This window comes from Macrosteles quadrilineatus, unplaced genomic scaffold, assembly GCF_028750875.1.
Source record: "Macrosteles quadrilineatus isolate MER2022 unplaced genomic scaffold, UCM_ALF_1.0 Scaffold_3__2_contigs__length_128488019, whole genome shotgun sequence".
Classification (NCBI taxonomy): Eukaryota; Metazoa; Arthropoda; class Insecta; order Hemiptera; family Cicadellidae; genus Macrosteles; species Macrosteles quadrilineatus.
This window is the reverse complement of record NW_026542596.1, coordinates 98,519,274-98,591,362: the sequence shown is the minus strand read 5'-3', so window position 1 is coordinate 98,591,362 and position 72,089 is coordinate 98,519,274. Positions and strand designations below refer to the sequence as shown.

The window sequence follows — 72,089 nt, the reverse complement described above, 5'->3', positions numbered from 1 at the left end:
CTTCAAGGGGGATGTACAAGGGAGGCTACAGCTTGGTCAATCTGATCATTATGCTACTGCGTGTTAAAGGTAGGCAAGTGTGTAATGTTTTGTTTGGTGGATGGTGTGGTGGTTGGGGGGGGGGGGGGGGGGTGAGGTGGAGAACATACAAACATCCCTTCTTGTGAAGCCACGACCCTGAGTAAGAGCTCTTACCTCAAATACGTGTGTATGATATGCTTCTCTAAGTAATATTAATAACGTTTAGTAATTAATGTTCTTGGTTTTGGGCTTTTGAACATTTAACATATATATTAATTTGTTACCTCTCGAAATTCATAACTGGAACAGTTTTAGAACTCAAGTATCATCAATTATTTTGCAATTTCACCTAATTAACAAGAGCTTATGTCTGGATTGTAATCCTAGCAAGAGGTTTTCATTAGACGTAAATTTTCTTGGAATTTGGGTTTAAACTTAATTGTGTAACATGTGTCAAGTACTGCTGGGATAATTGGATAGATTTTGGTTAGAAAATATTACTGAAAAATGACAGTAGCTTTGTAGTGGTTTGAAACTTGACCCAGCTGTCTAGGATTCGGTTTGATAACTGGTTCTGGTAAAAATAAATTACACAACAAATCACTCCATCACATTCGGTTTAAAATACCCAACACTATGTCCCAATGTAATGGTAATGATTTGTAATGTGGAGCTGAGTGTAAAGCAAATCATTGATAATTGTTCGTAAACATTTGTGTGGAAAAATAGGTGGGTGACCAAATACAAAATTTTAAAATTATCAAACTACTGTAAGCATTTGACTGAAACCTTGGATAAGATTTCCATCATTGCAATACATGAGCATTGAAGTGGCCTACTGAAATTCCTACACATTATACAAAATTGGCACATAAAAAAGAAAACATGAGAAATGGTGATGCAATAATTTACAGACTCAAATGTAAAAATATATTCAAAATTAATAACAATTATTCACCTGTCTAGATTGCATTTTAGTGTGGACAGGCGAGTCATAACCTCAATACATTGTTGGAAATGTCGCAGCGAACGTATAACAGCATGATGAACAAACATCAGTTAAACTGTCGATATGACAAACCGATCATCCATGATAGCGGTCAATTATTTGAACTGTTCTACATGCCTCTGTTAGCATCCGATAAATACAAACAACCCCTTCATGGAATTCGGTCAACCATAAAATATAGCCAAAGAGAAATAACGTTATTCTTCTCTTTCACGTGTACGGACAAAATTTATTAAAATTAATTAGTATAATAAATACGTTTAAGTTTTTTTTCAGGTTAAAGTTTCTTGTATAGTAGGGCTTGTGTCCCATTACTTTGGTTATAAATTACTGCAAATCTTATCTACTGACTCGAAAAGTCTAGATAAAAACATAATAACCAGTTTGATGGGATTCAATTTCGTAAGTTTTTCTACATTGGTATTATTAGAAAATCTAATTACAAATTAAATGAAGGTATAAACTACTTGACTCCTTACAAACAATCTGCTGTAGTGGAAATCAAAAATCGCTGTTTCGTACTGGGGGAAATGAAGCACATAAAAATTAGTAGAGTTCGTAGGAAGTTTTCTATAATATCTAATTAAGTAATACACCTGTGTGTCTAGTAACACACGACACGACGAGACACTCGACGTAGACACCCTATACAAGAAACCTTTACAAAAAATGACATGCTCAGCCATTCAGTTATTTAACAACCAATTTACTAAAATGGCGTAAATATTTTTATCGAACGGAAATTGTATACAGTTGGTTACTGTACTTGTGCAAAGCCTCTTTTAGACTAAACTATTCACAATTATACCAATCAACTAATTATCGCACTTATGAGTAATTTCACTACGTTGCGTTCACCTTGGTTTGACATTTACTCTTACAATTAATTACGTTTCGTATACAGCCATAATAATTGTAGTGTTTTTATACTCCAAGGGCGTATTTGAGCTTTTTTAAGGAACGGTTTAAACTCTGGTCTTGTTGCAATGTAACGCTGACTTATAACACCAATTAAAATAATTCAATGGAATTACTCATATGTCCCACTTGGGAACGAACCTGTAGTAATCATTGGAGATCTATAACTACTTGGATAGAAAGACAATTAAATTATACTTCAAGAGGTTTTCCTATGTGTTCTTTGACACTTATGTAAAATTGAATACAATCTTGCATGTTACTCAAGTTATAACAATCTTCACAATTTCGTGGCCTGAATAGAAACTTTACTATTTATACATGTCCTCAACCTGAGTAAAATACTTAGAAATCTTGGCGAAGCAGAGGCGCGTAAGAAGGCGTTAATTAGACTGTTTGTGGTGTGGCTTCCTGAAACCCTAGAGACTAATTACTTGCTTTGTTTTTTAATTGAAAGTTTAGATCTTGGCTTCCAGTGAACACAAGTGCAAAACAATCTGACAAACACAGTGTTGCTTTGTTGATAACCTTAAGTCAAGTATGCGATATTCATTGATAAAATACAGTTGACTCAATGATTCGCACTTCTATGGAATCTTGGTGACTAATTACTGTAAATTTTATTGAATATATATATATATATATATATATATATATTATTTAAAGAGGTTGGTGGCCTCTTTTAACCTTGCATTTGTCCGTCCACATAGACTACAGATCTGTGCGTGGAACGTATCCAGCAAAGCAAGGGGTGAGCCGGTACAGTACAAAGGTGAACTGTACTGATAAAATTTTGTGGCAGTGACCAGGATCCGAACCCACGACACTACTGCCTTTGGCCCAAAGTCCGCGACGCTACCAATTGAGCCACCGACTCACCAAATATTTTCTGATATATTGAATACAATATACCTATTAAAATACTAACACATCATAGTTATGTTTGAAAATATAACTCCATTTTTTGTCTACATAATCTTCTCTACAATAAAACAAAAATCGGTGGTGTAGAAGATATAAAGTAAACATCCTCTCTAGATCGGTGACGCTCTCCACGTCAGAGGACTTAATCAAAACATACTTCAGTTTGGAAATGATGGAAAGTCCGTCGAAAGCATGTAATTACCTGTTAATCTCTGAATGCAAATTAAATTGGTTTTCTGCGTGCTTCAAAACAACCTCACAGCAAACATTAAACACATTCCCTTGTTAAAGTGTGGATTAGCCAGGACTAAGAGGTTTGAGGTTTTTTCCGGGGTAAAGTAAATTTTGACGTTTGTTTATTATTAATTGTTGTTTCAATAGGACTTTAAATATTTTAACCAAATCAAAAGATCTATTTGTTAAGTATAGTTTCAAGGGTCAAGAAAACTAGGAGTCTGCTATGTTATTGTTGCAAATGAATGAAGAAATATTTTGAAACTATCAACGTTCTAAACGCTTATTTACAGACTCGTAACTAAAATTTTGCTTCAGATTTTAGAATCGGAAGAGTTAATCACATTCATATAGTAAGCAAGAGATTAAACGGTTCATGAAAATGTCTTTAAACTGACTATCCTTTTAGTGATATTTAATTGGGTATATCACTCTATGATACAGATTTACAGATAACAAATTTAATGTAATTTAAAGGAACGTAATCTTTGAAAAGAATAAGGTTAAATTAATAATGTGTTTTGCCTCTAAACAAGTTTTGAACTCTACTAAAATGCACAAACTGTGAAGGGGTCCCCTCGTAATATTTATTTTCCAACTATATTCTTTAGAATTAAATTAACTGATATAAAATAATCAAAAAGATTAAATAAATAACTTGAAGTCCAATACGATTACTCAGTTTCTGATAATTTAAAACAGTAGGCCTACGTACCTTAAAGTTTGTAATACATATCCTTTACTTTGAATTAAAAATTAGTTGTGCAATGGTTAACATAAATGGCTAAAAGTTATAACATTTGGTTCCTTAAAAAATCCCAAGTTAATATTATGAAGTTTTTAATTATAAAATTTTTATGTTTATCACGTTGTTCATTTAGTTTGTTCTTTATAGTTTTTAACTTTGATATTTACATCTATTTACCTAATTAAGTCCACACTTAACATTTTTTTGTTTACGTATTTAATAATTGAAATTTCTAAATAAATAATATTTAAATCCTTTAAAGTTTATTTCAGTAACACTTTGTTCAATACATCAAATACAAATTCCTTTGGCATTATATTAAATTATTTTTAGACGTTATTAAAATAAAATGTAATCAATAACGTTATCTTTATTCTACAGTATATACAGCAATCATACTTTTTAACACAATTACATTTGTTTAAACACAGAAACGAGGAGGCCAGTGAAATGGAAATGTTAAATTAATGTCAAGTTAAAAATGCAAAATGTAATCTGCAACAAATTAAGTTGTTTGAATAAAACAAAAGTAGTAACTCTGGTCCGAGCGCTTTGGCCCGGGCCCAGCCGGGGAGCCACATTTCAGATAATTACTCGGTATTTTCTCATTTAGAATGCACTCATATGAATAAAGCAGTCCTAATTATCATAAAAGCATATGAAAGCTGGACATCTGATCTGGTTAAATACGTTAGTATAATAGTTTGATGTTTATTGTTAGTAGCTACTTGGCAACCCGTGCTTCGAAAATGTAAACATTGTAGTGTTTGTTTTAAGATTATCAGAAGGCTTACCTTATTTATAAATCGGCAAATTTAAACATAATGTATACGTTTATTATTACGTTATAGTTTAGTTTGTAAAATTTAATAGAAACATTTATCGAAACTATTAAATTTAAGTCATACTTTCGTTCTACTTCCAGATAAGACATACAAAAGGTTTAGTTGAAGCACAATACATCATTTGCGCTTTCTTAGGATCATGAGGACAAATGAAAGTAACCAATTCACCAAAAGATGACAGTTTACATTCATGGGATGTTTTAATAAGTTCAAGGGAAAAATAATGATTCAAGTCAATATTAAGCTATTTAGTAAGAAACAAATTACCTTTAGTCATTTTTGATTTAGTTTAGCTTTAGTTGCATATTTGATTTTATTTCCATTATTGTCTCATTAAAGTAGTAGCATGTTAACTTGTTGATTGGAACTCATTATTGTTTCATGAATTTGTTGTGTCTGTATTACTGATTATCAAGAGCATTCCATTATCTTTCGGCATTATTGCACTTGCATGTAACCTATAATATTATTATTAAACTGCAAAGTCTTGTTTGTAAATAGATTGTAGTTGTAATTTTGTTATTAATCGATTGTATATATTGTTCATTATTTAAGTCATTTGAAATCTAGCTGTCTTGACTGTTATTATTAACTAACATTGTAAAAATGGTGGAACCGTAGATAATAAATAAATTAATAAGTTTTGCAGCGACATTAAACTGGGTGATTTGCAACATCATACAGGGTGTTTCCAAATTTGGCTGGACATATTTTCTGGACTTGTTCCTTGGGCTAAGACAAACATAAAATGCCATAAAAGTATGGGTCTAAAATGCTAGATTTATGTTTGTCGGTATGTTAGTGATTATTTTATATCTTGGGCATTTTTCGAGATAGAAATTCAATAAACGGTATCAGCATTCTGACACATACTTTCTCCCATAGGGAGCTGAAATTTTCCCAGAATATTTTCAGAATATAGTTCATAAATTGTGTAAAGTTTTAAAATGTTCAGTGCATAAATTGGCAAGTAATACGAAATCAAACATTTAAACCTCTTCGTGGGACACCCTATATTTTAAATTAAATATATATATTTTTTAAACATTAAAAATAACACTATAACATGGAAACCACAAGTATACCTTAAAAGTATAAAAGTGAATATGTCCATTCAAGATTGGTATTGATATATAAATTGAAAAAATTCCAAAAATTTAGAGCTTGGATAGATTAATGTTGTCATAGGCATTATTATCTGAGGTTATGTTGCAGAAATATTGGACTTGTTTCAGAAATTATTTAAGAAAGAGAGCTTATAGAGAGGTGTACCCTACTAATTAATACAAATAATGATTATTTTAGGTATGCATAAAACATAAAAAAACCTAAACTTCATAACAAAAGTACTTAGTTTCATTGGTAGGAAATTTTAAATACGATAGGATTAACTGGCAGAACTTAAATGTGTGAAGTGAAAAACCTAAATAATTTAACGTTACTCAACAACAAATTAAACCAAAACAACCCAAACACTGTTATTATAGGACAAAATGTCAAAAATAGAGATATAGTGAATCATTATTGTTAAAGTTATTTTTTTTAAATCCTACTACATGTTTACGATCCAAAACTTTTCCCGCCTGGGATTTCCGCAAGTTATTCGATTTGAGGTTTCCTGGTAACATATGGTCCACAGCACATGTACGTCCAAGTTATAAATATTAATGGTTGATTCTGTAAAAACTCATACACATTCTATCAAGCCAACCGTTCAAAAAACCTGGTAACCTAGCAGTTTTAAAATGGGGTGTCAGTAATTAAAAAAACACTGACCTTTAATATTAAAAAGTAAAATGAGGTCAAATAAAAAAATAATATTAAAAAAATTAATGAAATGCTATGAATTTCCTCAAGATTCTCATGTCATCCATAAAGATTATACTGCGTTCCCAAGTTATCTGTTAAAACTATAATTTTTTTTGCAAAGTTAGGGTTTGTTTTTTACCCGTGAACATGAAAATTTATTATTTAAATAAAGCTATCATTTATTGTTTTTAAAACGAATATTTTTGTGTTTTTGTAAGACTAAACAGAGAAAGTTTAAATAACTTTACACCTAAAATATACTGTTGTTTGGTATATTTATTAATTCCATACTATCCTATTAACATTTAGCCGAACAAATAGTATTCATTGTAGTAGCAAACCTAAGTTGTAATTAAACCTAATGTTGTAAAAAATATGATCACATTTTACATGAGCAAATATTTTAAGAAAGTATTTTAGTAAAAATACTAGGAAAATAGAAATTGGCAAGGATCTGTGGCGGAGGTATTTATTTAGTTTTTTTTGCCTTGAAGACCAATCAAAATTTACTTATATAAGTTCAAACCCGTAACATTGGACATTCTCAAGACATAGACCGAGAATATTAAGAAAATAAATAATCTCACATTGATGATTTGGCATGTTAACATTTTTGGAAAGTTTCACCCCTGTTAGTAGTTTCAATATTTTTCCGGAAAAACACTCACAAACTACGCTTTTAAATGTACTGGATGTTTAAAAGTATTATGAGTGTGTAATCGACAGTTTTGTTTACTGAAAGTTAAGGAGGTGAACTCTATTTGATATCTACCTAAGCTAACCTTCAAGGGGGATGTACAAGGGAGGCTACAGCTTGGTCAATCTGATCACTATGCTGTTGCGTGTTAAAGGTAGGCAAGTGTGTAATGTTTTGTTTGGGGATGGTGTGGTGGTTGGGGGGGGGGGGTGAGGTGGAGAACATACAAACATCCCTTCTTGTGAAGCCACGACCCTAGTCAGAGTAAGAGCTCTTACCTCTAGTACGTGTGTATGATACGTTGCTTCTCTACGTAATATTAATAACGTTTAGTAATTAATTTTCTCGGTTTTGGGCTTTTGAACATTTAACATATAATTTTGTTACCTCTCAACATTCATAACTGGAACAGTTTTAGAACTCAAGTATCATCAATTATTTTGCAATTTCACCTAATTAACAAGAGCTTATGTCTGGATTGTAATCCTAGCAAGAGGTTTTCATTAGACGTAAATTTTCTTGGAATTTGGGTTTAAACTTAATTGTGTAACATGTGTCAAGTACTGCTGGGATAATTGGATAGATTGTGGATAAAAAATATTACTGAAAAATGACAGTAGCTTTGTAGTGGTTCGAAACTTGACCCAGCTGTCTAGGATTCGTTTTAATAACTGGTCCTGGTAAAAATAAATTACAAAACAAATCACTACTTCACCACATTCGGTTTAAAATACCCAACACTATGTCCCAATGTAATGATTTGTAATGTGGAGCTGAGTGTAAAGCAAATCATTGATGATTGTTCGTAAACATTTGTGTGGAAAATAGGTGGGTAATCAAAGACGTAATTTTTAAATTATCAAAACTACTGTAAGCAGTTGACTGAAACCTTGGATAAGTTTTCCATCATTGCAATACATGAGCATTGAAGTAGCCTACTGAAATTCCTACACTTTATACAAAATTGGCACATAAAAAAGTAGGAGAAAGGATGATGCAATAAATTACAGACTCAAATGTAAAAAATATACAAGTTAATAACAATTATTCACCTGTCTAGATTGCATATTAGTGTGGACAGGCGAGTCATAACTTCAATACATTGTTGGAAATGTCGCAGCGAACATATAACAGCATGATGAACAAACATCAGTTAAACTGTCGATGTGACAAACTGTCCGATCATCCGTGATAGCGGTCAATTATTTGAACTGTTCTACATGCCTCCGTTAGCATCCGATAAATACAAACAAACCCTTCATGGAATTCGGTCAAACATAAAATATAGCCAACAGAAATAACGTCATTCTTCTCTTTCACGTGTACAGACAAAATTTATGAAAATTAATTAGTATAATAAATGCGTTGACGTTTTTTTAGGTAAAAGTTTCTTGTATCATATAAAGTAGGGCTTGTATCATATTACTTTGACTATAAATTACTGTACATTTGATGTATTGAATCGAAAAGGGATCTAATGATTTAGATAAAAAGATATATTTTGATGGGATTCCATTTCGCAAGTTTTTCTACGTTTTTTGACCTAGGACGCTAGGCACAAGCCTGGGATTGTTTTTCACATTACTTCAGGCTAGACCTAGGGGTTGCAGCATTATCACTTGGTGATTTAAATAAATCATTGGTGATTTGGAGGATTTGAACCCCGGACCTCTTGGACCGAAGCTCCGCGCTCTGACCACTAGACCAGCTCGCTCCCCCATTCTATTTCGTTATTCTATTTCGGGATTCTATTTTGCAAGTTTTTCTACATTGGTATTATTAGAAAATAATTTTCTTTAAAATCTAATTACAAATTAAATGAAGGTATGAACTACTTGACTCCTTACAAACAATCTGCTGTAGTTGAAATGAACAAAAGTTGTTCGTACTGGGGGAAATGAAGCACATAAAAATTAGTGGAGGTCGTCACAAGTTTTCAGTAATATCTAATAAAGTAATACACCTGTGTGTCTAGTAACACACGACACGACACGAGACAGTCGAAGTAGACACCCTGTACAAGAAACCTTTCTCAAAAAATGACATGCTCAGCCATTCAGGTATTTAACAACTCATTTACTGAAATTGCGTAAATATTTTTATCGAAAATTGTATACAGTTGGTACTGTATTTGTGCAAAGCCTCTTTTAGACTAATCTATTCACAATTATAACAATCAACTAATTATATCACTTATGAGTAATTTCACTACTTTTTGTTCACCTTGGTTTGACATTTACTCTTACAATTAATTAAGTTTCGTATATAACCATAATAACTGTAGTGTTTTTATACTCCAAGTTCGTATTTGAGATTTTTTCAAGGAACGGTTAAAACTCTGGTCTTGTTGCATTGTAACGCTGACTTGTAACACCAATTAAAATAATTCAATGAAATTACTCATGTGTCCCGCTTGGGAACGAACCAGTAGTAATCATCGGAGATCCATAACTACTTGGATAGAAAGACGATTAAATTATACTAGCCAAAGAAGAAGTTTTCCTATGTGTTCTTTGAAACTTATGTAAAATTGAATACAACCTTGCATGTTACTCAAGTTATTACAATCTTCACAATTTCGTGGCCTGAATAGAAATTTCACTATTTATACATGTCCTCAACCTGAGTATAATACTTAGAAATCTTGGCGAAACAGAGGCGTATAAGAAGGCGTTAATTAGACTGTTTGTGGTGTGGCTTCCTGAAACCTTAGAGACTAATTACTTGCTTTGTTTTTTAATTGAAAGTTTAGATCGTGGCTTCCAGTGAACACAAGTGCAAAACAATCTGACAAACACAGTGTTGCTTTGTTGATAACCTTAAGTCAAGTGCGATATTAATTGATAAAATACAGTTGATTCAATAATTCGCACTTCTTATGGCACCTTGGTGACTAATTACTGTAAATTTTATTGAATATATACATATATATATATATATATATACATATATATATATATATATATATTATTTAAAGAGGTTGGCTGCCTCTTTTAACCTTGCATTTGTCCGTCCACATAGACTACAGGGGTGAGCCGGTACAGTACAAAGGTGAACTGTACTGATACAAGTTTGTGGCAGTGACCAGGATCCGAACCCACGACACTACTGCCTTGGGCCACAGAAAACGTACTCTTGGGCCCAAACGCGACGCTACCAACTGAGCCACCGACTCACCGAATATTCACTGATATATTGAATACAATATACCTATTACAATACCTACCAACACATCCTAGTTATGTTTGAAAATATTACTCCATTTTTTGTCTACATAATCTCCTCTACAATAAAACAAAAATCGGTGGTGTAGAAGATATAGTAAAACATCCTCTCTATGATCGGTGACGCTCTCCACGTCAGAGGACTTAATCAAAACCTACTTCAGTTTGGAAATGACGGAAAGTCGAAAGCATGTAATTACCTGTTAATCTCTGAATGCAAATTAAATTGGTTTTCTGCGTGCTTCAAAACAACCTCATAGCAAACATTTAACACATTCCCTAGTTAAAGTGTGGATTAGCTAAGAATAGAGGTTCAAGTTTTGTCGGGGGGTATGAAAAGTGAATTGTGATGTTTATTTATTATTAATTGTTGTTTTAAAAGGACTCCTAAATATTTTAACCAAATTAAAAGATCTATTTATTAAATATAGTTTCAAGAGTCAAGAAAAGTTTGTAATACACACTCTATACTTTGAATTAATGAATTAGCTGTGCAATGGTTAACATAAATGGCTGAAAGTTATAACATTTGATTCCTTAAAAAATCCCAAGTTAATTTTATGAAGTTTTTAATGTTTTAATTTTTAAATGTTGATCATTTAGTTTGTTCTTTATAGTTTTAGCGAATTTCCCTATAGGGAAGTAGCTATTACCGTAGGTGGCACGGTAAGACCTAGACCCGGGACAGATTTACTTTTTCATTTTGATGTCCCCAGAGGCCAAAAACACCATTCGTTCAAATTTTTATATATGTATATATATATAGACTTATATATATATATATATATATATATATATATATATATATATACACGTCCGTGAACGCGATAACTTGAGTAATTTTTGTCCAATTTTGATGAAATTTGGTTTAAAAGTGTAAAGCGGGATAAACTTGAATGAGTTCGCGAACCAGCATGATCGGACCATGGGAACGGGGCTTTACGGGGGGTTTTATGGGGTAAAAATTGGTTTTTCTCACTTTTGACCCTCAAAACACAAAATTTCCCAATTTCTCTTTAGACCTTTTTAAAGAGCTTAAAAAAACAATTAATTTAGTATATAAAAGTATTTTTGTTCGGTTAATAGTGACGGAGAAAATTAAAAAAATTGTAAATTTAAAATTCCCATGTTATTCTTATGGAGAATATTGTAAAATATTGTAGTTTGCTTTTTTATTTTGTATTTTGATCAAATTTATTTATTTTGTACTAAGCTATCAATATTTTACAAAAAAACACACTTTATTAGTTTCCTTGTAGCAGCAAACCTAGGTACTCGTTAAACTTAATGTTATTAAAATATATTTAATTGAAAATCAATTAAGACAAATGGAAATTCGCTTAGTCGGCAGGTTTGCTGCGGCGGGGGTATTTAACTTTGATATTTACATCTATTTACCTAATTAAGTCCACACTTAAAACTTTTCGTTTACGTACTAAACAATTACAATTTATAAAAAAATTATATTTAAATTCTTTAAAGTTTATTTCAGTAACACTTTGTTCAATACATCAATAATTCCTTTTGCATTATATTGCATTATTTTTAGACGTTATTAAAATAAACTGTAATCTTTATCTAAACGTCTTTATCTAATCTTTATGTAAACGTTATCTTTATTCTACAGTATATACAGTAATCATACTTTTTAACACAATTACATTTATTTAAACACAGAAACGAGAAGGCCAGTGAAATGGAAAAGCTAAATTAATGTCAAGTTAAAAATGCAAAATGTAATCTGCAACAAATTTTGAATAAAACAAAAGTAGCAACTCTGGTCCGAGCTCTTTGGCCCGGGCCCAACCAGGGAGCCACATTTCAGATAATTACTCGGTATTTTCTCATTTAGAATGCACTCATATGAATAAAGCAGTCCTAATTATCATAAAAGCATATGAAAGCTGGACATTGATCTGGTTAAATACGTTAGTATAATAGTTTGCTGTTTATTGTTAGTAGCTACTTGCCAACCCGTGCTTCGAAAATGTAAACATTGCAGTTTTTGTTGACTATCAGAAGGCTTACCTTATTTATAAATCGGCAAATTGAAACATAATGTATACGTTTATTATTACGTTATAGTTTAGTTTGTAAGATTGAATAGAAACATTTATCGAAACTATTAAATTTAAGTCACAGTTCCGTTCTACTTCCAGATAAGACATACAAAAGGTTTAGTTGAAGCACAATACATCATTTGCGCTTTCTTAGGATCATGAGGACAAATAAAAGTAACCAATTCATCAAAAGATGTCAGTTTAATTCATGGGATATTTTAGTAAATTCAAGGAAAAACATGATGATTAAGCTATTTAGTAAGATACAAATTACCTTTAGTCTTTTTGCAGCAATATTAAATTGGGTGATTTGCAACATCATACAGGGTGTTTCCAAATTGTCTGGACATATTTTCTGGACTTGTTCCTTGGGCTAAGAGAAACATAAAATGCCATATAAGTATGGGTTTAAAATGCTAGACTTATGTCTGTCGGTATGTTAGTGATTATTTTATATCTTGGGCATTTTTCGAGGTATAAATTCCAAAAATAGTATAAATGTGTATTTTAGTAGGTAAAAAGAGATTACAAAGTTTCGGTACAATATCTCAAGCCATTTTAATATGGCGGCCGTTTAACATGTTATTGCCATATTTCATGTAAACCATAAATTTTAAGAAAATATTTTTCAGGGTAAAAAGATATAATTCCAAATATAATGGGACTGTGTTTCTTAAAATCGAATGACAAACAACCGAGTTATCATTTTTTTCTATATTTGGATACGCAATTTAATAGGGCTTTCATATTGTTTATTATTTGTTATTTTTACAGAACAGTAATGGCAATCCTATTAAATTGCGTAACTGAATTTAGAAAAAAACTGATAACTTGGTTGTTTGTCATCCGATTTTTACAAACAAGGACTTATTTGATTTAGATTTAAATTATCAATATTTTGAATTGGAAGAAAAATTGTCTTAATATTTACGGGTTTCAAGAAATTTGGCACTAAATATTTTAAATGACCGCCATATTGAAACGTCTTGAGATATTTGAACGAAACTTTGTAAGCTTGAAACCAAGTTTTTAACATTCTATTTTGAAAAATGCCCAAGATATAAATAAAATAATTGTTGAAAATCACAAACAGACCATGAGAAATCTAGGCTGTTTAGACCCATACTACTTATAAGGCATTTTATCTTTGTCTTAGCCCAAGGAGCAAGTCCACAAAATATGTCCAGACAATTTGTATATTATCTGGCAAATATGGAAGTTTGAACACATTTTGAAATTATTATACATAATTCGAAAACATATTTAGCCCTTAAAAACATTAAGATGATGTGTTTATGGGGGTTGAAGTTATATGTGTGTTTTGGTTGCATGTATTTTATTAAGAGTATTTTAGGAAGATACATAAATAAGGGAAGTTAATTGACGGTTATCGCGGACGGGTGGGAGACCCGATGACATAATTATTGACTGCCTCTCGCAAATAACGTGTCAGAATGATAAAAGGGGCTTCTTTATATATGGCTAATTATAGAATGCGTCCACCACAAAAATAAACATGATAATTTCTGACAAATCCTTGGAATACTGATGAAATAAGAACTGTTTGACCTTCGTATAGACTAATTTTTGTTGATGTTGTATACAAATGATACAGGATTTTTCATTGTCTTATTGATTTTTTAATTAACGATTGTACTTGCATTGTCGTAACATAATAAATTGTGTCCCCATGTTAAAATCTGTTGAAAAGATTTTCCCATGCATTTGTTGCGTTTTTGTACATAATAAAGGATCTAATAATTGTACGAATGGAATGCTAACTGTCCTATTATGTTCCATTTTATATTTTTACATATATTTGGGGTCTTACAAGATGTTTAAAAGCATTTTTAACCTTGCTTGTAATTGAAGAAGTCTTTTATTATAACTAAGTACAAAACTACAACAGTTATAATTATTGAGATTACATATCAGTATTATAACAAATTGCAGCTTTATTAGTTCATTCAGAAGAGGCAAGGACAATTTCAAATTGTGCGATATAGATGTAATGAAGCAAGCATCCCACAATCAAGCTTTGGAATTGGAACAGATTAATGGTTATGATGTTGAACAATAGCTTCGCGGCGTGCGAGAATCCTACCAACAAGATGTAGATAATGTTAATCAATCTTTGTTGTACAACATCATGTAAAAGTCGGATCTTACAAATCATTCCTTAGCTTTGTTGGGTTACAATCTAATAAGTTGTAACGCATATTTCCGACAAATTGAACAATTCAGAATTTTTCTAATGCAGGGTTGAATAGTTGTGACCAATGATACAAGTAAACTAGATTTAGATTGAAATTGTAATATTCAAACTGAGTTCACTAATACATTGTTTGACTGTTTCGGTGATAGCTACATGGCAGTAAACTAAGCTATCGGGGAACTTAATTAATTCGCAAAGCGTTGTTAATACTGAATATCACACGGACTGGATTTTGCGTTACCGAAACCAATATAAAATTGCACGGTACTGAATCGACAGAATTTACTACATAGACCGTTAGGTAGCAAGCCGTACGCATAATTTATGTTCGTGTTTTGTATCATTATGTTCAGTTTTATATTTAATATATTCATTCATTAAATATATTCATTCAACGGGTAACTTCGTTTTCAATCAGATGTGTAGTAGTTCAAATCAATTAGCATGCTAATATAGTAAATGCAACTGAGATTAAGCAACATCAATGACAAATAAATAACCACATCGATAATGAATCAAAATGGAATAAAGATAATAAGTTGGCAATTAACAAGGATTTCAAAGGAGGTAAATAACTTAATTTATAGTACTAAAAAAAATGCAACCTTTGACATACAAGAAAAGTAATTTAATTAAAAATAAAAATTTTCCCAACGGTATGAAAATAATAAGTTTAGTCCAATGTATCATAACAATATCAAGAATAGAAAAACAAGAGGTGATTGGTTTGTGATACAATTAATAACATGCATGGAAATGTAGAAATACAATTAAAGCGAAAAATTCATAATAAACTAATAAATAAGGTAAAATATTAGTTGGCAGAAAATATATCGAACCGCCAATAAAATAATGCCTTGTAGCCCCGATGAGCCTGGTATAAATGCATTAAAGAGCTATCACCAGGACCACTGTAATTCGAAAAGACTTAGCAGAAACAACGGAATGTTGTTTTGCTCTGAAACCTCACATCCATATCTGAGGGGTCTTAAAGACCACTGTTGTAGGCATGCAAAGTAGGAAGATGACACTTCTTATAGGAAGATCACATAGGGAGTTCCTAGGGATGACATCCGCTAAACTAGGAGAGCAGGACTGTCCAGATAAAAAACTTGTAGAGCGCAATAAGATAAGCATTTCTGCGTATATGCAGTGGAAGAATGTCAAACTGCTCCTCAATATAAGTGACAATAGGAATTTAATAAGAAACCCAAGTCCCAACTTTCTCTCAATGTGCTTTTGGATATCCTCAAGTGCAGTAATGTATTTTTGTTGATGTGGCTACAACAATGACAGGCCTGTATTCATGAGCTGGACGAACCAAAGACTTGAATACGTGTGATCGGTAATGAATTCTATTGAAGTGTAATGGTCTGGCAATTAGATACTGTTTCATTTTTGAAGTAATGTATTCAGTCTTGGACGAGCTGTCGAATTCAGTCTTGGTGTGTATAATGTTGTCGGTGCAGTGCAACATGAAGTCATACACTGATAGTACACAAACACGAAGATGTAGCCAACTTAAAACGTCATCATTAGTTTTAGCCATCTTGAATCGTTCAAAAAGACTCTAATGTTAAATTTGTGACAGTTTTACATCTCTTTCAATTGTCGTAAAAATATAATTTATATGTTTATGTCAAATAGAATCTACGGAAGTCAATATTGGATTGTCAATATTGTTCATTGTCAGGCCAAGTTTTGAAGTAAACAAAATAGTATATATATATATGTATTTTTAACATTTTACGTCGGCATGCTAATGCATTTTATGTGCCTGCAATCATTCCCAAGACTATACCTTCTATTTAGCAACTTTTTATAGGTTTTTGCAAAGATAGTCACGATAATCTTGAGGTGTATTAATATACAGTATATTCCCATTAAGTTGAGTTAATTATCATAGCACAATTAAATCATAGATTTTCCGGCAAAATATGCCTATACGACCGCCACATTTGCTTAAAAGAACAGTTCATTAAGAATTTTACTCTAGATGTAATAAAAAGGGCTAACGATGGCGATGGTACAACAAAAACTGAAAACCATCAAAGAGTGGCTATGCAGCAAATCATAGTTAGACTATTCTGTTATCACAAACTACTAGATTATAGACCGCTAGTTTTATTTTTATCAAGGGCACTGATAACAACTAAAGGCGACAATGTCAGAAGTCACTCTCAGTTCGGCGACTGACTTGACAGTGTTAACTGCTGACGCAGGTAACTATTTGTGAACAATAGTTTTAATAACTCGATTTAAAAAAATCCCATGGATTTTACTACTCTCTTTTTTGTATCCAAAAGTTCATGTTCTGAATTTTACACCATAGAGTTTTTCTTAGATAGCCTTAAGATAGATTTGTCCAGGTTAACGTGAATACTTTTAAATCAAGCCGAGGTTTTATAAAAAAATTTTATTAATATCTTTGTTTTTAATTTGACTAACAATATTTCAAATTAGAATAAAAGTTTTATGGTTTTTATTTTTAAATGATGTTGAATAACGTTTTTGGTTGTGAACTCTATAGAAATATTGTTTTATCTTGTAATTTTCTCGATTAAAACTAGTTAGTTTACCCAAACTCCTTAAGATTATTTTAGCCTGACATAATCTAGACATTTAAATAATTTGGAGGGAGCTACCGAAATTGGAACATTTTTAATGAAGGCCTGCAAGCCCTTTTAAGATTAAATAGATACAACCTTACTTATTTATAGACAATAGTTTGTTGTATATTTTGAGGCAGTAAACAAAGTTAATTTGTCATAGCAGGTGTAGGTTTAGTACTTATTATGGCGTGTACAGATTGATTTCCCAATATGGTCTGTTAAAAACTTGAGACGGAGTCTGTTTTTTAAATTAACTCAGTATTAATTTTATTGGATACAGAGGAGTGTGTCAGATGGTAGTGAACGTGTTAAAACTGTTCAAGTAATGAACTAAAATGAGCCGATGATAAGAGATAAAATAATAATAATTATTTGAAATACAAGTTTCACGAACTTTAATATGAAAGTTATTGTTTAAACAACATAACATCTGTAAATTCCACTTTGAATTTCACACAAAGCTTTGAACAAGTAATAAACAATTTTGCCTTAGGATGCTTACTTTACTTTTTAAAGAAAGAATCAAAGAAAAGATTCATCAAATGGAAGTTTAAATTATTCTTCATGTATAAATAAACCAAGACAGTGAGTGCAATATCAAATGATATCTCTTTGTATTTCCGGTTGATTAGATTTGTTTGAAAAACTTACTGAAATTTCCTTTGAGGCAAGTTCTCTGGGTTTATAAAACAAAATATAACTATCAATTACCCATCTCTGTAGACCAAATATTAAAAAAATCACTTTGAAATAAAATCCCCAAACATTCTGTGACAGGAGTTCTATTAATGCTTTGCATTTATTTGAAGTAGATGAATAGTTTAAAATAATTTTTTTTTAAACAACTTCAATAGAAGGAGTTGTTTGCTATTGATTACCGGTGCTGATTTACTATAATCAATCTTTGGGATAGGTGGAACCTAACACAATCGAATGGAAGTATTTTTGTTGTTATTTAATCAATATTTGTGAAGATTCAATGGAGGTGTTACATTTGTTTGCAGACAAGCCCAAAATTTCCTGAACATCTTTTATTAGCCCTGTGAATAGTGTAAACGAAGTTAATGTAATTTTCACTTATAAATTTATTACGATTTTACTTATCCAAGAAATTAAATAAATTAAACCTTAGATATTGAAAACGAATTAACCAAATAAACGTAGGGTTAGGTCAATTTACAACCAAACTACAAAGGTTTTATTACCTGAAAATTAAAGCTTCAGATACCAAGAATGAGTAAATGTAGCTTAAAATAACATAACGCAACCCCTCAGTTTAGTATGTTACCCAAGAACTGTGTTATCTTTCGTCCAGAACCTTTATCGCGATTGCAATTACGCAAATTTTTAAACAAACAAACAAACTTTCACATTTATAAAATAGTAAGATAAATAGTATTAGAAAAAAATATTGTTTCACCACACTATGATGTTTTTGGCTGTATTACATACGTTAATTGGTGAAAATTACGTTTTGCTGGCCATGCCAGCTGTCATCGTCATTTGGGGACCGAGCAGGTTTTTACAGGCCGGGGCCGCAAAATCAGCTGTCCGCTTACTTTCTTAAAACATGAATGCATCTTAAATACACAAACAAAATCCAGCATTGCAATAGAATTGTGTTATTGTCACCGTTGCCTAGCAACTATTTATTTTTATTTTTGCTGATTCCTCAAATTATTTCTTCACATAACCTTAAATTTGTAGTTGTGTTGACTATCAGTGTGCATTATTATAGTGGTGAATAGTGGTAATAGGGTAGGCTATAGTGTGGTGAAAAATAGCGTTCGTACCACGGACCGAAATGGTTTTGCAGCTCTCAATCGATTTAAGTTATCGACTTCGTCTCGAACTTAAAAACTATCTCGAGACCTCATTTTAAAAAAACCTCATTTTCGGCCCTAGGTACGAAATATACTATAATACTATTTTAAAATCAGGATCTAAATACCTAGTTTTTTGACTATCTGTATGTGATTTTTAAAACGAACGATTCTACTAAAAACCATTAAAGGATTCGGATTGGGAGAATGTTTGACTAATCCAACCATACATTTATTGTAAAAATCTGTTAATACACAACTAGGATATTAAATATTTTGTGAGACCGTGCGTGACCCAGACCACCTTACGGATGTGACGTGGCACGGTGGAACAACGAAAAAATTAAAATCATTATAAAATTCTCATAATTTAATCCATCGTTGATTTATAAAAAGTTTCAAAAGGGTATTATGACCTGTTAAATATTATTTTGATTATCAAATGTATATTATTAGCTATTTTTAACATGTTTGGACAAGAATCAGAAGCGTTGCTCACACAAACAAAGTCAACAACATTACTATTTTAACAGAACACGGATAAAACACAATAGATAATTTACACTGACCAAAGACTGCTCTCAGATTATCCTAATGAATTTCCCTCGTCAAAGCTTGGTCCCCATAAGTTCGGTACTGTCATAAGCTGAGCATTTAATAAGTTAAACGTGTAGCCTACATGCATATGTTTGAAATATGTTTGTTAAGGAGTTAAATGTAATGACTAGGTCATGTATATTTTTTAAGTTTTCATATAAAGTAACTATCAAAACGCCACACACATTATTTTCAGATATATTTACTATGAACAAAATATTAAAATCACGCAACGTATTGTTCAGAAACATTTGGTTTGTAAACAGAAAAAACTATAAAAATTAAAATACCCCCGCCGCAGCAAACCTGCAGACTAAGCGAATTTCCATTTGACTGATTGGATTTACACTGGTATGTCTACTTAAAAATATAACATTTATTCCCGATTTATATAGAATTAGTTTAACAAGTACTTAGGTTTGCTGCATCAGGGAGGGTAAAACTGTTTTTTTTTTAAAATGATAATAGTTAGTAAGAAATAAAAACATTTTCCAAATTTGATCAAAATATGTTTATAAACAAGCAAACTACAACAGTTTACTTATTGTCCATAAGAATAACATGGAAATTTTAAATTTACAATTTTTTGGAATTTTCTCCGTAACCATTAGGCGCATAATAACGCTTCAGTGTACTAAATTATTTGTTTTTTTAAGCTCTACAAAATGGTTTGGAAAGAAATTGCTAAATATTATGTTTTTTGGGTCAAAAATGGGAAAAACCTATTTTTACCCCATAAAACCCCCCGTAAACCCCTGTTCCCATGGTCCGATCATGCTGGATCGCGAACTCGTTCGAATAAACGTAGGTTTACACGTTTGTACCAAATTTCATCAAAATCGGATCATTTTTGCTCGAGTTATTGTGCTAACGGACACACACACACACATATATAAAAATATATAAATATATATATATATATATGAATTTGAACGGATGGTGTTTTTGGCCTCTAGGGATCTCAAAACGAAAAAAAAATCGGTCCCGCGTCCAGGTCTTACCATGAGTACTACGGTAATAGCTTATTCCCTATATGGGAAATTCGCTAAAAATTACATAATTTATTAAAATAGATTTGAATGTAATTTCAATGTTAATAACCATTCAATAATTAAGATTTTTCTGTGAATTTTATCGTTTCTAAAGTATAATGATGGAATGTTTGAGTTTTCACCCTGGACTTACAACCAATAATTTTAATAGATAAACCGACAGTTACTAGTGCTAAAGGCATTTAAGATCTAATCCAGGGTTAGTATTGGTCATTATGACTCTTGTGCAGTGTACAGCAATTGACCATCCATTTCCGTGCTTGGATCACACGATGAAGGTCATTTCATTCATCAGCCAACTATAATTACTGCAACACTTGTTCACATGTAGTTATGCACAAGCAACATCGATGATATCAGCGTGAAACTATAATGTGAACAATCATTGCAACAATTCTGAAACTTTAAGTGACACAAATTACTTTGAATATGGTGATGAAATTGTTTACATTTTGAGCTTAATAAGTTGTTCGGGTTTGTCATGTTTGTAAGCTGTGCTTTCGGCTAAGTTTTATTCTTGAATAGAAAAAGATTCGGATTAATTTTTAAACTTACATTTAGTAGTTTTTTTGTCGTTCCATTTTGTTTAATTTAAATTTAATAAGAGGGGTACCGGTAGTACTCAAATAATTACAACATATTTTTTTTAGTAGGAGAAAAAATGGAAATATCTATAACATTTTAGAAATTTAAGGCTAATGAATGGGTGCTACTATATTTATTCAAGATTCATATAACTAGGAGTTGTAATGGTAGGCCTACTGAAGGTTAACTTAGAAATATCCGGCAAAAAGGCATCATTATTGAAGTATTTTCTCATAGATGAACTCAAATTTCCATCAAAGACTAAATCAATTAATTTTGTCTGATTTCTAAACATGTAAAAAATAATGCTAGTAGACTTCTCATTATGTTTTTTAAAATGTTTTGACGTGTGTTTCATACTGGTTGAATATACGTGAATGTTTTGGTGTGCACTCATAGTGATTAATGTTTTATCTTACTTGAGTGTAGATTTACAATATTTGCAACAGATTTCACAGTATCTTTGGTTTTGATACCAAAGAACAAGTAGTAGTTAACAATTAAGTTATATCGATGACATAGTTTTAACAATGATTAAATAATGTATCAAGTAGTGAACAATAAAACGCAAAACAAACAAAAATCATTAAAGAAATTCTGTCCAGCTGATAATAAATCTATGGGGAAGTATGTTTAACATGCTAGTACATTGTCAAGCAAGACTAATAACCGTATTGTTGTTACGGCCTGCGATATTCGGCAGACCCATTTGTTGATCAAACAACATAAATTTCACGTTCGCTATTTTTAAATCAAAACTGGAACAGTTAAACCGCAAGTAAATAAACAGTCAATAGAGAGAAGAACCATTCGCGCGTTGCTAACAAATTAATTGTTTGCGCGTTCGTGAAATACTGCGTGTGCTCGGGAGGGTTCGTGCGCGCTCGGACAGGTTCGTGTGCGTTCGGACAAACTCGCAAGTGTTCGTAAACGCTCGGCCATATTGTTGGTGCCTTCAGTGATCAGTCGCGTCGGATTCGGTCCGAGTGATTGTGGCCGAGACAGGTTGTATTTCAGCTCGCAAAATGTCGCAATTTATATAAACTGTCAGGTTCAAACGTGACAATAGTGTTGAGAATACTTCCAGTTGCAGTATTTACTAGTGAGGGAAATTCTCTGCTTCGATTTTATGAGAAAATAAAAGTAAGACAAGTTTATTATTGAATGTTTGGGTTAATTTAATTTCAATGTACAGTACTAACAAAGAATTAAATAACACTTAGAACAGCTGTTTGTGCGGGGATTATAGGGAAACAATTCGTAAGAAAACTGTTTTAAAATTTACTGAGTAGTGAGTAGTTTATGTTGTACAAATACTAATTTATTCTGTTAACTATCAAGTTTTAATGCTACTGAAATCTATTAAAATTTAACTATTTATTAAATAACCAATACACCCAGTAATCTTTTTATGTATTTATGAAACACCGAAAATGCTACCATACAAAATTTATGGACAATGGTTAATAATCTATAACAGTAGCGAATAGACTATAAAAACAAAGAAAAAAATATAGATTAAACTGCACTAGAATGTAATGTGGTTTTCCTTTAAAAAATCTGATTTGAATTAAAGTAATATTTCAGTAGTTAATTGTAGATGTTTGACAACTAACCGAAAACAGTGGTTTTGATTTGGCTTTCGATTTTGGTTTTTGATTCGCATATATATGATACAACATTTCAAAGTTTTTTCATACATATACATAACATACTTGAGTGCATACATTTTGCATTACGTAATTTTGGGCGTATAAACAACGATTGTAATACGAAATATTTTTATAATTAATCTTCATACAAATTACGAGAGAGTGTATAATGATGGTAATAAGTTAAACATGGAAGCTAAAGTTTTATAATAATATCTACTTTAAAATACTTTCAGTTTAAAGGATTTTTAAGAAGAGTATTTTGGTTTACTTAAGCTGCTTAACAATTATAGAATTAAACTCGAGTTTCAGCTGTTAATAAATACGCACAAATATTAAAATAAGCAAACAAATAAAAAAATACAAATTTACATTATGAAAATACTATGGAAGGATTAATTTTGATCTGGATTATCAACTTATTATTTTAAATGAGTAAAAAAGTCTTTTAGAAGGCATGAGTAATCATAATGTTTTATGGAATAGTTTTTAAGTTTTAATATTTTTAACAGCGAAATAGAACATCAGAGATTTTTCATTAATTATTCAGCACTATTCAATGCATCTAAAATTATGTCATTTGAACATCACTAAGAGTGATATATTAAGTTTTAACAATCATATTGGCCATCATCTTAATAGCTTATTTATCCTGAATATCAATCCTGTTACTGATTGATATCGGTTGCCAATGCACTGATAATATGCATATATCTATTTACAGTTTTCAGTAAAAATGAGAATAGTGTTGGAAGTAGGAAGACATATTTTACTATATCTATATAGTAGCTTGAAAACGTTCAAGAAGTTATTTCTATTGTTTGAACGTCAATTTTTTTTAAGTAAAAATATTTCTTATCATCAGATAATAAGAATTGTATAGTTTTTTACCGATGTTTTTATGTGATACCATTGACTATTCAGACTGAGGTCAAAGATACCATATGGGTTATGAAACTGCACAAGCGAAGAATCCCGATTTCGTTATAGTGATGTGGCAAAAGTTGTCAATCTTGTATTCAAGTAAAGTTTTCTTTTACAGTGAATATGAAATTATATTAAGCTAATTAGAATGTAAACATAATAGATTTTATGACAATAAGCACTTATGTATGGACTTATTTTCAACAATCTACTTATTTTGAACCTTAACGTATTTAGATAATAGTTGTATGGAAATAGGTGCAAACTTAAGTATACGCAAACTTTATTTTGCTAATATGTTACGTACGTAGACCAAGTACTGTATATTTTTTTATTAACATGTGGGGGACTGAACTGGTCTATGTGTTAGAGCGCGGGACTTCGGTCCCTGAGATCCCGGGTTCAAACCCCACCAATGGATTTTATCTAAGTGATTTTGCCGCAACCCCTAGGCCTACCATGAAGTTATGCGAAAAACAATCCCGGGATAGAAGGCTACCTAGCCTCCTAGGACAAACAATATTAACATGTAGTGACATTAATTATATACTAAATTTTTTCTTTTGCTCATAAAAACCACTGAACAAAATTTACCATCGAGGTTTCAAGTATCTAACGGTGTTGATAATATAGGATAATGAATATTTCATTATAATCTTGAACATTTGTTTTAAGACCAACTTGAAATTTAAGTGTTGATAAAAAGTACTAATGATAGAAATTAATAATTTTAAAACAAAAACTATGGTATTTATTTTTTTACACATTTGCATAATTAATCAGCCATGTTATACACACTTAAAAACTTCTGTTAAAACTTAAACAATATTTACTTAAAAATTTTAAATTGCTCTCTATTTTTTGTACCAAACGAGATCAAAATCTCTCTTTACAGCTACATAGCTGGTTAAATGAAACCAAAAGTAAGGGCCAAATAAGCCTAAAGCTCTTTGTTTTAAAGTGCGCCGAGATAAACTTCAAAATTGGATCTGTTCGGAGATTGGCAAAGCGCCTTTGTTTGCGCCGTTTATTTTGGGCAAAATGAGCTCCAGCCTGAACCACTGCAATTTTATGATTTTATGAAAACAACATAAAACTGAAGGCCAAGTTTATGCGCAAGTTATCTAAGAGTTGCATAAACATTTGAGTTTACCGTTCAATGGAAATATCTTGCACTCAAACTCCTCTAGTAAAAATAACCTTCATAAGTAATGAGTTGTGTAATGTACATTCAGGGTGAGTGTTGGCCAATTTAAAACCTCTTTTTGAAAAACCATAAACTTGTTTATACCGGGTTTGTCTTTTTTATGAAAAATGACAATATGTGTTTTTTCAAATAAATATACAAATTGCCAATGTACCTTTATAGGGTTTCCTATTTGATATTCAAATTCCAAATTTAATGATTTATGTGGAAAGAAACTTGCCCAAGAAAACAAAATTGTTTAGCTACATTTTACAATTTTATCGAAATTACTATGAATATGATAACTATTTAGGTCAGATATTATTCAAACTAATTGAAAAGGGCGTTTGAGCTTAACTGTATAGTTAAAGGCGATTTCTAGTTCTTTTCTTATTCTTCAAAACATTACTTTGATTGCAGCATACTCTAGACGTCAAATGAACTAATTTGTGCTTTCCTTAACGTAATATTTAGCGTGCAAAAAGCTGCTGTTATAGTTGCATGGTTTTTTTAGTCGCTGGATGTGGGAAGGGTTAGTTAGTTTTTATCACACACATAATTATAACCACGAGTAGGATTAGTTAAAGTTTGAAGAAATCGTATAAATATTAAGTTTTATTCCCCTAGCAGTAAAAAAAAAAAAAAACAAAAAAAACACACTTATATTAAACTAGATAGATGAAACATATTTTTATTACCACCGATTGAATTAAAACCGATTTCATTTAAAAGATAAAATATTTATAAGCACAATTTTTTATATGTATAGGAATTTCTAATAAAATTATCCTAAGTTTACTTGCATTGATTTTTCTGTAATAATTGCCAACAAATAAGGTAAAGGACAAACTATATATAGGTAATGTGGTAACCTTTTAGCTTATAAGTTATTTTTCAAAATAAATTATATAAAAACATTATCTAGAGTAAAAGTTGTCAACCCTAGATAAAACTATTTCGGACGACTCTAGTCGTTGGCTAGGTAATTGCATTGAATTCAATTTGCTCAGAATCTGTTCGAATGCTACTGCTGAAAATCTGGTTTAATTACACTTCACACTTATTCAATCTGCCTCATATTCCATATTATAACAAATAGAATTGTTGCAATCTAAATATGTAAATGGTCCATTTCGATTTTGATTACTGCCTTTTGATTAGTTAGGCCATTATCATAAAGTGGAAACAGTTACTACGTAACATAACGATGTTATATTGGCAACATTTTGAATCACTTATTCTAGAAAATTCATATTGAAATTTTAATGTACAACAGTTCTGTAATATATTTTATAATAGAGTCTCTAAAACGTAGGCAAGTGCTGAACGTAATGTTAGCCAAACAAAAAAAAATCGTATTATTATATACCCCTTGAACTACCAATAAGCTTTGAAAATTATAAAAATACCTGTATACGGTATTCCTTCAAATCCATTTATCAAAGATTTGACACCAAATCGGTGCAATTTTAAAAATACACTTGGCAATTCATTTTCTATTAAGGACCGACACTTACGAAAAAGGACATTAATGTAAATACAATACACTCCAGGTACACACATACACACATCAGACGCTGGGTACAAATAACAATTCTATAACAAAATCACTGGCCTGAAGATGACACCAATTAGGACCCGAAACTAGTTTCTAAGTGTAATTTTAGTGATTACCTTAAACAGATATTAAACCTTAAAAAAACTAAAAGGTAAATCTATTACATCAAAGTAGTTTAGTAACTTGATACTACGTCAACGAATTGTTTGTGTAATTGTCCTCTACTGCATACACTCATTACGTTGAGGTTAATGCTTATTTGATTACAAGTAGAGCCCTGTAATCAACGCCTTAACCATCTCCATTCAGACAAAGCTTGGTTGAGCTCAGGTGATTGGTGAAAACCTAATTACACCTGTACTTACCTGCTTTGTCCCCGTAAGCTCTTGTTTTACAAGTATTTGCATTTTCACACGTAGCATTCATGTTAGAAACTATTTCTAAAAAGTAAAAGACAGTTTTTATGTCATCTATGTATTTAGCAAAGTGTTGTATTGATAACGTATGATATGGTTTAAGTTTAAAACTTTTAGTTAGCTACAATATCATGATGGATCAGGCTTTGAGTTTCTGGATTAACAGAATATTGTTTCTACGAAATTATTTGTCCAATTATTTGTGTTTATTTACGTCATTATCTACAAACCTTGAGCTTGTAAAGCAAACCTTTTGTTTGATATCATAATTAACAGTCCAATGACATATATGATCAAACCAGCAACTTTTGATTCAAAGGAAAATCCACTTGACTACCCCAAAAACTCAGCTTGTTGGTCTTTGACAATTTAAATTTCATTGCGAAAGGCAACTAAATAGGAGTATCTGGCACACGGAAAAAAATATATCTAAAACTTTTCCCGGTGTGCAAACCATTTTTCTTAAACCATTTTGATTTTGACGAGGTGAAACTTTGGCGTATTGTATTTTTGATAGCATTCATTATTTTCTGTAAAAAAACTAGATTTTAGCCTAATTTAACAGGGAAAAAAATATTATAATGTTAACTGGGGTTAAATTTCCTTCTCTAGATGGTTGGTTCCGGTCGAATCAATATCCGGTGTAGTCTCAGCCCGAGGTGGTCGGGAAGAATATTTCTAAAATCTATATAAATAAAATTAGAGTTTTGTCTGTACATTGCTTAGAATAATGAACTTTTTGGTTATTTTTACATTTCATAGGTCAGAGAAACCGAATCAAACCTTATCTCAATTTCTGTCTGTCTGTCTGTCTGTCTGTCTGTCTGTCTATCTGTCATTCTCTTGGTAACGCTAAAATACGCACTTTATTACAACTACTCCTCAATAACTATAGCACTGTCCCGCCTGAAACTTATTTTCCAAATACTATACATATATGAGATGGTTTTAGACGTATTTCATCGAATATGAGACAGTTAGATATTTAACAGTAAACCCTTGAAAATCAGGTTTTTGTCGATTTTTGACGTGGAATTTCTGGAAGCCCATGTTAACCTTATGAGAAATGAAATTATTGAATCTTAACAGCTGTTTCAATTAAACAAGTTGGTTCTGTTCTGTGATGTTCAATAGCATTAAAGTTACAAGGATTACCAACAGGGTGCAGCACTAGCACTATTATTTCTTTTACATTTATGACAACAGCTAATTTGCAACCTGGAGGCGAGTGAGCGTAGCGAACGAGCTAACCTGAAGGCAAGTGAGCGTAGCGAACGAGCTAACCTGAAGGAAAGTGAGCGCAGCGAACGAGCTCCAACATACAGGTGAGTGAGCGTAGCGAACGAACTTCAACCAGGACGTGATTGAGCCATGCAAACGAGATCAGATAGTAAAAATAAAAGTAAGCCTACCGTTATAGGATCGACCGGCAGACACAGAGGTAATTTAACCTTTTATTGATTGTCATACCGATCCGGAACAACAAAAAACAACATAAAATGAAGCTATGTATAATAGTTTGGCCAGCATATCTTAAAATATGCAAACCAACTGCTGTTCTTTATATAAGAAGGTTTCAACTGAATATTATAAGATCCCCGTGCGTAGAACGGGTACACAGCTAGTAAAGAATAAAAGAAGAATTTACAAAACTAAATTTATAGTTTAACTAGCTGGCCCGACAGACTTCGTCCTTTTCTAATGTGGTTTTATGTCAATGCTCGTTCGCATGGCTCAATCACGTCCTGGTTGGAGTTCGTTTGCTACGCTTACTCACCTTTAGGTTGGAGCTCGTTCGCTGCGCTCACTTGCCTTCAGGTTAGCTCGTTCGCTTCGCTAACTCGCCTCCAGGTTCAAGTTAATTCGCTACGCTCACTCACCTTTTGGTTGCAAATTAGCTTTTGTTATAAATTTACTAGCTGTAACCCGCGGGCTTTGCCCCGTTTAACTTCTTAATTTTCAAGATTATCTCGTTCGCATGGCTCAATCACGTCCTGGTTGAAGTTTGTTCGCTACGCTCACTCACCTTTAGGTTGGAGCTCGTTCGCTACGCTCACTCACCTTTAGGTTGGAGCTCGTTCGCTGCGCTCACTTGCCTTCAGGTTAGCTCGTTCGCTACGCTAACTCGCCTCCAGGTTAAAGTTCGTTCGCTACGCTCACTCACCTTTTGGTTGCAAATTAGCTGTTGTCATAAATGTAAAAGAAATAATAGTGCTGCACCCTGTTGGTAATCCTTGTAACTTTAATGCTATTGAACATCATAGAACAGAACCAACTTGTTTAATTGAAACAGCTGTTAACATTCAATAATTCCATTTCTCATAAGGTTAACATGGGAAACTCCAGAGCCACTGGGGCGGAGCCCGAAAGGATTTTTGAAATAAGAATATGCCTATATGTTAATCGGGAATGTGAGCTATCATCATGCCAAATTTCAGCCCAATCCGACCAGTATTTTTCGAGTTTACTTTTCCCATACACACATACACACATACAGCAACCACCTCTTTTTTATAATAGTATAGATAAAAAATACCCCCGCCGCAGCAAACCTGCCGACTAAGCGAATTTCCATTTGTCTGAATTGATTTTCAGTTAAATATATTTTAACTAGCAGAGTACCCGTCCTTCGTACGGGGTTGGAATATAAGTATAAAATGCTTATTGCAGTTATACTCAAGCTTTGCGTTTGCAATAAGGGAGGACACAGTTTGATAAAATTTGCTTTTTTAAATTTACAGTATTCTATAGTATTACACATCTACCATAGCCATAATGTTCTACCACTTCACCTAAACAATAGAGAAAAATAAATTATCAACAATTCGCAAAATATCACAAATTATTCATGAAATGAAAAACATAAACATAACTGTAAACAATCCTTCTTTGACAGTTCTCATTGCGAATCACAGTTTTTTGTTGCTACTTAGTTCAAATTAGCTGTTTTCATAAATGCAAAAAAATATAGTGCTGCACCCTGTTGGTAAATCTTATAACTTTTTAATGCTTTTCCATATCATAGAACCAAATTTTTTTAGTTGAAACAGCTGACTAAATTCTTTAATTCCCTTTAAATATGAATACTCATAAGGTTAACATGGGGAATTACAGATCCACTGGGGCGGAGCCCGAAAGGATTTTTGAGATAAGAATATGCCTATATGTTAATCGGGAATGTAAGCTATCATCATGCCAATTTTCAGCCCAATCCGTCCAGTGGTTTATGCGTGATTGAACTTCAAACAAACAAACAAACAAACAAACACACAAACTTTCACATTTATAATATTAGTAAGATAACATTAGGTTTAACGAGTACCTAGGTTTGCTGCTACAAGGAAACTAATAAAGTGTGTTTTGGAGTAAAATATTGATAGCTTAGTACAAACTAAATACATTTGCCAAGTGTGATCAAAATATATTCATAAACAAGCAAACTACAACATTTGACAATATTCTCCATAAGAATAACATGGGAATTTTAAATTTACAATTTTTTTAATTTTCTCCGTTACTAATAATCAAACAAAAATACTTTTATATACTAAATTATTTGTTTTTTTAAGCTCTTTAAAAAGGTTTAAAGAGAAATTGGGAAATTTTGTGTTTTGAGGGTCAAAAGTGAGAAAAACCAATTTTTACCCCATAAAACCCCCGGTAAAGCCCCGTTCCCATGGTCCGATCGTGCTGGTTCGCGAACTCATTCAAGTTTATCCCGCTTTACACCTTTAAACCAAATTTCATCAAAATCGGACAAAAATTACTCAAGTTATCGCGTTCACGGACGTATATATATATAAGTCTATATATATATATATATATATATATACTAGCTGACCCGGCGAACTTCGTATCGCCTAAGTTATAGGTTTCCCCTAAGACAGACCGATGGAAAGAAAGTACCGTTACGTTTAATTTTCAAGATGATCTCGTTCGCATCGCTCAATCACGTCCTGGTTGAAGTTCGTTCGCTACGCTCACTCACCTTTGGGTTGGAGCTCGTTCGCTACGCTCACTCACCTTTAGGTTGGAGCTCGTTCGCTGCGCTCACTTGCCTTCAGGTTAGCTCGTTCGCTACGCTAACTCGCCTCCAGGTTGAAGTTCGTTCGCTACGCTCACTCACCTTTTGGTTGCAAATTAGCTGTTGTCATAAATGTAAAAGAAATAATAGTGCTGCACCCTGTTGGTAATCCTTGTAACTTTAATGCTATTGAACATCATAGAACAGAACCAACTTGTTTAATTGAAACAGCTGTTAAGGTTCATTAATTCCATTTCTCATAAGGTTAACATGGGAAACTCCAGAGCCACTGGGGCGGAGCCCTTTTAAGAATTTCGAAACGGGAAATAGTTTACGTCCGATTCGCATACCTACAGAATTTACACACCAAATTTCATAACGATCGGTGAAGTCGTTCCGGAGGAGTTTGCAGACAAACACTGTGACACGAGAATTTTATATATTAGATATATATATATATATATATATACATATATAAAAAATTTGAACGAATAGTGTTTTTGGCCTCTGGGGACATCAAAATGAAAAAGTAAATCGGTCCCGGGTCTAGGTCTTACCGTGCCACCTACGGTAATAGCTACTTCCCTATTATAGGGAAATTCGCTAATAACAGTGCTGCACCCTGTTGGTACACCTATTAACTTTTTAATGCCATTGAACATCACAGAATCAAATTGTTTAGTTGAACCAGCTGTTAAGATTCTTTAAGTCCATTTAAATATGAGTACTCATAAGGTTAACATGGGAAACTCCAGAGCCACTGGGGCGGAGCCCTTTTGACGGATCTGCCCCAAACTTCACCCAAACCATCCTTGAATGATGCTTAATAAGGCCTGAAAGTTTCATTACAATCTGTCGAGCGGTTTCGGAATCCATAAAGGACAAACAAACAAACAAACATACGTACATACAGTGGATTTTATATATATAGATTCAGCTTTGACAAACTTCCTATGATAATACTAGTTATCAGACCCCTTTCCGCTAACTTGTAATGACGTAAGCGATATAGTGGTTTCCTCTAGATACGCCTAGAAGATACTGGAGTAAAGATACTATAAAAAAGTAACATTTACATGTATTTATGTAATTTTAACTTTATTACACTTTACGAAATTTAAAACTAATTAAAAAAGTTGTACAGTTTACAATTATTCAGTTTTGTTTCAATATTGTAACTGTGCCTGAAGCGAGAGCGACTAATCACTCTGAATTAATGCAATATGGAACATGTAAAGTGGCACTTAGAGCTGTTACCAGTGAAAACCATATGTATTTGTTAACATTCTGTTCATATTGATGACAATTTGTGCCTTGTTAGATAGAGTTAGATTGGATTAATTTTAGGCAGGGGTTTGTTAATAGTTGTTTTTTATCTACAGTAAATGTATAAGAGCTACAGGTAAAGGAAACTGACTACAACGAACAATTAGGGTAAAAATTTTAATTTAAATAGAAAACAACGTTATTTCATTATTTTTTTATATTGTGGCCCTTTTACATATATTTACAGTATTTCAAATGTAGGAGGATTTTTAGGTACAGTAAATGCACTTTAGTATAAACGTATATTTTCAAATTAAATCAAACATAATTTTAAACATCATCTCCGCTTATGAAACATACAAGGTAGCCTACGGATTTTTTTTATTTTTCGAAACTAAATCAAAGAGTAGTTAATACATTTAGTTTTCAACCAAATAGTGGATGTATAGGTTTTTACAATAAATGTGTGAAACAATGTAATGTAAAGGGTCACACATTTGATAGCGACTCTCCGTCAATACCGGGAATTTCTACATGTGACGCGAATGACCAGGCTGCCAATTTCGTGCTGACCGGAGCAATTTAAATAATGGAGACGACAAATGGATTAGGAACGTTGAAATAAATTTCCCAGAACTCTCGATACTTTATTACATCATGCCCATGTGCTGTAAAGCACGCACAAAGTTCGTCCACCAATGTTCTACTAAATGTATTGTTGCGGTGAGAATGTGAAATTAATGTTGTTTTGGTTATAGAGATGGTAAACAGAAAATATAGGCATTTTAATTATTTTTTAAACACTTCATTAATTTTACTACAGTTGATTGCTGTTTCATAAACGATGAATGGTGTTATTTCAATTTTTGTTAGTTAAAATTGTTATTATCCTCAGTGTCCATACTTTCATTGGATTTATTAAACCAACTTGGTGTACAGTATTAGCTAAATAATAGTCTTGCAATATTAAGTAGAGCAAGTACAATAATCCAATAAGAAACCACATTGTAAATTGGTGATATATTGCCGTTGGAATAAATTAAATAAAAATAAAATAAAATAAGAAACGTATCCACTTATTGTTTGTTCCCAATTAACTCGGGTCAAAAAAAGTCACTTTAGGTTCTAACAATCTAATGCATTATGTTAGTAAAACATAGGCCATTCAGTTTGATCCTTGTATTGCAAACTCCGATTACTCCAGTTTAAACGAATTTGAAGAGTAGATTAAAGGGCCATGGTATAATTCAGACACATAATAATCAAATAACTTCTTAATCAGCATAGTACGTGTTATTAAATTACCTTAAAGCACAAAACCCACAACAAATAACACTTGTAATAATATAATTACACCCATACTGTTTACTCACAAGACGGTTAACATATAAAAGATGGAAAGTGGTGATTGATTTCGATTGGCCTATTCATTCGCCGATTGGGGCTAATAATGATTGGAGTGTCCAATCGAAATCTATCAACGTACCAAATCCTAAACGTACCAAACTACCATTATAATGCTTATTGTTTATTGGACAGTTTAATTTATTGCTAACACGGTTGAACACGGTGAAAATTTCAAAAGAAGTAAAATGTTCAAGTAAAAGCAGTAAAGCAAACACTAGCGATTAAAGTATAAAACTGCGAACATAACCTAAACTAGGGGTAAACTTGGCACAATAAGATTAATGTAGATTGAAATCTGACATCGTATTTAATACGAAAAGTTTGCGGCTATATTCTACCCAAGCAGTAAACTATTGAACTATTGAAGCAGTATTTTATTGAAGTTTTAACGTTTCTGAGAAAATAAACATAATCGCCTCACCAAGACAACAAAACTTTATGTGTTTTAAGCTAATCCGAATACAAGGCGACTGTAAAATGGGGTGAAATATCAGTGTATATCCTTTAACGATTGCAAGAAGCGGTTCTTTAGTCAATACTATTCATTAAATACCGATGTAGGAAAGCTGGGTGCAGTCGAGCCATCAAAAGACTACTGCAATTTCTCAAGATCGGGTCTTCACCTTCTAACTACTTTATTCCAACCCAGCTACCCAGATTCTTTGTTTATTGAGCTATTATACTATCCTGCTTTGGTTTTCCAAACACTCCTCCTGAACGGCTGAAGCTTACTGGACGAAATTTAGCGCAGTCACAGTAACTAACTGGTATAAAACTAAAATGGAACAAATCGGACTACAGAGATTTTCCCTTCGTTGAGAAATTTAACATGTTAATTTTGGGTTGATTGGTCACCATGACGGTTTTTGCAAGATGACAAAAAAAAGGTTAACAAAAGAGTTATGACCATATGTTTTATTACTAGCAATTTATACAAGCACATTACAAATACAGAACAAAAAGAAAGAATAATCGGATTCATAATGCTTTCGTAGTTACATATTTCAAGATTATTTGGTTAGCATGCCTGCTGCACAATATTGCAAAAGGCAACTGCATTGTACGCCTAGTTATTCATTCCAAGCTATGAAAAAGCCAAAACTAATAACACAGGAGGGTACTCTATAGCCTAAGTATTACTCTATGCATTTCTGTATATTTAACATAACTGGAATCTTTCATAAGTTTAAACTCCTTTTCACGGTCTGAAAGGTTTCGGTCTCAATACGTTGAGAGCTTTCACCGATGAAGGATAAGCTTTTCAGGCGAATTTACAAGGAGCTTTGATAAGTTGTTATTCATTGCTTTTTACATCTTGCGCAGTTCAAAGAACGTATTTCTACGAACACCTTTTCATAATAGTATTTATGATTTGTGTGTTCCTTACAATATTCTCTGACAAATGTTAACAATACAAATAAAGGCTACAACAAGTAAATTTTCAACTTAAGAAAATATTTTTTCATTGCACTGTCTCAAAAACAAGATAGCTTGTTGCGGACTAGTCCGTAAAATATTTGACTATTAATACTTCAGTATCCAATAGTCAATGGTAACAATGGAATCGTATGATTATGTCAAAGCTTATCTAAAAAACAAATTGTTGGTACAGTAAACTTTCCTTTTTAATCAAACTGTTTTGGCTATATTTTGTATTTTCGGCTATAATATATGACAATGTAATGAAACATATTGTTCGTAACTCGTCCTAAAATGCTTTTTTGCGACTTAACCGAATTTCCGATCTCGGCAAAGCCTCGTCCGTTAAACACGATATCGTACCAAAAAAGCCTACTTTAGGGACTGGTAACGAAAACTACTATTTCATTCAAATGCATATTTTTACTGTTCTAATAAAAATTTCAAATAACAAGTGGTACTATCGGAAATGGATTAGGTTAGTCCATTTCCAAACGGGATTCAATTTATGTTTATTTGTAACAGTTTCAAGGAGATCATTGTAAAAAAAAATACAGTTTAGAGTATGCAAAATCTACAGTAATAAAATACATTTCGGTAAGCATGTGTCCTGTTATTTATATTTTGCTTTATTGCAGTACAACTGCTGGTTATTTATTCTATGATGCAACGTTGTCTCAAGTTCTCCCTAGAAAGCTTGATTACTGGTACTGGTTGTATCTAAGTGGTTGGATCAATTTCCCTGGCGACCGAATTGTTATGCATGAGTCGTATTTGTTAAAAGGCAACGCTGCTGGACTAGGGAGTTAGAAGTATTTTGTAAACGTTAGGATTAAAACTTTGTTAATAATCTATGACTTTTTACTTATGTGATAATACAACTCAGTGGCTTTGAAGCCCACAATAATCAGTGTGTCCACCTATTAGAGAATTATCTAAGTCTACTTAGTAAGTAGAATTTTCTGTGTAATAAAGATCTTCTTTAAACAAAAACAAAAATATGGTGATATTCAAATTAATAAAGTTAGGCACGATATATATCGTGTATAATACAAATTTAAAACCAACCCTTAATCCTTGAAAATAATTATGTAGGGTGAATCTCGTTAGGATGCCCACTATTGACTTTTAAACAACCCTTGGTACGACAATTATTAAATAAAACATTTTCTGACTAGACTTACCCTTAGAAATAACTTGAACACACTTTAAGGTTTTTTTGAAAACAGGATACACCAAGTCCAGAAATCCAATAGTTCAAATCAAAATTGTAAAAATAAAAATATCTCATAATTTACATAATATTAAAGCTCTTATTAAAACAAAATTATTGTGATGATTAGCATTTTACTATCTCAATCCTTTTCAAAATGGTGGCTCGTCTTGTGAAAATTGTGTACTATTTTTAATGCCCTACATTTTTATTTTAAGTACAAATATCTCCACTCTTATTATAATATTGTGATGAATGTAAAATTTTAATCAGAGTAGTGGATTCTGGTTTCGGTACATTAAGTGTTAAAAAATATTTAAAATATCTTTGGATAACTTTAAGTTAAGTTTAGTGGTAATGAATGATCTTTATTTCACCATTGAAGGACCATCAACGGCTTGTCTGAAATTTATAGTGGACACCTTTTTAGATGGGCCCTTTGGATGATTTATATATCAAACGAATACATGTGATTAATTTAAGATCGCTTTCAGTTGGTATCTTGATAATGGTTACTTTACTGTTATACCTGCTGTAAAGATAAATTATATTACACTTAGATTTTATATTTATTTTTTAAACCCTTTTAGAAAAATGTAAAGATTAAGGTTAAAAGATGTACTATTGTTGACAGAAAATGAGTCATATACAAGGGAAATTAATTTGATTAATCTAAGAATTCAATATGTTTTCTCCTCTAGAGGAGATAAAAAATGACATCTACTTTTAACCCACCAAGCAGTGAAACAAGCAGTACAGTTATGAACAACTTGTCAAGAAACATTGAGAGATTTTGAAACAGCAATAATCTACAGTTTTTAATAAAAACAGAAACAAAGTTGCAATGCCCATTGAATAGCACTCGTATTATGGCACACAGTTTAACATTTTGAATTGCCCACCTGGAATTAAACAGATTTCAGACACAGTCATTGTTGGATCTTTTTACTTTTATCATTGACTATTGGACGGAAGTCAAAACTTTTATGAATTAGGTTATTTATTACCAACTTATAATGGAGTGTGTTTTACCCATGATAAACTTTCAATACAAAGAGTATAATTACGTACAATTATTACGTATAATTACGTATAAGCGTATAATCTACAGTTTGATACGGATTAAAACTAATATATTTGTACTTTACGCATTTTTAAATACCGTTACTATCAGGAGATAACTTGATTATTTAAATTGATTGAAATCATGTTTGCCATATCTTTGTAGATATTTTTAGATGTCATGATGAGATATAATTTATCAAATTTAGTTTTATAGAGAGGATAGATTCTCATGATTAAGAATCTGTGTAGATTACGTCATGAATGTATTTTTAACATAAATAAACATATTCTCAGCTACGCCAGTCTAAAAAATATCACTAACTTACTCTTGGAGAAGGTAGAGAAAATACAATTCAAGGTGAAAACCAAGGGCGGACTGGGTACTCTATTAGGGCGTAAACCTTGACCAGCCCGAAGGCGCCAACCGGGGGGTCTGGGGGGTATGGAATACCCCCCTGTACAGAGGGGGGTCCGGGGTCCTCCCCCGGGGCATTTTTTAGAAATTATACCTGTAAACTCGCATTTTTAGGCAATCTAGAGGCATTAACAGTGGAAAATCTGATAACTGACACTATTGATCAATGTTTGGTTTACAAAATTTAGACTATTTACCCACACGACTTGGTGCTATTCTGACAGTATATAACTTATCCTAACAAAAATATAAATACAAATGATTTTCTTAGGTTCTTTCGTATTATATTTGTGTATTTTCTTTGTTTTCCCTTGCATGGCTTGGCTGCATGCATACAATATAAATCATTTGCTTCCTGTTTACAGCCTGAACTTGCAACTGTTGTATTTTTTGGCACTGTAAATAACAGAAGTTATATATTTTAGATTTCTATGAAATTATTTTAACACAAACAATATGCTTTCACTGTGAACAAAACCAATTTATTGACTTAAACTTTTTAGCATTACATTAAGTCAAAACTGTAACCCTAAAGTAGGCCTACCTAACCTATTTCTACAAATGAAATAGCCTAGAGAGAACTACGAAGGTATTTTAGACTGGCTATCTGTAAGTAAAATAGGAAAGTTGACAAAATTAGTGCCATAGTGCATATTGAAATAATTAATTAATAGGCTGTAGCCACATATTAAAATACTGTTTACTGTTTAACCTTTACTGTGTAATGGTTAAGTTAACAAATACACTGTCACTAAATCTATTTAAATTTTGGAAAAGTAGTGATTCTACAATACTGCTTTCGTTCATGTTTCCTGTGTAGGTAAAGAATATAAAAATAAATTGAAGCTTTCGACACAGAGACACAAATCAGACACTCACTAAAGAGGGACACATTTTAATTGGCAGCTCACACTCTTTATTTATTTATTACATGCACGGCAAACGCCATTCTACAAGAGAGTTGAGTTGATATTGATAAAAATTAAATGTGACTTAAAGTGAAATAGTTATAGTGTGAGCAATAATTAAATATTATAACAAATATGAATAATATTAAATTATCTTCACTAGTTGTTTACCACAGACGACATCGTGACACCGACCGATGTCGGATTTAGTCGCATAGTTACGAATACTAGAAAAATACCGGTATGGATCACACACATAAACAAATGACGTTGTTGGCCCGAATCCTATACTGAGCATTGAACATATGATTTGGCAGTTCCATTTAAGCAATGTAGGATAGGAATCTGAACTATTTTTCTCATACTGATTGTGTGACTGCCAAGTTAGGATCTTCACTATTTGTTCTTCGCAGACTTTCAAAATTTATGAGCAGAGATGTTTTGCTAACTGTATATTTTGCCCTCGTATATCCACATTTGTCCTATGCCGTTGGCATTTGGGGTTCTGAAAACGTTCACACCAAACAAATCTTTAGGATGCAGAAGAAAGCCATCAGAGTCCTAGGTCATCTCAAGCCAAGACAATCATGTAAGCGCTTTTTTTCTGAAACGGGTCTTCTCACCTTTCCATTTACATTTTTCATACTCTGCTTTTTCTTAAGAAAAACTCTGAACTTTATCAGCATCTTATACCAAATTCAATATATAAAACAAGATCTACTAATACTTTGAACATCCCCAGACACAAAACTTCATTTTTTAAAAAGCAAATGTTTTACAATTCTGTCATTTTTTTAAATGCCCTCCCAAATGATCTCAGGAATGAAATGGACGTTCGTAAATTTAAGAGACAGCTTAAAGAGTTTTTAATTTGTAATTGTTTTTATAGTGTTAAGGATTTTGTTTGTTAGTGAAACAATGCAACAATGTTTATTTTATATTGTTTACCTATTGATTGTGACGCTTGCCAATGCCTGTATTTGAGTTTAACGGCAATAAACATCATTTCATTTCAATGTTAAATAATGTTTATTTTCGGGCCAAAAACGTCATTTGTTTATGTTTATGATACATACCGGTATTTTTCTAGTACTCGTGGTCGCAGTGCAGTTTTTTCGGGTTCGGCGTAAAATGACGCTGGAAGAGGACAGCTGTTTTTAAGTAGCTCAGACCACAGAGTAAAGTAAGTGCCTTCCACTCGGAGTAGGCCTACACGTACGAGAGAGAAGAGCTGCTTTGCTCTCGCTTGTCGACAGTGTCTATTCAGGTCTCACACCCAACTTTATGTTTTGCTATTCACTGCTGAAACTTTTACTCTAAGTTTTTCCTCTAGCTTTCTAAAAAATACATCTCGTCTCATTTTTTATTTTTATGAATTTTTCCTTTAACGAGGGCGCAAATATTGGAATGTTGAGAAGGCGCATCGGCCCACTGGCCGGTGGGCCGGCGGGCCAGTCCGCCCCTGGTGAAAACTGATTTTGTTAGTATACAATACGATTATAACGAAAGTTTTTACCTTTTTATAGTTATCAATACTTTTATTTATTCAAGTTATAAAAAAACCAGTTATATCAGTGCTGATCTAAAAAGTTATGAAAAAGGAAGAAAAAACTATGAATTTAAACTGCAAATTAAACCAGCGCGATGAGAGCTAGCTTTTGAGAGGAGATCAAAAGCAACAAGTTTGATCAAAAGCATAGTTTATACTGCTTCAGGGATTTAATATAAAGTTTTAAAGTTTTTGTTTACTCTAAACCCAGCATTTGATCTTGTGGTTATATCGTTTAGCGTAATCTAAGGATAATGGTCCTAAAACATCCACAACTCATCGTATCTATATACATAAAAGGTAAAGCCCTCACTGACTCACTCACTCATAACTAATTCTCCCACTTCCCATTTACCTAGGAGGTTGAAATTTGGTACACCGATTCTTTATGCATTAAATAGGAAAACTAAGCTGTTTATTCTGATCGGACTCTCGGGCTCCACGCCAGTGGCTCTGGAGTTTCCCATGTTAACCTTATGAGTTCTCATATTTAAATGGAATTAATGAATCTTAACAGCTGTTTCAATTGAACATGTTGGTTCTGTTCTATGGTGTTCAATAGCATTAAAGTTACAAGGATTACCAACAGGGTGCAGCACTATTATTTCTTTTACTTTTATGACAACAGCTAATTTGCAACCAAAAGGTGAGTGAGCGTAGTGAACGAACTTCAACTTGGAGGCGAGTTAGCGTAACGAACGAGCTAACCTGAAGGCAATTGAGCGCAGCGAACGAGCTCCAACCTAAACGTGAATGAGCGTAGCGAACGAAATTCAACCAGGACGGGATTGAGCCATGCGAACGAACTCACTTATGAAGTTAAACGGGGCAAAGCCCGCGGGTACAGCTAGTTAGTATATATACATGAGTTGCACAATAGTTACACAACTAGTTAATCTATAAACATGATAAATGTGTTATAAATTATGCATAACTATAATGATGTTACTATCAACAATAAAAATATCGCCCCCTTATGAAGTAAATAATTTGAACTTAACAAATTTATAAACTACTCTTACTATGTGGCAGCATTGAATGATTCAACTTTCAAAGATTTCCAATTCATAGCTTTGATTTTTTTGTGGGGAGTAGGTTTACGCAAACTGAAAGGCTCAATGTGCTCTCAGTAATACCGGACTCTCACGGGTTCGGTGTCTCCAGACTACCGTCTAAAAAACCCCTAATATCCTAGGACTAGGACAATATCCTAGAACTGTTTAGCACATTACTTCGGGCTAGTCCTTTTTAACTATGACATAAGGACTTTCCTTCTTATTTTCTTCCAACGGCGTTCGATCGTGACTGACCATTTTAGCCCGAAGAATATCCTTAGCCTCGGTGAACTTTTTGACGCAGTTCCAGAAGCCCTCCCCCTGGAGCATAGCTCCAACGATGTTGTCGGAAGTAGATAGTATTGGAAGTAGATAGTATTGGAAGTAGATAGTATCGGAAGTAGATAGTATTGGAAGTAGATAGTATTGGAAGTATATAGTATCGGAAGTAGATAGTATTGGAAGTAGATAGTATCGGAAGTAGATAGTATTGGAAGTAGATAGTATTGGAAGTAGATAGTATTGGAAGTAGATAGTATCGGAATCAGATAGTATTGGAAGTAGATAGTATCGGAAGTAGATAGTATCGGAAGTAGATAGTATTGGAAGTAGATAGTATTGGAAGTAGATAGTATTCGAAGTAGATAGTATCGGAAGTAGATAGTATTGAAGTAGATAGTATCGGAAGTAGATAGTATTCGAAGTAGATAGTATCGGAAGTAGATAGTATTGGAAGTAGATAGTATTGGAAGTAGATAGTATTGGAAGTAGATAGTATCGGAAGTAGATAGTATTCGAAGTAGATAGTATAGGAAGTAGATAGTATCGGAAGTAGTAGTATGATATCAGGGTTCAAAGAGGCTCGACGGACATGCCACCTCCATTCATTTAGCTGTGATTCGTTGTAAAGGTTGGGTGTTGTTTTGTACCGAAAGAAAAATTATTAATCATATTAATGCTATTTTTGGTATTATTAGCTTATTAAACATTGTGTTTTCAGTTGATATCTTGATGATAGCGCAAACTCAATCAATTATTTTCAAAACTAAGAAAAAAATATGAAATGTTGACTGATGATTAATAAGATAATCAATTATATTATTTAAGGTGCTATATATTTCCTCATTTAACTATACTTTATCACTTCAACCAAGAGCCCACTTCAACTGTCTTTATATTTCCAAGAATCCTTGAAAAAATTTTCATCACAATGTAACTTTCTGATATATAATATACATTTAAATATATCTATTTATTTAACATCTACAATATTATATTTTGTTTATCGATATAATATGTACTGTAAATCTAAACTGTCGTGTTTCTGTGTCTTGTAAAAAATTTTTATAACATCTAATTTTTAAGATTCTTGTCCTTTTTTGATCTTATATTTTACTCTAATGGAACACAAGCCCAGGCATCGCTTTTGTTTATTTTAATTTGATTTTGTTTATGAAAAGAAAATACGTTTAATGTTTTTTCCAACCACTTCATGGAACAAATTGTCATGCCTTCAAACAGTACGCAAAATAGCTCATTGCCGCTCTAGAGCGGGAATGTATAATTCCTACTCGCTTAGTCAGCTGATTTCACAGTTGCCGTTTTTATACAGACCACAGCCCGTATCTGGTACGTTAACAACCATTAAACAACCTTAAAAAGCAAACATAACCTTAATGACATTTCATCCTATACTATTATATAAGCAATGCTTGCTTGTATGTATGTATGCTTGCTTGTATGTATGTATGCTTGCACAAATATCTCGAAAACGGCTTGAACGATTGTCTTCATATGCTGAAAATAATTTATTTCTAGCCTACTACTGAACCACGGCTCGATTTCCAGGTACTATCATCTAAAAGGTTAATATGTTTGTTATTATAAGTTATTATGGTGGTAGGAAAAATCTTGTGTGTATTACGAGCAGAAATAGTCAATACCCTCTTAATACACAAATAGCTATTTCCACGTTAGTAAATTGTCTACCATAAAATTAATATTAGAGCAAGTAGAGATAGGTAGCAAGCGTATTGTTAATTGAAACTGTCTTACTTAGATCAGGCCTTGTGTGTGCAAGAGCTGCATAGTAAATGAGCGTATTACACTACATAAATTATTGATAAGGTTTCCAAACACAATGTTACTCTGATGCCTGTACTAAGTGGTACACTGAAGAGGAACCTTATGATAAAATTGAATTGAGTGAATATGTCCTGGCATTTATTTTATTTTAAAGTATTAATAGGGAAGAGGCGACGTGTTGTATCAGTTTAACATTAGGTGTGTTGCTAGCCTATTGTCAGCGTCTCAGCGTTTGGTCCAAGAGGAACGAGTTCAATTTTCGGCAATCGAATAAACATTTTTAAAGAGCTATCACATATTTTCACCAAAGCGTTAGTATTACCGTCCTTTAAATGCCATTGGTGTGAACCCGAAACAAATTAAATATTTTGAAGATATAAACTCTAAATTAGAAAAATTGAACTCTTTCATTCCTACATCAGCTTACAGTCCCTAATTGTTAAAACCCCAATTGGTGGTACAATACCTTTAAACAGGCACACATTTTTTTTATATTTAAAACTTGTATTGAATTTGTTTTCTGATAAATAAAAAACATCAATTAATTAACAAATTTGCCTAATAGTTTTCATGATTATGAGGGAAAGCATAATCCACAAAAATTTAAGTCAAAAATAATATCATTAGCTATTTATTTTTAGCACTTGGAAAATATAAATTTGAAAAAAATTGATAAAATTGAGTGCACTTTGCAAACGAAGAATTCCAGTTCTGATCAAATAAAATTATATCTGACAAAGCCCGTAATCGTTATTATTCATTGCTCCGAAATGGCATAATGATTAATAAAAAAATTATTTATTCAGTTTATAAAGTAAAAATATTAAGCTTACAAAATATGGCCAGGATAAAAAACTATGAGCAACAATCAACCTAATTTATTGTTCTGCCATACACTCGTTCGGCAATAATTATAGTTGCTTTAGCTGCAACGAATATTGTATAACGTAGTTTATTCATTAAAAGAAGTATAAAACAATAATTCTTGGTAGACTCCTTGGTTGATCATAGTAGGAACTGACAAAAAGTACCTTCTTCATACAATTTTTATCCAAACATTTTTTTTTACGCTGATTGTTAAACTGCTAACCTGTTTGGATGCTCGTAAACATATGATTGTGTTAGACGTACACGTTGAAAGTTCATGACATTTAATGAAGACTGAAAGTGATAACGACATAGTATTCAACTTTTCTAGTGTAGGAATAAGTGAAGATGTTTTACAGTTTGTAACTTCAACTCCAAATTTTCTTTGCTTTTTAATAAATAAAACGATAAGAAAGTTTAATTGACATCGAAACAACCCATACTATTTGTGGGACCGAGGGTTAAACAACTTTGTTTGGTATTCTACGTTATTTTTAAACCACTAATAATTGCAGTACAAAGTATTACTTTAAAAATAAAACCTTGACTATGTATGTGCCCTGTGTTATAAATCCAAGGAACTGGTTTTTAAATAGTAGTATTTTAATTAAAATTTATATATTTCGTGATTTTTAGTTTGGATCGTTCTTAGAGATTTCCAACCAATTAAAATGGTTCCTTGAATAACTGAAACGTCAAAGGTAAAAGATGATGGTGTCAATTAATTATTCAAGACGTTTGGGATTTCACTTTTACCTCTATTTGATAAATTCTATTTTAAAGAACCCTATCTCATTAAATGTTAACAGTGTTTTGAAGAATAACTTTGATCATTTAACCATTATTTATATTAAATAAAGGCAACTATTTTTCTAATTCATGCACAAATAAATACGTATAAAAAATGATTAAGGAAGGCCAAACCATTAAAAAACTAAACGTTCATATACTCCATTAAAAACGGAAATGTGAATTGCTAACTACGCATAATTTATACTATCGGAGAAGCTAAATTTAAATTACTGGTACTTTATCTATAAGCATAAACAAGTCCTCAAAGGATAGTTCCTTAGTACAAAGCTAGTTTATATTTAATGGTTGGATCCATCCAGGTACGTCTGTTTATTGAAATTACGTAATTTATTATGAACAATTAAAAGGACAACATACTTTCAAATAAAAGATAACCATTAAAAGTTTTTAAATTGACTAAGGAGTCAAAACAAAAGTTGGAATTTAGATTGTATAAAGCAACTAGCTGTTAGCCATGGGCTTCACCCAGTTTGACTTTATAAGTATTAAATAAAACTATTGATTCGTTAAGTTTAGCTGAAATAAACAAAACAGAATACAGTAATGCAAACAAATAATCACACCTGATTTTAATAACGTGAAAAATTGAAAAAAATACAAACAAATTCAGCTGACGTATTTTTAACACTAGGTATATGGAAATTAGAAAGGAATTACGACCTTAAAGGGCAATTTATGAAATAATGGATAGTCTTGCGCAAGGTTTCTCGTTATGACGAACATTTTAAGTATACGGTTTATAAGGTTGTGGCTTTTAGTTTTCTCAAAAGTTCATGGGTAATTTAGGATTTTTATATGGATAATTAAATAAGTTAATTAAGAAACAATCATATCAAGCACTTAATAATGACCTAGCAAAAAAACTCACAGGCCCAGCTTGAATTTAAGGGAGTAAGGGACTGGTTACAGTGAAGCATTAATTGTATATACAATAATGGTGTTCAACATTGTATGTATAAATGTGTACTAGGAACTGTTTGTAAGACCACAGTTATTTTCTACTGGATGTCACACTTCACGAGGACCGAAATTACACTCCTTTCCTCAAATAACATCGGTCACGTTCAAGTAACTTTCCCCATCGTTCTTGGGGAAACTTGCTTAACTTGCAATACACTTAAACCTGGTGCGGGAAGTTGCCTAACTTGTTTAAAAACTCGTGTAGACTTAATTTCCTTGACCTCTTACATAGAAATCCGCAAACCACGAATGTCTATATTTTAATTGTTAGATTCTGTTGAATTGAAACAGCAAAAATTAAAATGTGCTGAATTAGTTTTCTAGTAGTTAAAATGATATGTATACTGTATAATCAGGTCGTAAGAGTAAATGTTCTTTAAATTGAACTAATGTAAACTATAATATCTGTAACGCTCAAGCTGCGAGCTTTATTTGAATCAATTTGATGTTAATACACTGTTAACATTTTACACAATGATACTTTAGGCAATCATCTTTCTTAAAAACTTCTTTTCTCAGCTCGTATACATCGCATTGAAAATCTATGCATACCGTTAGAAAGATATTTTCCTGTAGATGTAAAACATGTTTCTTTATAAATTGAAATAGGCTAAAAAAGGCACAAAAATAATTTAGAATAAAAAAATAGTAAAAAGCATGGTCCTTATGGGTTGCCATGCTGGTGACGAAATAACAATAAAGTATACACATCAAATCAAAACAAATGGAAGAAATTCCAATCACATGTTTAATTTACAGCGTGCGGTGAAATTAGAGTATTTAATAAACCTTGTAATTTACTTTAAATATACATAAGAAACATGTTTGTCAATTAATCTCTAGATTTATAGATTCACATTACCTCTCACACACACCTCTTTGTGTGGAACAACTAGTATTATTAATTGATCAAGAATTGTTATTTTTTATGTTAGTTATACTACTCTCGTTTTAACTAACCAACGATGCAAGTAAATGTAATGTGTGTAGCTTTTAACTGTGTGTAAGATCTTATATTTAGTTCAAAGTGTTTAGAACACTGAGTGCAAAACAAATCACCCACTGAGTGGTCCGAAACAATTTCTATTCCTGTTAAGATACATTTAGACTGAGATAGCAGAACATCTTAAAAATATCAGAATAGCAACGGATATGGTGTCTTAAGAGTCTATTTATATATTTTTCACCACACTATGATGTTTTAAGCTGTTTTACATACGTTAATTGGTGGCTGAAAGTTACGTTTTGCTGGCCATGCCAGCTGTCATCGTCATTTGGGGACCAAACAGGTTTTTACATCCGCAAAATCAGCTGCCCGCTTACTTTAAAGATTACAAAATCAGAATCCATAGCATTGAAATAGAATTGTTTTATTGATACCGCTGCCTAGCAACTATTTATTATTAATTTTGCTGATTCCTAAAATTATTTCTTTACATAACCTTAAAGTTGTAGTTGCATTGACTATCAGTGACTATTATTATTGTGGTGAATAGTAATAATAGGGTATAGTGTGGCGAAAAATAGTGTTTGTAATACGGACCGAAATGTTTAATGTTTAAATATTTTAAATATTAATATTTAATGTTCCAAACTTTAAACCACTCCTGAAATAATGTGGACATCCAATCCCAGGGCAAAGCTTAGTAAAACATACAAATAACCATTGTCAATGAATGCTCTGTGACAAATATATTTTGCAACAGTTCAGATCCTGGCGTCTGATTATTTTCAACGAAGTAAACAAAGTTAAATACTTCATGGGAGGTCGTCTCGTCCCCAGCGAATAGCTCTATGCTATCAATTTGTGGAGAGTACATGAAGGCCTAGCTATCTATGTAATTATACAATCTGCGACTAGTCAATATCTGTGTGACATTGTGAACAATGTTTGTGTGGCCAATCTTTGAATAAGTATAACATTTGTTAGATAATTAGTAGCAAATCTGTATAAATAGATCCCAGCGTGTAAATAGAATACGTAAAATGTGATTATTAACGTTAAACTACTTCACCGTAAAAAGAATATTCTAAATTTACCAGTTATGGATTGTTTGTAAAAATCTTTATACACGATCCTTTAAATCTGTAAAAATATATACAGGGGGAATAAAAAGTCAAGACCCCCCCTCTAATATTTTTCCAAGTAGATATACAGAGATATCCTTTTGGTGGTCGTGCAATCTTAGCAGAAAGTTTCATTTTATGATTTTGAAATTTTTGAGTGTCCCCCCCCAAAAGGGGAGATTTAGGGGGCAACTCAAATATTTTAAACGTAAACCCTTTCAAGTGACTACTCATTTTGAAGTTTTTACAAAAACTTAGAGGATAGTGAAAACGAGAGTTCGCTATCTCTTCTTTATCCAAAATGGTAGCCCGTCAAATGTTGTGGAAAATCAATGGTAAGATTGGTTCTTAATGGTAATATTGGCTACCATTTTGGATAGAGAAGAGATAGTGAACTCTGGTTTTCACTATTCTTTAAGTTTTGTAAACACTTCAAAACGAAGTGTCACTTGATGGGGGTTTACATTGAAAAATGTTTAGTTGCCCCCCAAATCCGACACTCAAAATATTAAACATCATAAAATGAAACTTCCTGCTAAGATTGCACGACCACCAAAAGGTTATCTCTGTATATTTACTTGAAAAAATATAAGAGGAGGGGGGGTCTTGACTTTTTATTCACCCTGTATAACGAAGTTCTAAAAAGTATTATAGTAAACGCAGTAGTAACAATTGCTTAGTCATAACCTTCATTCTGAGAAGGTGAATGTTTTACGCAGCCTAAGAAGTTGGCACAAGTATATTATGTTAATGCATAGTTTGCCCACATTTTCGTACTTGTGTTTTATATAATCAAGAAGCGTGTAAAAAACATAATTTCTTTGTCTCTGACATTAGTGATCAGTTATTTTTGAGCAGTAATTTTTCACTTTGGTAAACTCAATATTACCAACAACGAACTTTAAACAAGGAAATCGAACATTATATTCAACGAAAAATATTCTATCGGCAAATCCACATACAACACGCATATGAGCTGCTATTTTATTTAATGCGTACTCTTAAGCTGTAAGTTTGACGTCATAGTTAAAATAAATCATTAAAACGCCGATGACGATGAATAATCAATTATAATGTGGCTTATTCTAATTATTCACAACGTCTCATCTATTTAGTAATTCAAGAAACCTACCAAGTGGGTTTAAAAGGGTTTACTATTGTTGCACGTATTATTCAAAACCTTTAAACACGTTTTGCTGTCTTGTTAAATATGACCTTTGACTATTACTACTTCAGTATCCAATAGTCAACGATATAACAAATACCCATGACACTAATTGGATTTCAAATTATCAGCTGTAAATATGTATGTCTTCTCGATAAATATAAATATGTTATATGTAATAGGTTACTACATATACAAAACTATTCTATCAAGGGATACGCTTCCTGTTTAATAAGAGATCCAAACCTACCAGATTTTATGTGAATGCTGTAAAAACCTTACTCTGCAATAGGAGAAGGGTCAGACTTCAAATAAAATACTTTTAGGGATGTAGTTACAATAGTCCTACATATATGTATGTTTAAAAGTGTGAATGTGCAATACTATTATACACATTTATGTGAAAAAATTAAATACTTTACATGATTCCAACGTTTTGGTTTGAACTAGTGATGTGAATCATTAGTTACTTATAAAATATGCATGTAGAATCATCTATATACAATGGTAGAATCCAGCTTTATGTTTTCACCTTTCTCTAAATTAAGATATTGGGAAACAGTGATTTTTGACAGCTGTCATCGATAATAACTACTGTCTTTGACTATTAACGGAGTGATAAAAAATTGAATTGTCTAAAGTATTTCAGAGTAACGAATCTGTTAACATTTTTTGGTAATTGAATCTGTGTGCCCAATAGTGGAAGCTCAAGTATCTCAATTGGGTTAACTTTACTAAGACAATTCAAGCATGATCCCCCGTTATTCTATTTCACAGTAATTGAGTAAGGATTGTCAAACCGAGTGTTACTGTTTTGTCATTTATTAAAGTTTATTTGCATATCTTACCATTGGTTTTTAAATAATGAAACACACTTCTAACTATATGGATAAGCTTTAGCTAATTTCATTTATTCAATTAGGATATTTTCACCACTGAAATAGTACTCTACGTTTCAAACTAATTTTATTCTATTAAGTTATCTTACTATGGTAGTTTCTATGTACACTTTGGCTTCGTTGAACAGTTCGACTATTCGGCAGAAATCACCAACTGACAGAAGCACACTCTGACGGTTGCTTAGTTAAACTATAATCCATTTTATTCAAATAATTGACTTCAACTTTGACATAGACATGAGAGTCTATTGCATTACTCTGAAAAGCCATGATTTGATATAATAATCGGAAAGTTGTATTACCAATACATCAAAGTTAAGTAAGCTTTAGCTTTTTTTTCTCCTTTCAAGGCATGTAATTTAAGTTAAAATTGCCGGCTACTTATAAACAGAAACCACAGCTTATAAAATACGTAGTATTTACATTATTTTATTTTTCTAAATAAGAGGTTGGCGGTCTCTTTTTAACTTGCATTTTGCCGTCCACATAGCTTAGAGTATTAATGTACCCTTATTGATTTTGATTGTTTATTAGGTCTACTGTAATTTAAGGCATAGAGTCCATAAAAAGCCTGAGTCTGAGTTTGGTCAGAGCTATGTTTATAAATAACGGACAAGGCCACATTTAGAAAGCCCTAGATCACGCGAGAATTAATTCAACCCATATTTTTAATGTACAATTTTAATTAAACGACTATAGGTTGGGTAAGGGCAACATACGAAATAATAAGGCATTTTGGAGGAAGAGTTTGGTCAAAATATGCAGTCGGCAGTGGAATTAATTCCGAAACTTCGTGTATGGTGAGGCAACCTTCTTTGGAAGATGTGCTAAACAACCACTTCACCACTGTTAAATTATAAGTGGATAAGTGCAATACTGTCTCTATCACGAATACTAGAAGAATACTCGTATGGATCATAAACATAAACAAATGACGTTTTTGGCCCAATTGTAAACATTATTTAACATTGTTTAAATGGAACTCTCTAAACCATAATATGCTATTTAGTATAGGACTCTGGCCAAAAACGTTATTTGTTTATGTTTATGATCCATACCAGTATTCTTCTAGTATTCGTTGTCTCTATTATAAAATTAAAGCGTCGTACACTACTAACTTTAAAGCAGACAACAATTACGATTTTATAATATATAAAAAAACTTATGTGGTTCAATTTTCTTTAGATAGGGTATTTTGCTGTGAAATATTAATTGACAGTATCCATTATGAAAGAAAACTGTTTACTCATGCTTAGGTAATAATGGGTACTACTAAGGGCTTGTTTTAAACCCATACTCAAGTAATATAGTATCCATTAAATAGTACAAGGGAAAAGATTACATTAGTAGTGTTACGTTTTGGGGAGGATTTACTATGTTATTTGTGGTTAAAAGAATTTAATTATGCTGGTCTAACTCGACAGGCGGAACGTCTGCTTCAGTACAATGGTTATAGTATGTACGATTACTATTACCATAATTATGCCATAGTTATGACAAATTGTTCTGACCCTTTAGCGAATTTTATACATAGAGAAGAAGCTATTATTGTAAGTATCGTGGTAAGACCTGTACACGGGACCGATTTACTTTTTCATTTTGATGTCCCCAGAGGCCAAATACACCATCCGTTAGCTCGATAACTCGAGCAAAAATGATCCAATTTTGATGAAATTTGGTACTTTTTTAATCATGTATATCCTTTGCTTGTTTATGTATATTAATTTTGAACAAACTTGACAAATGTTTTTATTTTATACTAAGCAACTGATATTTTACTAAAAAACCCACTTTATAACCTTCCTTGTAGCAACAAATGTAGGTACTCGTTTACCCTAATGTTATTTTTAATATATTTAAGTGAATTCAATCAGGAAAATAGAAATTCTCTTGGTAAGTAGGTTAGCTGCGATGGGGGTATTTATATTTTTAGTGGTATACAGGTAAACAAAACTTAGTACAGCTAATATAAATACAACAGTACTGAAAAATATGTTGTTTACTTGTAAAATCATTTTTTACAATACCTCTTCCTAAATAACATATCGGCTTTCTTGTTAACTTAACATTTTTACATTTGACTGTTTTAAAACCAGACTTTTCAATTCAGTTCTTAGAATTGAAAAGATTCACATGACAGAATAAAAAAAAATGTTTTGAAGAAATTGCCTTTCTTTGTGAAATTTAAATTTGATTGCATACCCATAAAAATATCTGTTGTTAATACCAAAATATGTTTGTAACAGGCGAATCTCCAAAAGGTTTAACGTTCGTTTGACTCATTTGAAGAAGATGACGTCACAAGCTTCTACCCCGTCTGTATAGTAAAGACCTTGGAAAATCACAGCCCGATATGATGAGATTCTAAGGTGAATTAAATCAGACATGTACACTCATACCAAATACAATATTTGTGAACACGAGGGCACAGGAAAACCTGCCACGGCATTCCCGCCTTACGAAGAAAGACCAGAGACTTACTATGTCCCTGTATTGTTTGCCATCATATTCATCTTGGGAGTCGTTGGAAACGGAATCATAGTGATCACCTTTCTCCGTCATAAGAGTATGAGATCTAGCTCTAACACTTACATCTTCAGTCTAGCTTTAGCGGATTTACTTGTGATCATCACCTGTGTTCCTTTCACCTCTATACTGTACACTGTGAAGTATTGGCCATTCGGGACGTTCCTTTGTAAATTATCGATGACCACAAAAGATATATTCATTGGTGTATCTGTATTTACCTTGGCTGCTCTCTCCGCAAGAAGATATATCCCGATAAAACACCCTATCAGACAAAGAGTCTCAGAGGAAACATCGTCTCAGTCTACCAGAACAGTCTTAGCGATCTGGGGACTCGCTATATTTGTCTCTGTGCCTTCTGCGATCGGTGCCCACCTCAGAGTGATCGATTCAAATCCTTCAGCGGTTATCTGCTACCCATACCCGGCGGAGTACGGATTGGCTTACGCGAAGGGTGTAGTTCTTGCCAAGTTTCTCATCCATTACGTAGTACCATTCAGTACAATCGCAATCTTATACATCATGATCGCTCGCCAGTTAATAATCAGCACCAGGAATATTTCCCTATTCCCAGGTGGGCTACAGCCTCACCAAGCGAGGCTAATCAAGGAGAGGAGAAAAGCAGCGAAGAAAGTATTAGTCTATGTTTTAATTTTTGCTGTCTTTTTACTACCCCATCACGTTTTTCTACTTTGGTTTTACTGGTTTTCCGAAAACCCCATGAGAAACTACAACAAATTCTGGCACTATTTGAGGATAATTGGTTTCTGCCTCACTTTTGCTAACTCCTTTGTCAACCCTTTTATCTTGTACGATACAGGGACTTTCGGAAAGCACTTCAACCGATACCTCCGTTGTAGACAAGACCCAAGTAGTAGTCAAGAACGTTCGAGCACCCGGAGACTTACAAACTCAAGGACAACGAGTTCATCAACAAGAAGTTATTGAAGCTTCCGTCAAGGCACCATTGCCAAGGACAAAGTCATCTGACGTGTGCTCTGAAAAAGAGACTTTTTGAGAACAATGCTGTAAACTCTAATACTGTATATTTAGTAAATTATAAGATTTAAGATTCTCTGTGTTATTTTTAAGTAGGTTGTTAGTCAATTAGATTGATCAAGCAAGACCTAAACAGTCGGAGAACAGAAACCAAGGTGGATTAAGGATGTATATTGATAATTTAATTGGATATTGAAAGTTTAATCTTTTTGTACACATTGTATTTCAGTTTTGTTAGTCAAGATAAAAAGTGCTAATAGTTTAATTGCACTGGCGTTAAGCATGAAGCACTGTTTTAAATGTACTTCAATTGTTTGATTTGTGATAATCGACTATTAATGTTTAATTAATTATTACCGTAACTAACATGAGAACATTACATACTTTTTTAAGTCTTGCTTAAGTAGTTATGCTAGTAAGGCTACTGCATGGGATTGTTCATATTAAAGTGATATTTCGTGTACAGATTTCAGGGAATGTTTAGGAAGTATTTTGATAAAAGCTTTGATTATACAGAACTATTTCTCTTCAAGTGCCAAACATTAACGAGTGTTTGTCAGTCAGGATAAATAGTGAGCATTTTAATGTACCCAAAAAATAGTTCGTTTTTGGATTTTTAATAATTTTTATTTTGGAATGTTTAATGGTGTTTGGTTGTTTGTTGCGATTGGAGTGAGGTAATTTCACCCGCAGGTTTTCTTTTAGTTGAAAGAGAACCAGCGCTTGGTTAGACAAAGATAAGAATTGTAAACATAAACTCGTTCGAAGTGTAGCACAAAATTGTCCAATTAGTATTTTTTCTTACAAAAAAGCAAACAAATTTTATTCAATTCATGCAATAGTCAGAAAGTCAGAAATAATACGGGAAAACATGATATAGCTAATTTACCTATGAGGACTATTGCTTTAACTATTGCTAATTTAACTATACTTGTCTGTTTTATTACTATTTTGCTTGAAATTCTGTAAAAACTAAGACAATTAAAAACAAAAACAAAAAATTAACTTCAGACAATGAAAAATATTAAAAAATATTGGTTTGTTTTAACAAGATTTTTTAAAGGCAATTCCATTTTGCCTACAAGTTTCAATGTAGGGAATGTAAGTATGCATTTTTGTTTAAAAATAACAAACCTGTACATAAGTTTGGACAAAACTACAAGTTTACTGTATAAATCATTAGAATACTAGAGAACCCTTATACTCTACAACATTTGGTAGCATTTTGTCATAATACTTTTCGGCTTTAAGATTTGGTAATGCCAAAGAATCTGTTATGCACATTTTTACCGTCTTTGTAATATGTTGGTTTATAATGTTTTGTATTTTGAAAATTAAAACCCTTTGTTTAAAGTAGTAGATATTTTAGTTTTAAGAACTGTTTGTTGTGTCCAATTACAAAGTTCCAATTACAAATATTGTATTATTTTGATTTCCTTTAATTCCCTGATGTAGGTACATTATGTAGATCGTAGTCTTCAATGATAAAATTAGTATAATAGTTGTTTATGTTAAAATAGTTACTTTAACTATTTATCCGTCAAACTATGCTTGTTAAGTGACGAAACTCTAAATTTTCAGACTTCTAAAAGTTAATCTTTCATTGTACATTTAAGACTTCTAAAAGTTAATTTTTCATTGTACATTTAAGACTTCTAAAAGTTAATCTTTCATTGTACATTTAAGACTTCTAAAAGTTTATATTTCATTGTACATTTCTAACTACTGTATCCCAATTTTATTTTTAACTAAAATTGGAAATCAAAGAATATATTAGAGGTTTTTATACTATACGAAACAGCAGCAAAAGTTGATATTAAATTCAGAACAAAATTTTTGAAGTCGAATTCTACTTCTGAAGTCAAAATTTGTGAAAAAACATTTCTCAAGTTTTAAATTACATTTGGCGTTTATGAAAATAAAGTTTTAAATGGTTTTATATTTTACAAATATGGCAATGCAAATTGTTCGTGACGACATTTCTCAAAGAAGAGCCGTGCGATGGATAAAAAAGTACGATATTCTTGGCCATAAGTCTCACCCGGGGAGAGAATGATTGTATGATGAAATTACCTAAACCAGGTTAAGCTTGACAGTTATTTTAGTCAAAGCTGGGATAACTTGTTGCATTTTCTTTCAAAACAGTTCAACAAGTCAATAAAAACAAGTTGGGTTATTAATAGTTGGATAAACACATTCATTACCTCATTATACACGTAAATTGCTTTGGTCGTTGTTCAATAAATAAGTTCATCCAACCTAAAAGTCGCAATTATTATCTTAATAGCTTAAATAATGAGTTTGTTATTGTGCGTTCGAAATAGTCCTTTTCGTATTTATGGATTTGCCATATAAATGTCGGTTTCTATTGAAAGATATGAGTGTTATTATTAAATTTGTTCCAAATCACGTTTTTGTAAAAAAAAATAAAAAATAAAAAAACAATCAGTAATATTAATACATACCTACGAAGAATTAATACACACTTATAACAAAATTTGAAAATATAATTTAAGTGTATATCAGTAATAAACAAACAAAGTTTCATAAATAATAGTTTGTTTGGAAATACAAGGTTTATTATACTTAAAATTGAAATGTTCATACATCTTTCATACGTATCTAAAGACACCTGAACATTTCGCTATTTAATTTGTCACGTTTAAATGTTTAGTAATTCTCACCAATCAGATCAAGTTTGAAAATAAAACTAAAATAAATAAATAACAATAGCAGGTCTTCTAAAAAAAAAACAATTATTCAAATTCCTTAAACCCTCTTATTGAACGTATCCAAAAGATAAGATGGAAAAAAACGGTTTATTTCTGTCCGCAAAGCTAATCTATTGGAACTAATGTATTTTTAAGACTGAAGTGTTACACGATGACATCTCACCGAAACTTGTAACACAAATGTTACTTTTTGAAACTGCCTGACAGTTATTTAAAAATAACTCATTCAGTCAAAACCATTAATCAAATCATTACCTACCGAGTAATATAACCACTCAACTACTCGGCTAGCTCTAAGTGTTATCTAGTGGTTCAATTGAATCCTGAATCTATTTGACCTGTTCATTTACCTTTAATGGATAACTATTATAGGTACATACCTATACGTCAGCAGTTCAACATAGTCAAATTCACGTTGTTTCACCTATTCAGGCATTGTAAAGTGATCTTTCCAAGAATGTTTAACCCAATTATAGACTCGGCAATTACATTAAAATAATCATATTGAATTCGACTTACTTTGTTGAACTGTTGACTTAAAGGTATGTACCTAATAATAATATCAGAGGATACAAGATGAGTTTTAATTTACTTTAATGATTACATACAACACCATGTAGAATCAAGTGATCAAAGTCTCCAGACACAACAGCATGGAAGCCTTGTAGTTGCCCCGTCAGCTCCATCGCGCCAAAGAAACATGAACATAGGACACATCTTGACATGTCATCTAATACCCATGGCGACTTTGATAACCATAGCTTTATACATTACATGAGCAACTACATGCTTTTTCAAGCATTAAAGTATTCAACAGTCTGTCGACCTTATAATGGTCTGATTTAGTGACACAAGCCACATTAAAAATGTCTTTCAACAGTAATATGTATTTAGGCGGTAATAATGTCCAAGAGGTAATACCACATCGATCAAAAAAAGCTCAAATGAAGACTGATAGGATAAGTAGGGTGTTTTTGTTTCAATACTACAGGTCTAAGAAAATACCGACATCGACATAAGGTGTTTGATTTGTTTTAAATTCAATTTTATAGTTATGTTTTATTATGTTTTACTACCAGAGGATGAGCAAACGTTAGACATCTGAGTTTTTGTAAATAGCTATTGAGTTACTAAATAATCAAGAAATTTTGAGACCTAAAACGAATTAAAATACATTTTTTTTTAAATGACTGAACAATGTAAATAATTTTGAAAAACATTGCTGAACAATAAGAATGGCAGATCCATAATGGTGTTTTTATCCGTGTTTTTAAAACATTTAATTTGAAATCTCACACACAATGTATGCAAAATAACTTGAAAATATGAATATGGTAATAAAGATATGGCACGTAATAATGCTGTTAATTCTTATACAAATGGAAAATACCACTGACTAACAGGTGATCACTATACAGTATCATAAATAAAAGGAGTAGACACTCCTTCCAGGTATTTCGAAACACATGGATTCATTTCTCTACAGTTCCATTAAAAACTTCTAATGATGTGCTACAACTTCACTGGAATAACTTACCCGAAATGTCTGCTATGGATGGCAGGTAAAAAAACTGAAATATAGAATCGGTAGCCCAAGGAGTATTAAAAAGAATAGACATCAAACATCAACAATAATATAAAATCGGGAGCATGTATTAACCATGGTCCCGTGGTTAGAAGCGCTTTTACGCTGTAGATAGCTATAATCTTAGAAAACAAAAAGAGATTAAAGACGCATAATTTTACATGTATTAAAGAACATCTTATACTGAAAGCCATTCGAAAAATAATGATTTTCATAAATGTCCTATGAAAATAAAAGTGCATAAAAGCAGCATAGTCAGCTTTACTTATAGTTTTTATCAACTTAGTAAACACAAATTAACGATATTCTAAATTGTCTCAAACATGTCAAGTATTTCACTTGGAAAATTTGAAAGTAGACATCCTTTACGTCTTGAAACTTTTTTTTGTTCTCATTTATAGTTAGATACTTACTGTTAATGAAAGATAGTAACAACTGATACAACAAAGAAGATAAAATTCAAGAAATGGTTTAATGAACATGATTTACCTGATAAAATGTAAACAAAATGTAAGTAGAGTATTTACAATATAATAAAACATATGATTTATGTACAAGAGGCAGGCAGCAATAGTGTTCAGAGAACTTCCAACACTTACAAAATGACCAAGTTGATAAATAATCGATTTTATGATTGAATTCAAAACCAACATAGTTACTGAAATATTGTAGGCCGAATGTAATTTTTGTAAATGTTATTACTCGTACGACTCACTAAAATCCACAAGCATTGCCAAAAGAGTACGATAAGGCGTGGTGTTTTCCTGTCATATTACTAAAAAGAATATTTCAATTTCTTGCGTTGTGAAACACAATATTTTTTGGTAGACAGATTAAGACATCAATATTATACTATGTATACGTTTATTAAATTAATTTAAACTCAATACCGCGCAGGCATACTCAATTATAATACAATACGAGAGATAGGTTAAACAATAGCTGTATATGACAGCTGTGATATTCCAAGTGGTCAACCGTTCCCAATACACAATCATCGTGTGTTGCTAAGTTGGTTTTGTTGCATGAATTGGACTTCAAGTTCTAAATAGTTTTTAATTGTTTGAAACCCATAAATTTAAAATTATTTAAGAAACAGAATCCTTAATAGCTTCGTTTAAATAATACAAATATTTGATTCTACTATTGTAAAAAAATATTATTTCCCAATCCATAGTTAATAGGATCATCAGGCAATTCTCTTTTCCTCTTAATTTAACATCAACTCAATAATGAACTATGATCGTTATTTTGAGGTTATTATGGATATACAAAAATCATGATTATAAAAAAAGGTTTGTATCAGACGTAAGAATTCGCAATTAGATATTAATTGTCCTCACTTAAGTGTACCTACATTATAAAAAGTTTAGTAGGCCTTCACGAATCCATCCAAAGCTCAAAATAATAAATTGAACTGCATATTAGCATTGACTATTGGATAGTCAAAGATATAGGTCAAAGTATGAGAACAATTACAAAGAAAAACAACAGTTAGTTTGAACAGTGGTACAATTGCATTTTAGATACTACAGTAGACATTTTGTCAGTATGGATCCACTGTAGTTTTATCATTTAATTATAATTTTAATCATCATTTAATTATCATTTTAATTACCATTTAATTATATCATTTAAGTAGAACGTAGTTCATGCGCTGCGGTAAATATTATTATTTCTCTCTTATAATACTTTCTTATTGACTCTATCAATGATTTGATGATTGATGGGTCATACATGATGATATAGATTACAATTAAAATTAGTTGTGATTTCAGTTATGCTTGGTAAAAAGTTGGTTTACGCAACATAAGTCATTTGATTAAAATCAGCGCATTCACGTATATTTTCATAATCAAACTGGCGAAAACTTTAGCATGGAATGGAATCTCTTATGCCATATTTTAGGGTACAGTAAAAAGGGTTTGTAATAATCCCACGAATTTAAAGAAATTAGCTCCAAACAAGAAACTACATTCAATTTATCAATGATAATAACCCTAGACATACTATTTTATTACTTACAATCCAAGTTGACTATTACAATTACAAATAACGCTATTATATAGTATGTGCTCTGATATAATAAAAATCGTAATAAATGTCTCAGAAGAAAACCTTGCAAGATAGATTGATAGATGCAACATCGTTGTTGACGATACCGGTTTCTTCTACAGCGTTAGCCAACGTTTATTCAAGGAAACCAAATATTTACAGGTCTTTATAATGTCAAAGACAGACCGGCAGCGCATTGTTATCTCAAGTAATGGATCAACATTTGTGTTGTAGTCAGAAAAGGTCGATTAGTCTCAAGAGTCCTTGGAGCGCATACATTCTATGTCATAAAACAATTAAAGAAATACAAAGCAAATTTTAAATCTCACAGTATACTAGATATTTAAATTACAATCACTTTGGTATTTGAAAAGATATTTTGAGTAATAAATAACTCTTTAGCGGCTGTTTAAAAATAACGAAATTAACATTGCCCTTATGGCGGGAAAATCCAAGATGGCCGTTGGCTTTCATTAACTCCCTTGGAAATCAATTCAAAACAACAGACAATTAATGTTTTATTTAAATTATAATCACATTGGTGTTTAAAAAAATATTTTTGGATCATAATTAACTCTTCAACAGCTGTTTGAAACTATCCAAGATGGCCGCTAGCCTCCAAGGACTCTTAAAGATCTTAACCCTCTCTCTGGATAGTGTATGATTGAAATATTGAAATAATGGATTTTAAACTTTAAAAGTTAGAAAAATATTTTTCAAAAACTTTGGTTACGTGTTCTATTGTATAATTAAATTTCAACTAAAATCGTATACAACTCAAAATTACTGAAAATAATTCGCTTGAAATTTATTTTTGGTGGTCGAAGGTGTCAATTGACAACCTTGTTGAGTTTCACGACATTTTGGCAACGTTTACGGGTAGAAAGGGAAAAGCGTAGATGACTAAGGACCTGAAATGGTATACTGTAAATATTGCTAAAAAATAGAAAATGTATTTATAATCTAAAACTAACAGTTTAAATAACACTTTTCTTTTGTTGCAGGTGGCCTTTACGAGGTTTCAATGACTTGCAAGAATACCCTTCGATTGTCCAAGATGAAGAAAACTCGATTTGAAACATAAATTGCAGCGAAGAAATTTAAACCAGTGATAGTACGTAACCATCTTCAAAGCCAAAAACCACAGCTAATACAAAAAAAGATGCAGTAGCAGTTCTAAACCAACGTAAAACTAAAGTGGGATAACACAATGTTAAACATCAGTGCGGAAGAAGAAGCTTTCTTCAACGCTACATCCACTGGGATCGTCAACAATTCAGCCTTGGATATACCACCGTACGAGGAGAGACCGGAGACCTACTACGTTCCCGTCTTGTTTGCAATCATCTTCCTAGTCGGTGTTGTGGGAAACGGAACAGTGGTAATAATATTCATCCGACACAAGAAAATGAGAAGCGTTCCAAACACTTACATCTTCAGTCTAGCTATAGGAGATCTTCTAGTGATCATCAGCTGCGTTCCTTTCACCTCAATTATCTACACAGTTCCCAGCTGGCCATTCGGAGAGATTGTATGCAAGTTATCGGAGACCTCGAAAGACATATCAATTGGAGTTTCTGTCTTCACATTGACAGCTCTCTCGGCGGAGAGGTTTTTCGCGATTGTCGACCCGATTCGTAAACAGCTCTCCTATCTGGGTGTGAGAGGAGCTACCAGAGTAGCTTTAGCTATTTGGGGTCTCGCCATCTTCTTTTCACTACCTGCTGCGTTTGGAGCTTACGTCCGAGAAGTGAGGGAGAACGATACTTCGATCGTTATTTGCTATCCTTTTCCCGAAGAGTACGGGATAGGTTACGCAAAGGGAGTCATCCTAGCGAGGTTCCTCATCCATTACACCGTACCACTCAGTATTATCGCATTCTTCTACATAATGATAGCTCGCCACTTGATAATCAGCACCAAGAATATTCCAGGTGGGCTGCAGCCACACCAAGCAAGACAAATCAAGGGGAGAAAAAAAGTAGCCAAGACTGTATTAGCTTTCGTTATCATCTTCGCAGTGTGTTTCTTCCCTAACCACGTATTCTTCCTCTGGTTCTACTGGTTCTCAAAAAACCCCGAGCAGAACTACAACGCGTTCTGGCACCACTTGAGAATAGTAGGGTTCTGTCTGACGTTCGTCAACTCTTGTATCAACCCTATAGCTCTGTACTGCGTGACAGGCACGTTTAGGAAACACTTCGACCGCTACCTATTCTGCTGCTGGAAGCATTCCGCGGTCCATCGTGGACGCTCCAGCCAACGTAGACACACCGGGACTAGGAAGTGGGACTCCACCACCCTCCACCTGCACCACAGCACGGTACGACGTCCAGGCCACACCGCAGAGTGTACTGTCACCACCTTCATGAACGGCGGAGTCACAGACAACATGTGACGCCATGACAGGCGCCGCTGGACACATTCGCCACAGGAAGAGTCACAGGAGGCGCTCGATGAATCGTACTCTACCTTCGCCATGTTGAACTTCCCTTAGGTTTCTGACGAAGATCTTCCACCTTTGTAATGTTCCACCTCAACCTTCACATGAAAACCCTTATGACTTATTTATTACTCCAATTGACACTAAGTTCACTGTGAAAGTTCAAAGGAAGGGAGATAGAGTTGGTACGGACTGGTGAAAACCATGTAGCATTGAGGACCCCACTTCCTGGTCAGCTGAAGAAAGAAAAGTATTGCTATATACGAGGGAGATTCAGACATGTTTTTTTGGCAGCTAACACCTTTTCGTTTTTTTACTATCTCCACCTTAAATCATTTTTGAAACAATCAAAACGTAGATGGTCTCTGCTACCCTTTTGATATTGTACCTATGTTATTCAATTATAGAGCTTGTAATTAATTATTTTCGCTATGGAAAAATATCTTAGGTAGTAACAAAGCTACTCATAATAAACTTATCCCACGTTCACACTTTGGTAAACATAAGCTCAGAATTGCCCTCATCTTATAATATTAATACTGACGTGTTTAATCGTAATATACAATTAATTTTAACACCAAGTTGAGTTAGAACAATTTAACTGGATGTTACATTTATTATACAGCCGAGGCCATCTAGATTTTAAATTACTTTTTAAATAATACCCCAAATATGTGTGGTTGTATTGTCAAATGTTTCTGGATTGTTAATATGTTCATCCCTCAACGTTGGGTGGTAAATTATAACTCATTTATTACTTGTACCCAATATTTATTGTAAAAGATCCTGGTAAAATTGGCTTTAGATTATCCTATGGTTTAATTATGTGTCTTCCCTTAGTTGACTATGCTATTTCAGATGATGACAAATAAAATATGTCACTCATTACCACAAGCTACTATTCGGATAAGTGAAACATGTTTGAGTTCGTCTCTATTACGTAATTGGCAACGGCACAAACTGTCGGTATCTCAACTCAACTCTGTAAATTAATATTTTAAGACTGGCCACATACAACTTTCACATCGCAATGTGATGCATACTTCTAACCATAGTCTAAGTTTTAACATCTTCTATATTCTATATAATTTAAAAATAAACTTAATGGCAGCTGTATTAAGGTTGCACAACAGTTAAGGAAACTGTACTAAATGTATTGAATACGTTCTAAAATATAAAATACCCCCGCCGCAGCAAACCTGCAGACTAAGCAAATTTCCATTTGACTGATTTGATTTACACTGAAATGTCTACTTAAAAATATAACATTTAATCCCGATTTAAAAAGAATTAGTTTAGCAAGTACTTAGGTTTGCTGCATCTGGGGATGTAGTAACACTTCGGCCCAGTAACATTTCGGCCAAACTCAAATTTCTTAGAAAAACAGTATCACTTCGTCCCACTCGCTTTTACAGATGATTAAATAAGCTAATGGAGTAACATTTCGGCCCGACGAAAAATTGACAAGGGTTGAGGAACGCAGTTCAGGTAGTAAGAGGTACATGACCTGTATACTTTGCAACCACCCTCTGGTGGAATGTCGCCCAACCGTCACCCCTTGCATCCTCTGACCTCACATGACGGAGAATCGGTGGAATCTTACCTAACCTAACCTAACCTAACCTAACCTAAAACCTGCTGAAGTAGTGCTATTACATGTCCGTAATAGCTCAAATAAAAGTAGGCCTACCGTGTTTTATGTTTTATTCGTAATGTATCTAAGTGTAATATCGTTCGTGTACGTGTTTCAAAACTTCAAGACGCACCCAATGGGGAAGAACAAGGACTTATATTAGGACTGATGATGGCAGTTTATTCTGCCGAAATGCATCTCCTGTAATAGGACACAGCACAAGGATCGACTGGCGGACACAGGTAATTTAACCTTTTATTGTATAACCTAACCTAACCTGTCAAATATTTTGTTGGGACGAAGTGTTACTAGTGGGCAGGTAGAGAGTTGGACCGTAGGCCACATTTGAGGGTTTCGGGCCGAAATGTTACTGGGCCGAAGTGTTACTTGGGCCGAAGTGTTACGACACGCATCTGGGAGGGTAAAACTGTTTTTTTTTTTTGTAAAATGTTAATAGTTCGTAAGAAATAAAAACATTTTCCAAATTTGATCAAAATATGTTCATAAACAAGCAAACTACAACAGTTTACTTATTCTCCATAAGAATAACATGGAAATTTTAAATTTACAATTTTTTGGAATTTTCTCCGTAACCATTAGGCGCATAACAACGCTTCAATATACTAAATTATTTGTTTTTTTAAGATCTACAAAATGGTTTGGAAAGAAATTGCTAAATTTTATGTTTTTTGGGTCAAAAATGGGAAAACCCTATTTTTACCCCATAAAACCCCCCGTAAACCCCCGTTCCCATGGTCCGATCATGCTGGATCGCGAACTCGTTCGAATAAATGTAGGTTTACACGTTTGTACCAAATTTCATCAAAATCGGACCATTTTTGCTCGAGTTATCGTGCTAACGGACACATATATATATATATAAATAAATATATATATATATATATATATGAATTTGAACGGATGGTGTTTTTGGCCTCTAGGGACCTCAAAACGAAAAAAAAAATCGGTCCCACGTCCAGGTCTTACCATGAGTACTACGGTAATAGCTTATTCCCTATATGGGAAATTTGCTAAAATTAACGAATCGTGTTACTTTCTTTGTAAACTGTTCATTTAGATTTTCGTTTATTTTATTCATTACTGAATTTCCTTATTATTTGCTGATTAATTTATAGAAAGATAATTATTCATTATTTACTTTAGTTATTAATATCCAATCAGTATTATACACCATTCAAATTCCAATACAGTATATTTATTCGTAGTATTACATTGATTGGTTTAGCCTCGCCAAGCTTACAAAGCTTGTCAGTGATGTCAAATTGATTGAAAAAGTATCAAACTAATTTTTCAGTATTATTCTTTTCTTTTCGTCTAAGATAGGTTTTTAAAAGAAGTGGAAGATGATGATGATGGTATAAGATAAGAATCCTTAAGTTGAAAATATTTGAAAACTATATCTAAGTTGTTGGATTTGTTTATGGTGTTAAGTATTTTTAACGACTGTTTGGATGCTATTGTAGATAAAACGATATAAGTATTTTATTATTTAGATTGTTTTCTGAAAAAAAGTAAAAAAGTTTGTTCTGTATAATTTTTTTTATTTTCTGGATTAGTATGTACATCTTGAATTTTGTTTGGTAAGGTTTTCCTTAATTATATTTAGTGCAATATTTTTTAGTTAAAATGAGTATGAAATCATATAAATTTAATTTATGCAATGCTGTTTCCTAGATATTATCTATTATGAACAAGTGTTTTACTCAAATCATACGTGTTAGTTGTTTCTTTAATTATTTGTTAATATGAACGTTGAAATGTTTAATTTTAAGATAAACAATGCTCAAACTTAAAGGAGTGAATGTACTTTCGTTTACCTCTACATATACGTATATAAATGTGACCAAATGATGAGTAAGCCTTGAATGAATGTAGAATGTAAATATTTCAAACTCCCTCCTTCGTTGATTACAATATTTGTAATGTAATTAATGTTTTTTTATTGTGATAACTAATTTGTATCTGTTGTATACGCTTATTTTGTAAGGAAGTATTATTAGTTTTCGAAATAATAAATGCATTAATCCTGCTGATATTGATGTATATTTTATGATCAATAAAACTATTTTTTTATTACAGTTGCTTTTGTTTTGGATTACCTGAAATCAGTCAAACCGATTTGGAGTTTAGAGATAATCTGTCATCTTGTTAGTTATTTTTCAAAATAGATTTAACTTTGGAGATTCATCGGTGTAGTATCGAGGCATGTTTTTCAAGTAAGTACTGTTTTTAAATTTCTCCGTTCCAGCACTGCGATTGGCATTTTCGACATTTGCGCTGTGTATTGGCATCTAATGGTAAGACCTAGCAGGAAATTCGAGAAAAATCGGCCGTGTTTACATCCGCTTTCGAGCATTCAAAATGGTGCCGCCAATTGAGACTGCCGCCGACTGTGAAGTGCACGCTGTAATCAGATTTTTAAGTGCTGAAGGTGTGAAAGCCATTGAAAATCATCGACAGATTAGCGAAGTGTATGGCGAGAACATTATGAATGCCATAATGCAAGTGGATAAGGGCATCCAAATACGGCCCCACCAACGTTCATGATGAGTAACGCACTGGGCGGCGTCCTTACTGTCCCCGTACCCAGTGCGTTGCTAATAATGAACGTTGGTGCCTGGTGGGGCCGTCTTAAAATGTCCTTACCTACTTGCGTACTATTCCGTCACTCATAATGTTCTCGCCGTACATTTCATTAATCTGTCGATGATATTCAATAGCTTTCACACCTTAAGCACTTAAAAATCTAATTACAGCGCGCACTTCACAGTTGGCGGCAGTCTCAATTGGCAGCACCATTTTGAATGCTCGAAACCGGATGTAAACACGGCCGATTTTTCTCGAATTTCCGGCTAGGTCTTACCAATAGATGTCCATACACAGCGCAAATGTTGAAAATGCCAATCGCAGTGCTGGAACGGAGAAATTTAAAAACGGTACTTATTTTAAAAACATGCCTCGTAGATAGATAGATAAGAGGCATAGTGGTTACAGTATAATGTTGAATAACAACTCCAGGACTTAGCGATATAGGGCTAGGTAGAGGCAAGTGTAGAAGTGGAGTTAGTGTTCAAAGATGTATAGCGAGAGGGAGGAAATACATGTACACTTATCATAAAATGGCGTATTGATGAAGTGAGGTAAAAATATTGTAAAGACATGTAATTCATTTAGCGATGAATATACGTTTTATATGCCATGAGTTTTGGTGAGCACATTTGAGTAAGTATAATCCTTATTATTTTTTGTTGCATATATTACTATTTACAAAAATGTAAAAAACCGAATTACGTATACTTTTTTGTTGATTAAAATGTTATTGGCTACACTTTTTTGGTCAGAGTTTTGTGTTTAAGTTGATCCTAAACTAAATGGGTAAAATTATAAAGAATGAAATGCTTCAAACCTGACGTCAGAATATGTATTATAACTTTTACGTATTCTAAACAAATACTTTACCATGGAAACTTTTTCGTTGGCATGGTGAGACGTTTTTAAATATTCATGCGTTAACAATTGTCTTCAAAGGGGATTAAGTCATACAACAAAACAACATACAAGTCATAATGAGAAACGCTTTGGTTACATTGCATAGTGACAACAATGACGTTGTAATGTAACGATAGATCGTAGAGTTTAGGGGTCGTTGCGGAGGTAGATTTATAGCCTACTAGTTGAGCATTATACCTGTCTAGCCATGCAATTAACTTTGCCTTTAATCGTTCCATTAGTTATAAACATTAAACCTTGATTTAACCTTGTATAAGTGTAAACTATTGAATACTGTTAAATTGGACTTTAATGATATAGTGCGTTTACAATTGTTATGAGACAAAATATTTTATATATACAAAAGAAGTTTATAATTTTCTAAAAAGGTTAGGTATTGTGAATAACTACAAGATTTCTTTTACCATCCATACTTCTATATTTTACTTTTTTAACAAGCTCGCAACTTAATTCAGGGTGACGGTAGGTGTAAGATATCCAACTATTTTGCCAAGACAAGGAATGTTAATAAATTGCACACGAATAAAATAAAATATATTTGAAGAACACATACACTGAAGAAAATATTTTTTTCAAACTATGTAGTACGATATGTTGTACGATTTTAAACATTCAGTGCATTTGTATTAGATGCACCTTTCTATAGTTTTAAAGTATTAAGATTCATAAGTTAAGATTTAGTAAAATCTATATACTTGTTTTAAGTAACTGTTACTTAAGGTAACTTTTGAAATATGATTGTGCAAGAAACACTTAGAGGTCGTCAGAATGTCATCAGCGCCCACATCAGCATTCAGCGAGGGACAGTCGTGCGGACACCTGGAATGCTTAGAAAACACATAGAATACTGTATTGGCCAAACAACGACCAAGATTGATGTTGCTACCCAGTATATTTAAAGCCGCTCCTTTACTAAAAATAATTAAAATACCACGAAGAAAGAAGGGGGAAACAAAATAAGTACAGAATATTTTGATAATAAATTAAATAAACTAGTTTTTGTATACATACATTTTTTAGCCCATCTCTGGTTTTTAAGTACCTTTAGCGCACCTGGCCCCTTTAAGTACAATGAAAACGTTGCATCAGTTAGGATATATTATGAGGGTTGTTCAATTAAGCTATTCATTGTTGCTAACCAATCCTCATGTATATGAAGAGTTTGTAGTGCCAACGAATAAAACACAATTTACAATAACTTTTGAACCAGAATTTTTACAGAAGTAGGAGTCATACCATTTTTTTCAGAATTTAAAGGGCTACAACATACTAAATTTTTATCAACATTTTTTGGTGAATTTTCGAGAAAATCCTGCCTTTAATAGTAACTATTCACGTGTTAATGGCAGTAAGTTTTCGCTTAATATTTAGGCTTTATAACCTCCAATTTTTTTTTTATAAAACATGATTATTCATCATAGAGTTAACAAGAGAAGAATATATACTGTATACACCTAGGAGTTTTCATTGTACTTCTGGACAGTAAAATACATGAAACGTTACATAATTTTATCATGGTAGCAGTACGGTGTGTTTTTAGCTTTAATTAGTTAATATTCAGTGTATGCAACGGATGAGTAACTGATTGCAGCATACTTGAAAGATTTATCTGGAATTTGCTCCTTGGGTCCACGAAAAATGTTTGTTAGTGAATTTCCCATTTGGGGATAAACTATTCCCGTAGGATTCTTAGTTAAGTTCTGGCCCCGCGGCTGATTTACTTCGTCGTTTTGTTGTCCTCACCCTCACAGGCCAAAAACACCATCCGTTCAAATTCACAGAAAAAAAATTATTTATGTAACATTTATAGTAATATTAATAGTATAATTATGTTATATTGTATATTATATTCCTTGTTGTATTTATAGACCTGTTGTAGTTTAAATGTTTATGAATATATTCTGACCAAATACAGCAAATATATAATTCATGAAATTATATAAACACCTCCCACCAAAATGTCAACCTATTACCTTCCCTGCAGCAGCAAACCTAATGTTATTTCAATAGGAAATTAACTGATATAGTTAAGTTATAAGTTAAGTAACAACCTTCTAGTCAAATTGAAATTCTCTTAGTATGCAGGTCCGTTGCATTGGGTATTTTTAATTATTAGTATATGTTAATTTGTAATATTAACAACATAGTTCGATGAGCTCATTCAAATAAATGAAAATCATGAGTTAAGTCCTAGGGAAAAATTATATATAGTATGAAGAATAATATGTGATATGATACAGAACTACGACGTATTCGTTTGTTTGGGCGATGTGTGAGCTTTATGGAATGTCAACATTTCTTCTCAACTGACAGACTTCTCTTTTTGTCCGCTTATCTCGACCTGATGGATTATGTCAGAATCGTTCTAAACATAGAAAGCTGTCCAGTCATCCGTCACTAGGATCCGTGTTATTATCCACTTTTGTAATTGCAATGTGAATGATTTACCGTAGTGGATTGCTGCAATTGTAGAACATTTGATCAAAGGAGAATGCAGTAGACGTAGGTTATCCTATTTCATAATCCTTACATGATCATTTATCTCGTACATTTTATATTCGTCTTAAAATATGCATTTAGTGTAAATAGTATATGTGTAAACAGTCCAAAAAAATTTAAGTGCCTCATACAACAAGATAGGTAACATTCGGATAGTTCTTCATTTTCATAATTTACAAATCAATATTGTATTTTATATAATTAAAATTTGCACCATTAGTAGTTTATTTTATATGGAGCTACAACAAAGAAAAATCGTACACGAAATCTAAAATTGCAGCAAAGGGCATTAAAAAGAATAATGGAACAAAAAAATTATGAAAGTGTTATTAAATTATAAAATTTAAAAATACTTACTGTCTTTGCCCGATACATTTTTCAAACTGCTCTTATTGCTAAAGAAAGTAAACGAGATAACGGACAATTATGCTGCAATACAAAAGGAAAAGAACTAAGAGAATATAGTCTCAACTATATTTTATTTCCAAATCAAAAGCCCACCTGTGCAGAAAGAAGGATTTTACGTATTCTCCCAAATAATTTAAAAACCATTGGCTTAGTAAAATAAAAAAAAATATCTTAACGAAATTGCTCCTTACTCCATCAAAAAGGCGGTTCCTTAATTAACTTGATTTTTATTGGTTGTTTATAAGTATTGAATACATTGTAGTTTTAAAATTAATTTTAACTTAAAATTGTATTTATACTAGGTTTGGAACTTTGAAACTATTCAATGTACATGTAGAATGTACAGTTATTGAATAAAGATATTGAAATGAAATTAAATGTTACCTAGAATCAGTTCAATCGATGATAAGTAATAACAGCAATAATACAATTTTGGTTTGAATTTCATTTCTGTGTTGATTAATTATAAAATTGAAACGGTAATTATGTTATTACATTTCTAGACTTGTTTGACACTTAATTGTTCTAAATAAACGGCGATTTGATTGGTCGAGCTTGGAGGGTTTTTGAAAAACAAAGATAACGTGTCCATCCATTAGCAAAGCCACAACCACCAAGGAAACTGTGAAGTAGCACGCCATCGATTGGTAAATGATTCTAGCAGTTTCTCGTACGGAAAAATGGGTTGACATTCAAGATTCACTGTGCATTTTCTTTCAGTTTTGAATTGAGCTAAAACTGAAATAAACTAAAGCAGCTAAGTAAGCAATGTTGTATGTTATAACCTATAAAAATGATGACATATTATGGAATAAACCTAATATTATTTCTCTTAAAAACATAAATATGCTTTTCTTAACTTCAAAAGCCACTATTATAAACAAGAAAAAATCAATCATCAACACACAGCATAACAGAAATAAATCCGTACTTAAATAAACTGACCACCTAAAAAACATAATTTAAAGCATTATTAATGTGATGATTACACTTATGTTTCTTGCTTAAACCTTCAGTTACGCAATGAAAAAATCGTTTAAAATAATAAAAAATGCAATTGTGAATTAAATTGACAAAGACCTGACCTGTTGTTGGCGCTTTTCTAACGCCAGTAGAATAATATATATTTTTTATATAAACAAAGTAATACAAATCACTTAAAAAATAAATAAAAAATGTATATTGGGTTGTCCACAAATATTTATGTGCTGAAAATAATGTCTGGAAAAGGTGTAAACATATTGATAAAAGTAAATTGTGCAGAAAGTATGATAGGACAATTGAGCAGAACTCAACCAAACCGCGTCAGAGCAAACCTACGGTTGAACGGTTCAGCGAACACAACTCTTAACACGCCTCAGTTTGATGTTGCAATTATATTCAACACAGTTA

The 72,089-nt window shown here is 32.4% G+C and overlaps 2 protein-coding genes across 2 annotated transcripts; both read left to right on the top strand.

Annotated features, from left to right (window-relative positions):
* Positions 1-16,894: 16,894 nt before the first annotated feature.
* On the top strand, positions 16,895-55,197 carry LOC128990815 (neuropeptide CCHamide-1 receptor-like). Its single transcript, XM_054413405.1, has 2 exons — positions 16,895-16,926; positions 52,533-55,197. Exon 2 carries the CDS (start codon positions 52,672-52,674, stop codon positions 53,758-53,760), a length of 1,089 nt encoding a protein of 362 aa, XP_054269380.1. The 5' UTR covers positions 16,895-16,926; positions 52,533-52,671; the 3' UTR covers positions 53,761-55,197.
* On the top strand, positions 22,386-64,644 carry LOC128990814 (neuropeptide CCHamide-1 receptor-like). Its single transcript, XM_054413404.1, has 2 exons — positions 22,386-22,516; positions 61,188-64,644. The coding sequence occupies exon 2, from the start codon at positions 61,394-61,396 to the stop codon at positions 62,579-62,581; it is 1,188 nt and encodes a 395-aa protein (XP_054269379.1). The 5' UTR covers positions 22,386-22,516; positions 61,188-61,393; the 3' UTR covers positions 62,582-64,644.
* Positions 64,645-72,089: the final 7,445 nt, after the last annotated feature.

What these genes read in the sequence shown, in the direction of transcription:
- LOC128990815 (XM_054413405.1), top strand. Translation starts at nt 52,672, where the DNA reads ATGTACACTCATACCAAATACAATATTTGTGAACACGAGGGCACAGGA.
- LOC128990814 (XM_054413404.1), top strand. Translation starts at nt 61,394, where the DNA reads ATGTTAAACATCAGTGCGGAAGAAGAAGCTTTCTTCAACGCTACATCC.